Below are 72,089 nucleotides of genomic sequence, written 5' to 3'. Positions count from 1 at the left end.
ACTTACCTATAAGCAAGATAGTGAACATTGAAGATGGTATCTCAGATAAGGCATTCAATGTGACACTCAAGTAGAGATTGAATGACAAGTTTCCTAGGCCTAATGGCATGCCATAGTACACCATTCCAATCCCAAAACCTATCACCATAACCAGTAACAACCTTCGAAAAGCCCATCGTTTCTGCACCAACATCTTTATAGTCGAGTAAACATTCCCATTATTATTCGACATTTCTTGCTCAAACGAAACCTCAGAAAAGCTCCAACTATGGTTAGGGGGTGCAATGCTTTTCAACGTGGCCACCGCTTCTTCTTTACGTCCACGCACAAGTAGCCATCTGGGTGACTCACGAACAATGAAGTGAACCAACAAAGAATACAAGATTCCTGGGATAGAAGTCCACAAATAAAGAGATCTCCAAGATGAAAGTCTATTCAAATAAGCTATAGCTGGTAGTGATAAGAACCCAATTGTGAAACAAAAGAATCCTATCACACCCACTTGGCCTCGCCACCTTTTTCCCACAAGCTCAATTGTTAACACAAGTGCAGATGTTCCAATTGTTGCACGGCAAAACCCACAAACCAATTTTAAAGCCGAGTAAACCCAAATGTTAGTGGAGAAGACAGTAAGAAAAGAAGATAGAGACATAGTTAGGCATGAGAGAAAAAGCATGTTTTTGCGACCAAGTGAAGAATCAGCAAGTGTTGCAAGAACAAGTCCACCCACTAAGCAACCCAAGAAGAAAGAAGATGCAGGCAAGCCAGTGATAATGGAAGTAGCACACTCTAAGTTCCATTCTGATATGATTGAAGTATAGGCAGGAAAATTCCATGCCCATGAATTCTTTTGAAGATTGCAAATATTAGAGGCTGAGTTACAATCAAGTTGATTGGAAGTACAGTGCCATGCTGGGTGTGCATCAGTGAAGACAGTAATGAATGTTTGTTGTGCATCAAATATCCATGCACTAGATACAAGTAGTGCTTGGAGGAATTGAGCCCATCCAAAATCTCCTATACACCTTTCAATGGTGGAATCAAGAGATGGATGGTGTTTCTCTAGAGGTGGAGGTATGCTTTCTGACTTGACAGAGTTGAGTTGGTAGAGAAGTGGTGTTGAATCTGCCATTTGCAACTGTGTTTATGAAAAGGCAAGAGTTGGAAGTGTGAGAGGAATGTGAATGACTAATAATGGATTTTATAGTTGTTTTAGGCTATGGAGAGAGTCTATAACAGTGTGTGCCAGGTCAAATATCACATTTAATATTAACCTCATGAAAATAATTTATTTGTTCATAAAAAGAACTACTGTTTTTTAATTCTGGCTGGATCTAATAGTCTTAGAATAATGACGCAGCTATAGCTGGAGATGCGCATGTCTGATTGATTCTATTGACCATTTTACATTTATTTTTCTTGTACTTGTTCCATTTAATAAAATTTTGTCGTTATGGTCTTTGATCAAGTAGATAATTATGAGAACAGAAACAAAGCATTACAACAAAAAAGATCTTTAAGAGTGGATATTCACTAGATTCAAAGAACATAGAACACCAAGTTTGAATCTAGTTTTATTTATTTATTTTTAATAAAAGGTTAAAATCACCGAGTTTAAACTTGATACCTCAAATGGTTAAAAATTCTTTTGTTTTGAGGCATGCTCAATGAGATAGGCATACTAATTAAAGAGCACACCTGTGATCTGATGAGAGTATATACTAGGTGACGTGCAGGCTCAAAATTACTTATTTTTGTGACTCTAACTTTGGATTTTATTTTATTTTATTTTTTTGGGGTCGATTTTGCTAATATTTACATATTTAATGTCTTAATTTAATTTAATTTTAATTAATTAATAAATTAATTATGATATTTGATGTCGGTCCAATTTTAAATACTTCGAACCTCTCTCATTTTTGTTTCCTTAAAACGTCGGTTTTCAAAACATTGAGTAGATGACGTGTAAACTCAAAAGTGATTATATTTGATATCTAGACTTCATATTATTCATATTTGTGAGTGTTAAATCAGCATTTCTTGGAATGATTGTACATGACTCTAACTTTGGCAGGGACACTAGAACATGCATGGACGAAGCCATGGTTGGATTTGAGGGTATAAAATTACAATTTTATCTTCTTGAAAATATCAATGATTCTTTTAAGAGTATTTTTATAATCACAAATTTTTCTACAACATTCTTATAAATTGTTAAGACAACAAATTCTTATTGATTCACATTTGGGCTCACTATTTATATTATTTTTTTGCAAAAATGCAAAACTGACTCTCTAACTTTCAGTCTTTTTTATTTTAATCCTCTAACTTTCAATTTTGTCATTTTAGTCATCTAACTTTCAATTGTTGTCAATTTGGTAATCCGTTAAACTGTCCTTCGCTTCTTCTTTTTTTAATGAATTTCGGAATCAAAAGAAAATTAAAAAAAACTAATATTAAAAAAAAAAAAAAAAAAAAAACCATTTCAGAACCAACACATTAGAAAATTCAACACAATCAACGCAATGCAGCTCTAAAGCACCATTTCATCAAAAATCAAATTCAAATTAACCAAAACCAAAGAGAGAAACATAAACAAAGATTCACAATTTCCACCTAGTAAAACTGTAGGATTAATAATCTCAGACACCCATGTAGAAAAATCCCAAAAATCAAAGCCAAACTACAACTTTAAAATTTTGGGTTATTTCACAAAACAAACCCAAAATTTAAAAAAAAAAATAAATAAATAAAAAACCCCAAACCCCACCCACCGACCCACCCACCAAAAGATTTTGAGATTAGAACATTGTAGAAAAACATCAAATCCTTAAACAAAAGTAAGAATCAAAAACATCAAATATGATAGTTTTTTCTTACTCTTCTCTTCTTCTTCTTCTTCTTCTTGCTGTGCTTAATTTGTCTTCAGCTATTTAGGTCAGACAAGCTCCCAATTGGTTTATTAGCCTGCCCTTTTTCTCATCTGATCATCACCACCAGCTCTCGCCACCGCCGCCGCTGACGACGAAGACGATGCAACTGATGGAGACAAAGAAGAAGAAGTGGCAGATGATAGAGATTGAGTTAAATCGACCTTCTCTTTGATGTCCTTAAGCAATGTAACCCATTTCATTGTTTTCTTCCCTTTCGATCTCTGAAACATATGCACCTCTCTCTCTCATGCGCTTCTCTCTCTCATCTGACGAAGACAATTCCATCCTCTCTCTTTGGTTTTGGTTAATTTGGTTTTGGTGATTTTTTATTTTTGATGAAATGTTTTTTTTTTCCTTTTTTTTTAATATCAGTTTTTTTTAATTTTCTTTTAATTTCAAAATTTATTAATAAAAAAAAAAGTTAGAGGACTAAAATGACAAAATTGAAAGTTAGATGACTGAAATGAAAAAGATTGAAAGTTAGAAGGTCAGTTTTACATTTTTGCCTTATTTTTTTACTTACTAATAATCACTCATCACATCGTAATTTGTAACAAAGTTTATAGTTCTAGTATTTTCCTCATTTTAATGACCAAGCCTCCCTTTGGAAAGCACGTTTTGCGCGTTTCCTAGCAGAAGCGTTTTTTATGTGACTCATGTGCACTGTTTACAGGACCCATAAGTACCTTCATTCAGCAACTTTTTATTTAAAACTAGGTCCTACAGTACTATTTACATATTTAAAAATTATTTTGTTACAGTATTTTCAATTTTCAGTAATAAAAGATATCCAAACAAACTGTAAGTCTAAAACAAAATATACAAAACCCAAAATAAACAAATTACCCATTCTAAACTTCAAAAAAAAAAAAAAAAATTAAGTCTAGTCAACTAATTTTATCCAAAATAAACGATCTAACTCTTTAAAAAATTTTAAACAGTCAGAAACTAAGCTACTAAGCAACAGCAAAGTTGAAAGCCAAAATCACTATACAAAACCAGCGACAAGGTCGCTCCCCTGCCTCCAACTTCTAGCTCCATAAACGAAGATGAACATAAAGATAGTCATGATCATAATGACTGGCCAAGGGATGGTTATCCCTGGACCTACCCTTTGTCTATTCCTAATAATCAATTCCGCATTATAAAGAAAGCATCATTGACACGTGCTGCCAACCATTTATTTCTTCCAGCATCTCCTACCGCAAATGTTATCTCAGAGCACGTGTACGTATGGTGTAAAGGGTTATTTAGACCTCACATTTTCTAAAGATATTTTATTTTTTTTCACAACTTGTTTTTTTTTTCTTAATTTATCCAATAACAATACATTATACTACTAACACGCCAACAATAGTAGTCAACTTGCACTAAAATACCATATGAAACAAGTAACAATTATATAAGAATGAGGCTCCGATTATGGCCTCTCCCTCGGACAAATCAAGATGAGCATAGCATAATTAAAAATATTATACTAGTCTCCATGTGTCAAGGGCTTCACATTGGCAATTTCATCCGTTCCTTCATTTTGTTGATGTTTCAGTCTTCCTAATTTTTATTAGAAAAAAGAAAGAAATCTCATGAAACCATTCTCATAAGATAATTTGTCTATTTAAAGACTTCTTAGAGCATTAGCATTGGGGTGAAAATACCTCCAATTGCTATTTTACAACTCAAACCACCCAAAATTCACTCTATTTGAGTTCGTAAATTTAAAAGAATTTGCAACCTATGAACAGTAAGAGCATCCACACCAGCTCATGTAAAAACTTCTAAAATAAACATAACTACCAATTTTACACCTTTTGAGCAAAAAAATACCCACATCAGTGAGTTTAAAAATGTCTAAAATTTTGTAAATCTATCCCCGAACTACAGTAACCGTGTATATTAACATGGTCACTGTAGCTCGTTTATACCATTATTTTATCATTTTCGTTAGCTCCTTTTTTTTCTCTCTCCTTTCCGTGCTCAACCAACCCAGCTAAAACCCAACTCCTCATCCTCTTCTTTTTTCTCAGATGCACACAAACACACCCACACACAAACACATCCACACAGAAAATCAACACATACACTTGCTCAAAAAAAAAAAAAAAAAAAAAAACATAAATACACAAACATAGATCGGCGCTTGATCGGAGCGTGGATTGGAGCGGTCGGAGCTTGGATCGGAGCGGATCGGAGCTAGGGAGAGTAGATCAGAGCTCGGAGCGAGTGGATCGGAACTCGGATCGGTGCTCGGAGTGACTGGATCAGAGCGTATCGGAGTGGATCGGAGCTCGGATCGGTGCTCGGAGCGACTGGATCAGAGTGTATCAGAGTGGATCGGTGCTCGGAGCGACTGGATCGGAGCGTATCGAAATGGATCAGAGCTCGAATCGGTGCTCGGAGCAGATCGGGGCGGATCGAAGAGTTGATCGGGAGGGAGAGTTGATCTGGGTAGAGAGAGAGAGAGAGAGAGAGAGAGAGAGAGAGAGAGAGAGAGAGAGAGAGAGAAATTAATCAGAAATGAAAAGAGGCGCGCGTATAGGTAGTTGGAGAGAAATAATAAAAAAAAAAAGTGAGGAAATTATTATTTAATTAATAGAGGTGGTAGGATAGATGAACTGATGTGGGTGTTTTGTAAAAGTAAATGTGTAAAATCTTAAAAGTAGGTTTTTTGAGTAAAATAGACGGAATCTTTTAAACGAGCTGGTGTGGATGCTCTAAGGTTGCATTTATGCAACCTTAATATTCATATGTTGTTAAAAATATATATTATTTTAATCTTGTGGTTGTGTGTGAAGAGAAAAAGTGAATGAGAGAGAAAAGAAAAAGAATAGTACTTTTTATTATTTTATTAGGTAGTTTATATTATTTTATTGAGTTGTATGTAAAAATAAAAACTAAGATGTAAGATGAGTTATAAAATAAATTGGTAAAATAGATAAAATAGTATTTAAAGATACAAAATAGGTTTTTTTTTTTTTTTTTTTTTCTTTTTTTGCATTTGCATTTGCATTTGCACCTCTAGATGCTATAGGGGTGTTTGGTTTTTGTGTTTCCATCGCTCATAACTCTATTTCCATCACTCAATTCTTTATTTCCATAACTCAATTCCATCACTCGTAACTCAAAAATGGTGGGACCCATAGCTAAGAAGTCTGTTTGGTTTTTGTTTCTAGTTTTTGTTTCCATCACTCAATTCTCTAATTTTTGAGTGATGAGTTATGGAAAATGAAAACACACTTTAAGTGTTTTCAGTTTCCAAAACTCAGTTTTCAATTGTATTTTCGTAATTAAACACATATGCCTAGGGCCCATTGTCAGTGCAAAGTCACACTGGGTGCTGCTTTTGACAAACCCACCAATGGCTCCTTCTCAGTCTTCACACCAAAAATCAACCCACACAAAAATATCCCACATGCAATCTCAGAGCTCCTCTCATACACACCCTCAGCCCAGCCACGCCTACCGAGCAACCCCACCTCAGCTAACCCACGCCAGCCCGAGCTCAGACCGGCAAACGTGATGCCCAGAAAACCCAGATTTTTTTATAATCTTTCAAGTCCCAAAAAACCCAGATTTAGTATCAAATAGAAACATACAAAACCCACTAAAATTAAACTTAGAAATCTAAACATATGAAGTTCAAGATCAACTCAAAATTTAACAACAAAATCCATAATCAATATAAAAACATGATTTTTACTGGGCTTAGGGATACAAATCTATTAAAAAGAAGAAGAAGAAGAAGAAGAATCCACAAACCCATAGATCTTGTCTTTTCCCCACCATGCCGGCGGCTTCGAGCTCACCATCGGAGCAAACATAGACCAAGTTGAAGAAGAAGATGCCGTAGAAGATGAAGATAAAGAAGAAGCAGTAGCTGAGCTAGACGATGATGATTGTGCCGGGGGCTTCACTGGGTTTGTTGAGGGTTATGGGAGAATATGTGGGCTGAAGGGGAAAAATAAAGTGAAATGCCCCTTAAGTCCTAATATGTAATGCGGGTAAGCTAACCGTGGCCTGACATTGTGCTCAGCCATGGATCCCACAAAAATATAGAAAAATTGAGTGATAAGAAATTGAGTGAAGTGTGCCAAACGGGTGGGTATAGGAAATTTGGGTATTTTAAGTAATAAGTGATGAGTGATGAGTGATGCAAATTGAGTGAGGAGTGATGAGTGATGAAAAAAAAAAAACAACAAACAGCCCCTATGCTCTTAGTTTTTACCAAACACAACTGTGTCTGTCTCTAAAGCAAGTATTCTATTGCTTTTTGAAACAGTGTCTAAAGAAGAAACAAAACAAGTAATGTTTTCTTTGAGGCTACTTGGAAGGAGAGAAAAAGGAGGGAAAGCATGAAGTTTTTGTGGGATCCATCAATTTAGTTTGGTTGACATGAGAGAAAAGAAAGTGGCATTTTTGGAGGGATGAAGTTACTATGGGATCCATAGTTTTGTTATTAGCCCAAATTAAATGAAAGGAGAGTAGAAGGGAGAGCTTTTTTTTTTTTTTTTTTTTTTTTTTTTTTTTTTTTGAGAAACACACACACATAGGGGAAGAGGGAGAAGGGAGAGAGTTGGTAGGTGATTTTGACTTATTATATGTTAAAATTATTAATAGGTAAAAATATACTTTTGGGCCTTATATTTTGATCCAATTTTTGTTTTGGTTCTCACTTTTTAATCATGTCTATCTAAACCCTTGTAAACAAAAAAACGTGTCTATTTTAGTCCTTGTGGTCAACTTACTAACAAAAAATTCACACATGGAAAATGGAGCGCTTTGTTAGCAAGCTTTGCAATTAAAAAAAATAAATAATTGATCCTATGTGCCATTAGCCCCCATTCACGTCATATCCATATCAGCAAACACACACACACACACACACACACACACACACACAAAAAGCCATGTCAGGTTACAAAATAAAAACAAAATTATGAACTTATAATTTTAAAATAATTAATTTTTTTTCTTGTCATTAGTTTTTTTTTTTTTTTTTCAAGAACATATTCATGTTCATGTTTATGTGTTCTTCCGTGTTACTGTTCAACTTCTTCATGTTCTTTCCTCCAAAGAACATGCTTGGTTGCCCAAAAAAGTAAAAAAAAAATATCATAATTAAACATACAAAAACATATAATCTCAAAGAGCTGATAAATCTTAAAGAACAAACTCCAAAACACAAATTAACTCAGGAATTCAAAAAACCCATAAATCTCAAAGAACAGATCCAACCAACCATTGGCAGATCACACCTTCGACCACCACGACAGATCACACACACACATATTGCACTTAGCAACCCATGGTTATGGTGTTACACTTAGCAAAAAAAAAACATAGTTTTGCTAGTTTCAAATGTTTTTTCTTAAATTTTTTTTTAATAACTTGTTTGATTTCTCGCTTGTTTATACATTCCTCAATAGGACACATGTCACCGATTGTTCAAACTAATAAATGTGAGTCATATAATTAACAAAACCCTTAATCACTATACTTAAATGAATACAAATCATTTATATATATATATATATATATATATATATATTGTATTTCACTTCATTTTTTACCAATCACAACTTGCAATGTGTTTGATATTTTTCCATTCTAAACCTTAGCTGTTTTATAAGAAAAGACAAATAAATATATGACAAATTATAATTGGTAAAACATAAAATAGAAAAGGAAGGTATAATTTGTGAGTTAATAGTATTTTTTTTATAACTTTTTTACTTATAAGAGGCAAAAAATAACTACAAGCATAGAAATTGATATATATCCTAAAAATCAACTTATTTGTTTAAAGTCATTTTCTATCTTATTTTTAAATCAATAAGCCACAGAAGAGATGGAAAATGATAATTTTTATGGATTCATTTTTTATATAGTTCAGATTAGATATATATAACAAATCCAAAAGTGTGTTATATCAATTAAAATTTTGAATGACTTGACAATTTCTATATTGTTATATATTGAACAGAAAATATTAACCTCAAATTATAATTCTCTTTCTTTTAAAGTAAAATTGCAAATTGAGAGGAGGGATCCCACCACATTTTGTATGATTAAAATCAGGGTGAATCCACTTACACTTAAAAAGAAATAAAATTTTAAAAACTAAACTAAACTAAAAACACCAAGCACACAACCTACAATTATTTTCACATGATTTGAGCAAACCAAAAGCTAATTAATTAAGCCAAGACATCACCTAGACCATTGCATGCTGCTTTTCTTTGTGTTCCTCATCCATTGTATCAAAAAGTGCTCTACCCCTTGTCTCTGGCAAACATACTGCAAATAGCCCACAACACCCTATCACCAACCCAAACACCACGTAGGATGAAATTCCATCTTTGCTCTCAGCCGCCAGTAGCATTGGACTAAAAACACCACCAAACACAATTGCTTGCCTCACCATCGAAGTAGCAGAGTTCCTCACACAAGTAGGAAACAACTCTATTGTGAAGATGAGTAATATATTGCAAGCAGTACAAGCACTGAAGAAAGATATTATCTCAAGTCCAATTTGGAATCTTGTCCATAACTGGCCTTTCAAAGCACACATGACACTAAAAATCCCACTAATCATTGTGAAAGCAGGCACTGAAATTTTTCTATTCAACTTACTGATAAGCAAGATAGTGAACAAAGAAGATGGTATCTCAGCTAAGGCATTGAAAGTGACACTCAAGTAGAGATTGAATGACAAGTTTCCTAGGCCTAATGGCATGCCATAGTACACCATTCCAATCCCAAAAGCTATCACCATTACTAGTAACAACCTTCGAAAAGCCCATCTTTTCTGCACCAACATCTTAATAGTCGAGTAAACATTCCCATTATTCCATGTTTCTTGCTCAAACGAAACCTCAGAAAAGCTCCAAGTTAAATAACTACTATGGCTAGGTGGTGCGATTCTTCTTAACGTGGCCACCGCTTCTTCTTTACGTCCATGCAGAAATAGCCATCTCGGTGACTCACAAACAAAGAAGTAAACTAGCATAGAATACAAGATTCCTGGGATAGAAGTCCACAAATAAAGAGATCACCAAGATGAAATTCTATTCAAATAAGCTATAGCTGGTAGTGATAAGAACCCAATTGTGAAACAAAGGAATCCTGTCACACCCACTTGGCCTCGCCACCTTTTTCCCACAAGCTCAGCTGTTAAAACAAGTGCAGAAGTTCCAATTGTTGAACGGCAAAATCCACAAACCAATTTTAAAGCCGAGTAAACCCAAATGTTGGTGGAGAAGACAGTAAACAAAGAAGATAGAGACATAGTTAGGCATGAGAGAAAGAGCATGTTTTTGCGTCCAAGTGAGGAATCAGCCAGTGTTGCAAGAACAATTCCACCCACTAAGCAACCCACGAAGAAAGAAGATGCAGGCAAGCCAGTGATAATGGAATGAGAACACTCTAAGTTCCATTCAGATATGATTGATGTATATGCAGGCAAATCCCATGTCCGTGAACTATTCGGAAGATTGCAAATGTTGGAGACTGAGTTACAATCAAGTTGATCAGAAGTACAGTGCCAGGGTTTGCATCAGTGAAGACAGTAATAAATGTCTGTTGTGCATCAAATATCCATGCACTTGATACAACTAGTGCTTGGAGGAATTGGGCCCATCCAAAATCTCCTATATGCCTTTCAATGGTGGAATCAAGAGATGAATGGTGTTTCCCTGGAGGTGGAGGGTCGGTTCTTTCTGAGTTGTCTGAGTTGGGTTGGGAGAGAAGTGGTGTTGAATCTTCCATTCGGAACTGTGTTTATGAAAAGGCAAGAATTGAAGTGTGAGAGGAAGTGAATGAATTATGAAAGTTTTTGCCTTTTAGGCCATGAAATTGGGGAGAGTCCAACAGTGTGTGCCAGGGCAACTGGTCAAGTATCACATTTAATAATAACCTCGCGAAAATATTTTGTTTGTTCCTAGAAAAATTTAGTCTTAATGGTCTTTGATCGAGAAGATTCCCCGAAACAAAACATTACAACAAAAATGCTTTTGTTTGAGACATGTTGAATGAGGGAGGCATACTAAAGAGCACACCTGTGATCTGAAAGAGTAAACTCCAAATAGCTTATATTTGTGAGTTTGTTACTTACATCAGCATTTTCTTAGACAGGGACACTTGAACATTGAAAGTTCAATTAGTGTATAAAACACCTATGAATATTTAGATCCTCAAATCAAAATAACCAACACACTCTAAACCATATAAGCTATGACTAAATTGGTAACACACTTGAAGCCATATCTTATCACAAACACAGCAGTAATTAAAAGGTAAAGAGAAAGGGAAGAGAAATGCAAATACAAGATAACACGCTGATATATTATCGAAGAGAAAACCGAAGAACTTGGCGAAAAACTTCTCTGCTGCCCTCCAAGCGGTCAATAATCCACTAGAGAATAAAGTTGGGATATACGAATAGCAAAAGACCCTCCAAGCCTAATCTACCAAGTGCACCTAAGCCCTCCAAGCGCTCCAACAAGGTTACGCCGAGCCTTATCTTCTCTAGTTTACCGGATCCCGCAATAAGCCCATTGCATCAACCAAAAGAATTGGTCCCTTCTGAACTGCTTCCCAAGATCCAAAATACCTCCTCACTGATGTGGGTACGGTGAGATAAGGATTTAGCTAAATGTACCTCTCAAGGATATGACAATAGAGAAGGTGAGAGTAGAGAAATTTGGAGAATCAAAGGATGAAGATTGTGGATGAGTCAATCTTATTTTTCTCTAGAGTTCTCTCTCAAAATTCTCTTTGGAAGCCCACTACATTTCGTGGGTATAAGAGTATTTATAGTAATGTGTAGGAGGAATGTGAAACGTCAAGTTTTATCCAAACAGGGCATTCTAGCGACTCGACCTCACAACTAGAACGAGTCGCGAGTTAACCGCCTGACCAGACTGGAAGTTTTGTCCTGTAGTGCTCTAGCTATCACGACCCTTCAGCTCTCCTGCATACTCCACAAGTGTACCACCTTTGGCGACTCGGCAGTTGTGAGCCAATCGCGAGATCCAGTCGCGAGGTTCTTCTTGAGTGCATACATTTGAGATTTTTTCACACTCTCTCACACACTACCCTTACATAATTCCCACCTAAATACATGGTATCTAATTGCTAAATTACAAACAAATTTGACACGAAATAAAACCAACACATGATTAAATAAATTCAACCTTACAAACATGAACATAATCTTGATCAAGATCATGATGATTGGCCAAGGGCATGTTAATCCCTGAAGCGTTGCTTTGTCTATTCCTAAATCAATTATAATACTAATATATATTCACTTCACGTCAAACACAAAGATCAGTGCATTTGGAAACAAGAGCCAACGTGCATTACAAAGGCAGCATCAATTATAATAATCAGTTACTTTTTTAACTTTTTCTTATTTAATTTATTCCACAGTTAATATTGAAAGTTGTTTTTTTTTTAAGTCCCAATCTCAAACTCAACCTAATCTTAATGCAATAAAAATACATTTTACAATACTAACATGCCAACTAGTGGTAATCAACTTGCATTAAAATTTCATATGAAACAAGTAACAATGATACAAGGATAAGGCTGAGATCCTGACCTCTCCATTGGAAAGGTCAAATAAAGAGTAACATGGGACCACTACTGCTACCAGATTCACCTATTTGTGGGGAAACTGATTGCAACGCTCCCATTGTTTCATAGCGTGATCTTTCCACTTCCTCCCTTGCCAATTGCTAGTAGCTACGGTTTCTATGAGATTCTTTTGGCTTTTGATATCTGGCTCTCAACCATGTTGGGTTACACGTGTGAGTAAAGTTTCACATTGAATAAAGATGAGAAAAATGAGTGGTTAATATAGCATAATTGAAAGACATACTTATTGGGATTAGGCCTCTTGGGTTAAAATATGTTTCTATATGTTATATTAATTACTCAAGGAAACTCCCCAATGAGCTTATCTCCCAACAAGTGGTATTAGAGCCCATGGATATAAACTCCCACCTAGAGGAGAGGAAAAGTATGTATTAAATTATTACCATGTCCCTTGAGTGTATTGGTAGTATTTAATTAGTAGGTAGTTTTTCTAATAATATGTAAGGGCACAGATTTAAGAAAACTTACTTTTTTTTTTCCCTCTTGTTTCAATTCTTCTTCTTTGTATATCCAAACACTATAAAAGAAAATATTTTCTTTTCCACTTCCTTTCAATTATTTCCTTCCTTGCACTTTTCTTTCCTCTTTCCACCCTTCAACTACAAGCAACGCGTAGTTTTAAAGCTCTAAGTGTTTTTTATCAGCAGTGATGCTGTGATGGTATGTTATATGAGACTCTTTTAACTAGTCCTAAAGATGTGAAACACATTTTGATTGCTTTGGTTCCTAGCTAATTGTGATAAAACAACAGTTTATATCAATATAGACTAAATAATTTGGATTAAGATCCGGTTCAATAATTAGAATTATTGCACCATGCATTAGCAAATCAATGGATAAGATCAAAAGATTCAAAAGTCACTTTTAATCTTAACCCTTGAATAAAAAAATAAATAAAAAAATTTAACCTTCAACTTTTTACTATTTTACTTTTACACTTATTTTTTTTAACTTCTCTCTCACATACATATTGCAATTCGACTGACATAACTGTCACATAGATTTTTGCTGGTCGGCTTGGAGCCTGAGATTGATGATTACTTCCAATGTATGCTTTTCAAATTGTTTGTGTCTGGAAGACAAGGTGCGAATAATTTCATCATTGCACAAGAGCTAATTCAATCTCTATCAACCTGAAAAGGGAAAGGAAGGGTCATGACGATCGAAATTGATTGCAAAAAGAGTTTTGACCATTTTGAATATATATATATATATATATATATATATACACACACGAAATCTCTTAGGCTATAGCTGTGCATCTTAGTGAACTGTCACCATAGAGATTGGAAGGCCCAAAAGACCTTTAAGACCAATCCTTGTTTATCTCATCTTCTCTTTAATCAACCATACAAATTATGTTTCAAAATTATTTTGGTTTCTCTAAAATGATTCATATAAGTACTCTCATTAGACTCTTTAAAAATAATGTTTCAACTCTTTTTTAGCGGAACTCAAGTAAAACAATCACACATCAGTATCAATATTTTATCCTACAATTTTAAAATTGCATAGTGCCCTCGTTATATTAACTGGGGTTGCACTTTTCCTCGCTAGATAATATAAAATGATAAAGCATTCATCTCTCTCTCTTCGTAAACTTTGGTGCTCCCTCTCTCTTAAGCTGGGGCCATTTTTAGCAAGGAGGAGCCTCAATAGTGGTCGATCTCACTGGTGCCGAGAAGGTAGTTTTTGCACAGCATCAAACGAAACCCAAAGACTTAGGCATTGTAGATTTGATTTGAAATTTCACCAAATTTTCTTGCTTTCTGCTTCGATCGATTTTTCCCCAATGTACTTGATGATGGTTATGGTGCCCGGTTGAGTGTGTATAAGTCTACCATATAGAGGCGAGTGGTCTGCAGGTTGTCGGTTTGTTTATGCCTATGGGTGTGTAAGCTTGGTGGATTGTGGGCATGTGGTGTGGGAGTGCTCAAAATAGTTGTTAGCTTCAATTATTATGACTTTTTTTCATTAACCTTGAATTAGAGTATCTGTTTTAGTAGCTTTTATTTTACTTTCTTTTTTCTTTTTTTATATATTTATTCTTCTCTGCTCAAATTTGGAAGGTAAATATTTCTTTTTCTTTTTTGATACGAAGTAAAAATTTCTAATGTTCAATCATCTGCACCAAATAAATAAAATACTCTCTTGGATGTGTATATCCGGACCTAAATAAAGAACAGTCAATGACGAATATCCTACGATACGATTGAATACTTTAAAATAACGGATCTAACTTTCGTTCCCGTCATGCTATATTATGTTCAAGTGGTTTTATCAAAGGGAAATGTTAATAAGCATCGTGCGTTGCTTGTTAAGATTTCCCTTTTTGGGTCTCATTTTGAAAAAATGTCAAAAAAATTTGCCAAAAGCTACCCAAAAATCTGAGAAGCTGCCAAAAATTGTGTCAGACACCTTACTGTCCCCGTTAACACAACCCTTTATCAAATGCCAACCAGCTTAGAGTCCATATCAAATCAGCTATATGTGTATGTGTGTATATTCAATTCAGCTTAGAATCTCACTTCTCATCATATTGTTGTTGTACGTGTGTATTTACTTTCCTTTTCTAGTTAAATCACCAAAAGGCAAGGCTGGGCTTCCTTTGTTTTTAATTACTGAATTGTCGTTTGTGGGTGGTTTCAAATAAACAAGCTGATTTGCATTACTTGTGGGTAATCTTGTGATCCTTTGGCTGCTATATGTAAAGTTGATTTGACTAACTTCTCATCATATTGCTGCTGTATGTAAAATTCAATACACTCCAACCATCTAAGGTTCTTTCTTTTTGTGCATGATCTTGATAGGCAGAGTTTGTTATGTTAACATAAAAGTGATTAGTGTCTTACATGCGATTTTGAGTTAGGACTCACAATATAAAAGCCAATAGATATTATTGTTGCTCCAATAAGACAGTAAAATGTAGAGAAGAAAACCTATCTACTAAGCTAGAGTTTTGATTTTTTAGGCTTATTATGTTATTGTTATTAAGAAATGGATTCGCATATGCGGGGGATTAAAACTTCACAAAGCTCTTAGAAGAGGGGCCTAACATGAATAATGAACTTATGATGCCCTCCACAAAATGAAGTGCATACCCAAAAGCCTCCACCCAAAGTTCAAATGGAATACATTGCTAAGAAGACAACGGGTTGGTGATTTCACAATAGAAGAAGATTGCCTCATTGTGTAGGCATGACTCAATATTTCATTAGATGTGGTGCAAGGGAATGAACAAAATCACAAAACATAATTGAATAGAGTTTTGCTGTACTTCAATAAAGAGAAACATTTGCATCTACTCATAATGCAAACTTTTTAATGAATCATTGGTCAACAATTCGACTTCATATTGAACTTTGTTTATCCTCCGATCTATGCTGGAGTCAGACTAATAATAATTGATTTTCTAGGATTGTTTAGCTAAAAATATGAGGCTGGTGTGAATGCTCTAACAAATTTCATTACCCAAATGTGTTAAACCAACGGAATATGAGCTCCTAACATTGAATTCTCAGCACATAAGTCAAGAGATGGGTAACCATTTCTGAGTCTGATTCCAGCATAGATTGGAGGATAAACAAAGTTCAATATGCTAAAAGAACCGCAAGAACCCATCTTTTTCTTATGTATGGCCTGGTTAATAATTAGCAGAGTAAATTTTGATGTAATAACCTAGGATGCATAGACATTTCATTTGAGGTGTCATAGCCATGTCATACTGGTATTGTACCTGCTATTTCATATTATAATTTTTCAAAAATTGTTTGTGTCACTGTGTCGTACTTGTATCTGTATCCATACCCATATCCATGTCCATGCATCCTATAAGTAATAACTAACAACATTGGAAAACTTTTAGTTTTTTATTTTTGTAAATTAGCAATTAAAATTTAAAACTCTGATTGTTTAATAGTCACAGTACAAATATTCTAGTTCAAGCTCTCTCTCTCTCTCTCAAAATCCTGTGGGGTCAATATTTCAGAATACATGAAATGTAACTGGTCTCACTTCTTTAAATGAGAAAGCAAAAGCAGGAAATTATACACATAAGAACCCAAAATTGCAGTCATACCAAAATTAAAATGCAAAGAGAAGGTGAAATGTAAACTCTCTTCCACCAACTACATACAGTGAACTTGGAAGGCACCATACAACTCTTGCTTCTTTTTCTTCTTCTTTTTTTTTTTTTTTTTTCTTTTTTTTTAATGAGCAAGTGAGTAACTTTCATGGAGATAAAGAATAGAACGACAAGAACACAAAAAAGCCAGATTTAAAACAAACGCTGCAAAATCAACAAAGCTTTGCAACACAACTTGCTATTAAGACCCGGCAAATGCACAAGAGATTACAATACACTCAGGAGAAATACAAAGCGATTAGTGTTGGGCTTTGTGGAGTCTAGTTGTGTTTAATCCGAATTTATGACCCGACCCAAAATAAAAGTGTTACGATTTTTAAAGGGATTTTTCTTAGGCTTAAACCATAGAGCGGAGGCTTTGGCTGTTTTTAGCCTATTGTGAATCATATGTGTAGGATAGAAAAAATATTGTTTAGAGAATAAGGTTTGGTGTGATATTTTGAGAAAAAAATTGTATTGTCGCATTTTATATTTTTCCTGGTGAATAGTGAAATTTCTGCAATTCTGTAAACAACCTTAATTACAATTTAACTAGGTAATACACCAACCAAGTACCAATACTACTTGGGACTTTTAAGAAGACTCGATTCAGGAATCCCCCAAGAACAACAAAACAAAGGGCCCAGTTCATGATAGAATGCTTAAAACGTGCTCTGGCAGCAACACAGGCTCTACCTTCCCACTTAATGAGCTGCATTAAACTTTCCTCTGTTCTTCGCTGACCACCATGAATATGTTGTTTCCTAGGACCCGTAGATGACAAAGTGCTGCTCCCCAAACACATTACACAGAATTGGCCTTAAACTCCTACCCATCCAATTAATTAAACCCAATCAACGATCTCATCCCAATTGATTGCAGCTCTACAAATCAATCATAATATCATGATCTCAACCCAATTTCCTGCACTAGTAGATGTACCAGAATTTGGGGGAACCAGACAGGTTTGTCCTGATCACCAAATTTGGTTGAAGGCAGCTTTCTTTGAATGGCTACCTGAGCATCAGATCTAGCAGGTTTCCAGCAACAATTCCTACCCCTTGGCACTTAAGAAATCTTTGCCTCTAAGCTGCTAGCAGTATCACTTATCACGCTACACCCACAACCTGGTATTGAGGACCCCATATGGTTGCCAATAGTCTAGCCATTACGAAATAAACCTCTGAACACCAAGATAATTACTAACTGGCAGTTTGCCTTCTTTAAATTGTAAACTTCTCAAGAATCAGGATAAACAAAGCATTTATAACAAATATTGTATTATTATTAATGTATCATGCCAAGGTCTATATGAGTCAATTATCCACTGGATTCAAATAAAATTGAACACCAAGAATCCAGGATTGAACCTTTTTATTTTTTAAAACAAAACCCCAAGTTTGAACTTGATACTTCAGAATATCTTCTTTGTCCTAAGATTATTGTATAATTTTTGCTTTGTTTAATAAGCACACAAAAGGGCACACTCTGTTGAACATCATGATTGACCAAGGGGAGTTATCCTTGAAACTTTTCTTTATCCAGTTAGCTCAACTGATAAAATATATTATCATTGAATAAAAGATTTATAATTTAATTCATGTCTATACAAAAAATCAATTGATATACCAACCGTATAATAAAAAACAATTATCATGAAGTGAACATCATAAATTTAAAATACTATCATATCTTAAAAAAAAAAAAAAAAAAACTGGCATATCCTTGAACTTTCCCTTCGTCTATTTCTAAAAAATTATAGTTTATCTCTTAACCAATAACATTTATTCGGTTTGTCTACTACTAATTTATTAAGACTTCCCTTCAAACACAAGAACCAACCTAGCAATGACAAAGAAAGCCTCAATAAAATGTACAGCCAACAATTTCTATCTTCTAGCATCAATTGAACTCACCAAGAAAATTATCTCCCAGCTCAAGTGTATGTATGGTGTAGTTTTTTTCTCCCCTTATAAAAGTGTTTCTAAGACCTCACCCTTTCGAAAAGCATTTTCTCCCCTTACCCAACTTGTTTTTAGATCAAAATAATCCAATACAAATATATTATACAATTGTAGCATTCCTATCATTAATTTGGCAGTGCTTGTCACTTTAAATACTTTAGATAATATACTATATCAATGACATAATAAGCTTTACTTTATAAATATTGTGGGCTGGGAATGGATCGCTGTACCATTTCTCCATCAGAATGATAATAATAGCATAATATTGTTTTAAGTGTTCATCCAACTAATTGTCTTGTCTAAGCAAAAGCTCAAAAGTATTATTTAATTGAATTCGAAAACCTCGGCAGCAAATTTGTTATTACTAGCTTGTTTTCAGCCAACAGCCAACCATGGTTGTGTTGTTTAAACAATTCCATTTAATAAATCTATGTATTATATTCCGTTCCAACTGCTCACCCACACGCATATAGATCTCTGTCTTGTAATTAACAAAATCCTTGTAATCACTGCACTTAAATGTATGATTTGTGAGTTAATAGTATTTTTATAACTTTTTTACTTATTCATAGATTTAATCTCTCAATAGGATTATCTTACATGACCTTCTTGCCCAATAAATAAATTTAACGTAATCAAGCAAAATCCTTATCATAATTCTATTGTATGAGCAATGTAAGTTCACAACTTAAACGCTGTTTGACGTGAGGGTTTGAAAAGAAACTTCGTTTATTCAATAAATTTTTTCTTTCTTTCCTTTTTCCATGGGCATGAATCATATAGTAATTCTATACTTCTAATATCATATAAAAAGCCACAATTTTTACCCCAAATATCTTACGTAACAAGTTGTAACTGACTAATTGTCACTTTCACTTAAACCAATCAATTTTTTTTTCTACTAAATCAGAACCCCATTCACATGGGTTGTTCTACGGTACCCCCATTTTTTTTAGGGGAAACGGTGCCCACTCAAATCTTGACCCTCAATTGTAATAGTTTTAATCCTGACCGTATATTTAATTTTAGTGAATACCGATTACCAAAAGAGTAAGTTTCCATATAAAAGCTGAAGGGGATAAAAATAGTAAATGGATGGACAGAGATGACGGGTCGACACCATGAGTGACCCAGCTATGACGGTTGGGTGTTGCTGAATATCCGTCCTGTATAAATTAATTATGGCTGCCACGTGGCATGTCGTTTGATACATTTCGGATAAGCCTTTGCTTTATCCCCACGCAAACGTGTATATTTGGACTTCTTGCGACGCACGTTTGGGAAGACTCCTATATGGAAAGGAACTTGAGAAGGAAGTTGTATCCTTAAAGAAAGGTAATTCTACTCAATATAAATACCCCAGAAACCCTAGGTATGAAGGTACGCATAATATTCTTAACTCTAGCACTCTAGGGTTAAAGGAACAAGATTCTAACTTGACCTTCGGAGGGTATTCGGCCGACACCACACCGGTGCTCTCTTCTAGGTTCTTCGTTTTACTTTTGCAGGTGTTGCTTTCGTTTGAGGAGTGTTTGGAACTCACTGGTGATATTTTCGGCATCATCAGTTGGCGCCGTCTGTGGGAACGAGGAAGAAAATCTTCTGATTATTTTTAGCCTCGCTCTATCCCTGAGACAAAGAGTTGCATGGCACTCACCCGATCGATGGCGACGAACAACAATCAAGGCGACGAACCACGTCCCACCGCTTTGGAAAGGCAGGTCCAAACGCTTGCGGCGGCGGTTGAGCGCCTCACTAAGCAAAATCATGATTTGGAAGAACAGTTGCGGCAAATAACCGCAAATCAAAGTGCACCACAGGAAGATCAGGAGGGCGCTAGCCCCGAAGGAAGGAACGTGGAAAGACCTGAGGGCAGCAACGCTCCGACTAGACCCGAGCGGCAAGTAACCAATCCACCACTTGCTTTAGAAACAGTGCCGACCCACATAGCCACCGAGATGCAGGAGATGAGGGAACGTATGGATGCCATGATGAACGCCCTTAAGGGAAGGGTATCCAGCAATCTGGACGACCTAGTCCATAGAACGGATTCACCATTCACAGCGTTGGTGAATTCATACCCCGTCCCTTCGAAGTTTAAAATGCCCCATGTGGAAAACTATGACGGATCCAAGGACCCGTTGGATCACCTGGAGTCTTTCAGAACTCTAATGCATCTTCAGGGTGTACCGGACGAGATCATGTGCAGGGCTTTCCTCACCACCTTGAAAGGGCCTGCGAGGGATTGGTACAGCAAGTTGACGCCCAATTCCATCGGCACTTTTAAGGAATTAGGTGCACAGTTCGTGTCACACTTCATTGGAAGTCATCGGCACAAGAGGTCTATTGCATGTATATTGGGAATTAAACAACGAGAGGGTGAGACTTTAAGGTCTTATATAGCCCGCTTTAATAAGGAATCCCTCTCGATAGACGAGGCCGACGACAAGACACTTGTGGCAGCATTCACAAACGGGTTACAAGAGGGTAAGTTCTTATTTTCCCTATGTAAGAATGACCCAAAGACTATGTCCGACGTCTATTACAGGGCGACGAAGTATATGAACGCGGAGGATGCCTTGCTGGCCAGAGAAGACTACAAACCAAAGAAAAGGGAGAGAGAGGAAGATATGAAACCAGATAACGGACGAAAAGTGGCTAGAACCAGAGATCGACGAGAAGACCGGAGACCCAAACCGCCTTCAGGGAGGTTCACAAGTTTCACCCCCCTCACGGCCCCAATTGACCAAGTGCTAATGCAAATCAAAGATGAAGGAAGCTTGACATTCCCGGGTAAGTTGAAGGGAGATCCGAACAAGAGGTCGAGAGATAGATATTGCCGCTTTCACCGGGACCACGGCCATGATACGACGGATTGTTTTGATTTGAAACAACAGATTGAAGCCCTTATAAGGCAAGGAAGGTTGCAAAGGTTCGTGAGGAAGGAAAGAACTGATCATCCTCAGGAGCAGAATCCTAGACGAGAAAACGAGCGTCCCAGACCACCGGTAACAGACATACGGATGATAATGGGGGGCAACGCTTCAGTAGGATCGTCCAAGAAGGCCAGAAAGACTTATTTAAGGACGGTACAAAGTGTCCAATCGACGGGACCTTCATTAGAAAGAATACGGCGAAACGGCTCCAGCATCGAGTTTTTTGAAGACGAGGCCCGGCGCCTTCACCACCCCCATGACGACGCGCTTGTGGTTAGCATCCAGGTAGGGGATTTCAACGTCCACCGAGTTCTAGTAGACAACAAGAGCTCAGTAGACATCCTTTACTATCCTGCGTTCTAGCAGATGGGGATTGCAAAGGAGCGCCTGATCCCGGCACGCGCGCCCCTCGTCGGCTTTGGGGAAACCCGAGTCCATCCTTTAGGATCCGTTACATTGGAGGTGACGGTAGGAGACTACCCACGACAAATAACTAAAAATGTCTCCTTTCTAGTGGTGGATTGTTCTTCAGCATACAACGCTATACTCGGACGACCTACACTCAACGCATGGAAAGCCATCACTTCAACCTACCATCTGATGATCAAGTTTCCCACTGAACATGGGGTTGGAGAACTACGCGGAAATCAAGTAACTGCGAGGGAATGCTACGTGGCCATGATGGAGATGGATGACCCTGTACAGACAATGAGCATCTAAGAAAAGAGAATAATGGAAGAACCCGTGGAGACATTGGAAGAAGTCCAACTAGATGATTCAAGGCCCGATCGAACCACCGGGATAGGAACCTCGGTCGACCAACCGATTCGACATGCGCTTTTAACGTTCCTTAAAGAGAACCAAGATGTGTTCGCATGGAGCCATGACGACATGCCGGGAATAGATCCGGTTGTCATAGTTCATAAATTGAATGTATCACCCTCCTTCCCCGAGTCCGACAAAAGAAACGCGTGTTTGCCCCCGAGCGAGATCGGGCCGCAGCGAGAGGAAGTGCGGAAGCTACGAGAAGCGGACTTCATACGAGAGGTGTACTACCCGCAGGGCCGGCGAACGTGGTAATGGTCAAAAAGTCAAATGGGAAGTGGAGAATGTGCGTTGATTTCACGAATCTGAACAAAGCATGCCCTAAAGACAGTTATCCGCTCCCACGGATTGACGCCTTAGTCGACTCAACCGCAAAACATGAGTTGTTGAGCTTCATGGACGCCTTCTCGGGGTATAACCAGATTAAGTTGGAGAAGACAGATCAAGAGAAGACATCATTCGTGACGAGTCAAGGGCTTTTTTGCTATAAGGTGATGCCATTCGGGCTCAAGAATGCAGGAGCCACATACCAAAGATTAATGAACAAGATGTTCGAGCACCAGATTGGCCGAAACGTCCAAGTCTACGTAGATGACATGTTGGTAAAAAGCGTAAAAGCGTCGGATCATCTGAGGGACCTCCAGGAGACTTTCGACACTCTTCGAACGTACAAAATGAAGCTGAACCCAAGCAAATGCACATTCGGAGTAACTGCTGGAAAGTTCTTAGGGTTCATGGTGTCCCAGCGGGGCATCGAGGTCAACCCCGAGAAAGTAAAAGCAATAATGGATCTAGCTCCTCCAAGGACGGTGAAGGAAGTGCAAAGCACGACGGGAAGATAGCGACCTTGAATAGGTTTGTATCAAGAGCAACGGACAAGTGTCTCCCTTTCTTTAGGACGCTAAGGAGATCTTTTGAATGGACGGACGAATGCCAAAGAGCATTTGAAGAGTTGAAGGCATATCTCTGTGCCCCACCGTTGCTAAGCCCGTCTACGCCAGGGGAGGAATTACTCCTGTACCTGGCTGTCTCATCGGCAGCGGTAAGTGCGGCTCTCATTAGAGAAGAAAGGAAGGTACAGAAGCCCGTCTACTTTGTAAGCCGGGCGCTACGAGGCGCGAGAGGAAAGGTACCCACGGATGGAAAAACTCGCCTTCGCGCTTGTAACTGCAGCCCGAAAACCGAAACCGTATTTTCAAGCACACGCAATAATAGTCACGACGGATCAACCATTGCGGAGAGCAATGAACAATCTGAAGCCGCCGGACGGATGGCCTTGTGGGCAATCGAGCCGAGCGAGTACGATATCCAATACCGGCCACGAACACCGTGAAAGGACAAATATTGGCGGACTTTATTGCGAGTTCACTACACATGAGGAGCGGGGGCGAGAGGAGCCCACATGGAGAATTCACACAGACGGATCCTCCAATAAGCATGCGGGAGGAGTCGGAGTTGTACTCCATACCCCAGAAGGAGATAAGATTGAATGTATGATCCGTCTGGAGTTCCCTACTACGAATAATGAAGCGGAGTATGAGGCCACGATGGCGGGATTGGAGCTTGCAATAGCGGCCGGGGCCGGAAGGCGGTGGTATACTCCGATTCCCAAATCGTAGCTAGCCAAGTTAATGGGAGTTATGATTGCAGGAGTGAACGAATGAGAAAGTACCTCGGAGAAGTGAAGGGTCGAACTAATGACCTCCAATTCACAATAACTCAAATCCCGAGAGAAGAGAACCAAGAAGCGGATCGACTTGCAAAGGCTGCTTCGGCCGAACCTATGGTTATCCCGAACGAGGTATTATCCTTTGTCCAATATTCGTCGTTGCTAGATAACGTTCGAGGTGCGGGAGTTAACCACCGAAGACGATTGGACGATTCCAATTGTGACATACCTCAAGGACGGGAAGCTTCCGGACGGGAAGGAAGAAGCCAGAAACCGAAGGTTAGAGCCGCCCGATTCATACTAATCAAAGGCATCCTCTACAAAAGAGGATTCTCCCGACCATATCTAAGATGCCTAGGCCATGACGAAGCGAGATTATGTAATGAGGGAAGTTCATGAAGGGATTTGTGGAAACCACTCGGGATCGAGGTCTCGGTACACAAGCTACTCGGAGCCGGGTATTATTGGCCGACAATGCGAAGGATGCCCATATTTACGTGAGAGCTGCGATAAGTGTCAACGGTTCGGCAATCTTATTAGGCAGCCAACGGAGGAACTCACACCCATGACGGCCCCATGGCCGTTCGCACAATGGGGATTGGACATCATGGGTCCATTTCCAATGGCCGCAAGACAAGCGAAGTTCTGGTAGTAGGAATCGACTACTTCACCAAATGGGTGGAAGCGAAGCTCTTGCTACAATCACGGAGAAAAATATTCGCAACTTTGTATGGAGAAATATTATCTGCCGCTATGGGATCCCGAGAGTACTCGTGTCGGACAATGGGAAGCAATTCGACAACGATGCGTTCCGAGACTTTTGTTCTCAGCTAGGAATCAAGAATCACTATTCGTCACCCGCTCATCCACAGGCTAATGGACAAGTTGAAGTCACGAACCGGTCCTTGTTAAAGATCATCAAGACCGGCTTGAGGGGGCAAAGGGCATATGGCCGGACGAGTTACCAAGCGTCTTATGGGCGTACGAACGACGGCAAGAACGCCAACGGGAGAAACACCGTTTCGATTGGCGTTTGGTGCCGAAGCCCTCATACCGGCGAAGTAGGTTTGACGAGCTACCGCGTGGAAAGCTATGACGAGAATGAGAATGCTGAAGCATTACGTCTAGAGCTTGACCTTGTTGACGAAGTCAGGGCAACGGCGGCTCAAAGACTGGCGCGGTACCAGGACATGATGGCAAAACACTACAATTCTAAGGTTCGGCACCGGGACTTCAAAGTCGGAGATCTAGTGTTACGAAAAGTGCTTGGCGCTACGAAAGATGCATCCCTGGGAAAGCTGGGTCCCAACTGGGAAGGCCCGTACCGAATCATTTCATGGCACAGGAAGGGAACGTACTACTTGGAGACATTAGACGGAAAGAAGTTGAGCCATCCCTGGAACACGGAGCACCTGAAGAAGTACTACCAATAGTGCAGCAGTCACAATACCTAGGCTGCCTTACTTTCAGTTTAGTTTTAGACAGTTGTAGTTTTTACTCTTTAGACAGCTTTTCTTTTTCATGAACAATTTGTTTTATTGAACTTATGGGAGGAATTTTTTAAATAAATGCATGCTGATGAAAACCTACAAGTCCACATAGTGGACGGATCACACAAAGGGTGAAGAACCTACAAGTCCACATAGTGGACGGATCACCCAAAGGGTGAAGAGCCTACAAGTCCAAAAAGTGGACGGATCATCCAAAGGGTGAGAAACCTACAAGTCCACAAAGTGGACGAATCACCCAAAGGGTGAGAAACCTACAAGTCCACAAAATGGACGGATCACCCACAGGGTGAGAAATTTACGAGTCCACAAACTGGACGGATCACCAAAAGGGTGAAAAACCTAAAGTTCACAAAGTGGACGGATCACCCACAGGGTGAGAAACCTACACGTCCACAAAGTGGACGGATCACCCAAAGAGAAAGAAATCTAGTTCGAAAAATGAACGGTTAGCAAAAATACATTTGAAAGGCCATTCATCAAGTGGACGGGTTAACTGAAAGTACGACGGATAATGAGCAAGCAACATGCAGTAAAAGATTCGATAAATCAAAGTTAAAATTACAAATGACGGATTAAATAAAGTTCTCTTACAACGGTAAAAACTTTTACAAAAAGCAAGTGTCCTATTCATTCTTAGGAGGAGAGTTCTCGACCATTGGACCATCATTTGGCTGGCTAGGAGGTGGAACTTCGCCTTCGTCGGCTGGAGCAGCGACGGCAAATACTTCTTCTGTACTTTCTGAACGGACGGATTGTGCAAGCGTTTGCCCTTGGGCGTCAATGGATATATGGGATACGTCCAGGTCAGGGTACGATGACTTCACCTGACGGATGGCGTCATCGAACCCGTCAGCAAAGGAGCTCCCCAGCTCCGTCAGAAGGAGTTCAGAATCCCGGTATTCTAGAATGGCTATCTCCTTCGCGTTGTGAAGCTTGGATGTTGTCTCCGTCAGCTGCTTCTCCTTGTCCTTTAATATCTCACGAAGATGCCCGTTCTCCTTTTCCACCTCCTCTCTGACCTGCTCCGAGCATTTGAGCTTTCTGTCCATATTGATCTTGTAGGTCTTCAACTCGTGCAGTTCATCCTCCATCGTCTTGCCTTTCTTTCTCAGACGGTCCATAGATGTCTCGTGATTAAGACAACGGCCAAGAAGCCCTTTCATCATCACCATGGCCTGAAAGCAAAGTACAATGTCATGACGGATGTGATGAAACTTAGCAACAATACTAGGCAGATTCAAGATTACCTGTGCAAGGGTGAAAAGACCCGTCTCACCCATCGCCTCCGTTGAATGGTTGCCAAGGTCTGCATAGTCGTCAGCTGTCAGCATAGATGACATCTTCTCCAGGGCGTAGCCAGAATCCTCCCGGAAGAGGACGGGTGGTTTCTCTCCTTCTGGGCCTTTCATAAAGCCCTTTCCTTTTCCATGCTTGACAACTGTCTTCTCTGCCTCCAAGGCCACGACAGGTTCAGAGGTCTTTTGCTTCTTGGGAGGACGGTCCGTTTTTTCAACTTGAATCCGTTTTGACGGTACAGGAGGGACCGTCCCCTTTGTTTGACCTCCCTCTTGTTTTTTCTTCGCCGCCTGTTGCTTAATGAATGCTTTCCTCCTGGCGGCGTCCATCTCTGTAAATCAAAGACGGATGAGAAGGGAAAAATAAAAGTAAAATAAGAGAAAAATTAAAGACGGGTATAATGTTGATGGACTTGCGTTTTCGAATTCTGTTATCGTATTGACGGGCAGCGGATGAAGGTTCTGGTCCGTCACAATACCAGTGAAGCGTGTCGAGTGTGACGAGTTGAGCCCAAGTCCTCTCTTGCAATTTTGTTTTGTTGAAGATTTTCTCCAGAAAATTCCACAGCTCCAAATCAACTTGTGGACGGTCCCGCGCTGCAATAAAGGACGGTTAGGCCTAAAAGAAAAAATGAAAACAAACTTCAAAGACTGGACGGAAGCAAAAGGGATACACATACCCGACGGAGGCATTATGCCCCATGTTGTGTCGACGGGCATATTAGTTACATCTCCTGGATGACACATCCATTCGTCCCCTTCTAAAAAGAAGTAACGGCTCTTCCAGTCTCTGTTCGAGTCTGGAGTGTCACTGACGAGCCTCAATAAAGGACTTCTAGCTGCGAAGCTATACATCCCCTTGGACTTAACAATCTCTGTCGGACGGTAACAATGGAAAAATTCTTCCACCGTCAACCTTCGGGAACCGTCAGACATTGCCCCGTACAAAACCTCAACCCCAATGAACACTCTCCAGGCATTGGGGGAGATTTGGGTGACGGACAGACCAAGGTATTGAAGAAGTCGACGGTGAAGAGAACTTAATGGAAACCTGAGCCCCGCCTTTAAAGCTTGCTCGTAGATCCCAACACCGTCTACTCCCTTGTAGTAGCATTTCTCGGATTTTTTGGGAAGACGCAGACGGATGTTATCCGGTATTTGATACTTGGTCCTAAGTGAGTTGAGTTGGGATTCAGTCATGGACGACCTAAAATCATTTACCGTCCAGAGAGGCAGCATGACGAATTCCCTAAGGCCATCTGGGCCAATTATTGACTGGACGGGGGATCAACGCCGTCCAAGCTACTGCGGGACGACTACGAACTCTCGTCTCTATACCACCGTCAAGGTAATATGTGGTACTTGACGAATTCCTCTCTTCACTAGATGTGTCAGTATCTCTTGGACCTGAGGTAAACTTTTCATCGTAGCCCGCCCCCTCGCGGGCAAACGACTGATTACTGGACGCACTAGACATTACCTACATTTATGACGGTATAACCTAAGATACCGACGGTTCTAAAGAAAGTACATATACTTAAAATAGTGAAATTCAGAGAAAGACGGAGAAAGGTTTGTAACACATACCGGATTGAGACGGTTTCAGACGAGTAGCGACGGACGGATCTGCTGAAATGGCAGGAAGACACGATTGTTATGACGGTTGTGCTCTGCTCGCAAGTTTTTGATATGAGGATAAAATGAGGAGAGAAAAATCTGGCTTTTTATAGAACAGAGGGCACGGAATACGAAGCGACGCCTCGTTTTGGGGAAATAGCCAATCCACGAGGGCCACGTGCTCTTCGTCAGAAATACAGGCCACGTGTCGTCCGTCATGGTATGCCAAGGCCGTCCCCATTTAATACATTGCTTTTAGTCATTCCATGGATCCGTCAGAATATAAGGACGGATCCAAGGACTGAAGGGGGCAACTGAAGGGGATAAAAATAGTAAATGGATGGACAGAGATGACGGGTCGACACCATGAGTGACCCAGCTATGACGGTTGGGTGTTGCTGAATATCCGTCCTGTATAAATTAATTATGGCTGCCACGTGGCATGTCGTTTGATACATTTCGGATAAGCCTTTGCTTTATCCCCACGCAAACGTGTATATTTGGACTTCTTGCGATGCACGTTTGGGAAGACTCCTATATGGAAAGGAACTTGAGAAGGAAGTTGTATCCTTAAAGAAAGGTAATTCTACTCAATATAAATACCCCAGAAACCCTAGGTATGAAGGTACGCATAATATTCTTAACTCTAGCACTCTAGGGTTAAAGGAACAAGATTCTAACTTGACCTTCGGAGGGTATTCGGCCGACACCACACCGGTGCTCTCTTCTAGGTTCTTCGTTTTACTTTTGCAGGTGTTGCTTTCGTTTGAGGAGTGTTTGGAACTCACTGGTGATATTTTCGGCATCATCAAAAGCAAAAGCAAAACCTAAAAAAAAAAAAAAAAAAAAACAAAAAACAAAACAAAACAAAACAGATCTATTTCTTTGTCGCGTTCACTCAATTCTGGGGGCGAACCAAGCTTTCTATCTATCGATCTCCTTCCTGCATTCCATGGATTTGCTAACCGGTAAAGGTAAGGATCAAAACTAAACGCTAATTTCCAAATGATCAATTTGGCTACATATCATTCCTCTCTCTATTTGATTTTGATATGGTTGAATATGGGTATTAGGTATCACTGGCAACTCTACTTGTATGTGAAGGTGGTCCTCACTTGTCAAAAGAAAAATTTATACATGCAAAAAAAAAAAAAAAAAATTATACATGCAAAAAAAAATAATATAAATAATTATTTTAAACTAATATGTTCTATGACCACCCTGATTTGAAAAAATTGTATATATATACTTCCAAAAATATATTATATACTAAATTAACCTATTTTGATCACCATAATAAAAATATTGAACAGCTTTACTTAAGAATCATAAGAATTTGAATTCAATATATATAAGAGTAATGCTACATCCACAATATTGTCAAAATAATTTCACAATAAATCTTATGTAGTAAGCTATTACTAATTCTAATTCGAGTTCAATATTGACATGTTTTACCCACCAATAAAAGGCTAATAACTTGTTGCATAAGATTTGTTATGAAATTGTTGCGATCACTTTATTATTCACATATCATCATTTTCAATTTGCTTTTTATCTTTTATTAGTCTTTTTTTTTTTCTTATTCTCTTTGTTAGTACAAAAACAATTTGAAATATTTCATGTATTTGCGTTTTTTTTTTGTGACATTGATATATTCAAATTATCTCTTTATTAAATTTTGTATAATTTAAGTTTTTTAATTATTGAGATATGTTCTTAAGAGATTCTTCTTCTCAAGCTCTGTTTTGACATCTATGGTTCTCCTTGAAATAGGTTGAGCTTTGCGATGATGGTGAGTTTCTTGTTCTAGCCACTTGTGATGGGATTTGGTTAATTGGTTTCCATCTAGGTTCTCTAATTAATGTATTTTTTTCTCTCTAATTTGTGAAATTTACTCTAAATGTTGTTAGGGACTGTATTTGTTAAGTGGTACTTCTGAATTCAAACCTTTGTGAATTTGGTGAAACTGTAGATGGTCTGATGTGTATGATGATAAAGTAGGCTTTAGGTGTTTGCCATTGCTTTACTGGTTTTGTTGGAAGTGCTTACAAGTCCTGATGGCACATTTAGTGCAAAAGAGAATTGGATATCTGCTTCTTGGATTTTAATCACAGGAACCAATTGTGACAACTGATGTTCATTACTTTTGATAATGTCGTGGGCATCATTTTAGCTGCTAAACTCAATTGGGTTTTCAATTATTTTTATTTTCAATTGTTTAGAAAAGTTGGTATTGGCAATTCGGCATATAATGTGAATTAGAATGTACACCTATACATTTTATAGTGGTGGAAGGGTTTTGCAAGTGTTTGTCACAATTGGCCATTAATGTAATGGAGAGTTGCAACCATGTTGGTGAGAAGTACAGTGCCATGTTGGATGTGCATCAGTGAAGACAGTAATGAATGTTTGTTGTGCATCAAATATCCATGCACTTGATACAAGTAGCACTAGTGCTACTTGGAGGAATTGAGCCAACCCAAAATCTCCTATACACCTTCAATGGTGGAATCAAGAGATGGATGGTGTTTCTCTAGAGGTGGAGGGGTGCTTTCTGACTTGATTGAGTTGGGTTGGGAGAGAAGTTGTGTTGAATCGGCCATTTGTAACTATGCTTACTATATATATGGCAGGGTTGAGGTGTGAGAGGAATGGGAATGAATAAAGGCTTTTATAGTTGTTTTAGGCTAAGGGGAGAGTACAGAGTGTGCCACGTCAAGCATCTATGAACGAGACATTACCTAACCTTGGTAAAATATTTTATTTGAGTGAGGGTGAGTTTAAAATATGGACATTGTCGCATCAATTGTAAAAATGTACGTTAAATAATTGATATGAATAAATTATCTGAGTAGATGTGGGTTTAAAATATGGATATTATCATATCAATTGTAAATATGTATTTTATTCTGCGAAAAAAAAAATATCTTAGAAAGATCAACTACATATTTTAAACTCTGGTTGGAACTAAAATTTATAAAATAATATTGTAGCTAGCTAGCAATGTATGGCAAATTTACAATTATTCTCTTGTTTATGTGGGATGCAATTAATTTACACCAAATATTGTATTATTATGACCAGGTGTTTATGAGCAGTGGCCGCGCACACCACCTTATGGCCAGGGTAGTCCCAGGACCACCTGACCTGAAAAAAAAAATTTATATAATAATTTAAAATTTTATATTTATTTACCTATAAAAAAAATTTTGGGACCACTCTAAATTTTTTTATGCCAATAAAATTAAATTTTAACCCATAATTTTTTTAGTGACGTTTTCGTATATAATGTAGGAAAATACATTTAGCATGGATTATTGGTGCCTTATTGAAATATGTTGAAAAACTCAAGTATATATATATATATATATATATGGCCAAAGAGGATAGTTATCCCTAAACCTTCACGTTGTCTATTCCTAATCAATTATAGTTTATCCTTTGACCAATAAAGTTTATTGCAAATGTCTATTACTAATTTATTAAAACTTCCAATTAAAAATAAGACCCAACCTAGCAATGACAAAGACAGCCTCATTTACAGATGCAGCCAACAATTTCTATCTTCTAGTATCAACCATTTTTTCTTTCCTCATAAAAGTGTACTTAAGACCTTACATTCTTTAAAGAATAAAATTGTTATACACATCCTGTTACACTCATTTTTTGAACTAAAACACGTGATCAGAAAACTTGATTTCAATTTTGAAATAGTGTTTTTAAATCTCAATTTCAGTTTAAAAATCATTTTTTCAGCTTATGATTTCAGTTTAGAAAATATGTGTGAACACTATCCTTTTAAAATATATATATATGTGCGCTTCTTAGCCAACTTGTCTTTGGATCAACGTAATCCAATAAAAATAAATTATGCATTGCTAGCACTCCTAATATTTGGGAGTGCTTGTCAGTCGTCACTTTAACTCTTTAGCATTAATTGTCCAAGTACATGCAAAGCAAGTATAAGATAATATACTATATCAATGACATGAAAAGCTTACTTTAGAAAGTGTGGACTGGGAATGGATGTACCATTCTCCATCATTAAGATAATATTAGCATAGTATTATTTAAGTGCTCATCCAACTAATTGTCTTGTCTAAACAACTTCTCAAAATTATTTATTTAATTGCGTTTGAAGACCTAGGCAGCAAATTTGTTTCTAGCTAGTTTTCAGCCAACAGCCAACCATGGTTTCGTTGTTTAAACTTTAAACAACTCCATTTAATTATGTATTATATTCCTTTCCAACTACTCTCTCTCTCTCTCTCTCTCTCTCTCTATATATATATATATATATAACACTTAGCAACACATGGTTATGGTGTTACACTTATCAAAAAAGAAGAAAACCATAGTTTTAAAGGTGTTTTTAAGAATGGTATTACACTAAGCAAAAAAAAAAAAAAACCATGATTTTGCCAGTTTCAAGTGTTATTTCTTAAAAGTGTTTTTAAGAACTTTGATTTCTTGCTTGTTTGAGAAATTATTCATTTCCGGATAAAAATACATGTCACCAATTTTTCCAACCAATAAATGTGTGTCATGTAATTAACAAAACCTTTATAAGCACTACACTAATGTATGATTTGGGAGTTAGTAGTATTTTTATAACTTTTTTACTAAAAAGAAGAGGAAGAAAATCACTACAGGCATATAAATTGACTTATATGCATGCTAAAAATCAAATTATTTGTTTAAAGTAATTATCTATCTTATTTATAAATCAATGAGCCATCAAACAGAGGGAAAGTGATCATTTGTATGTGTTCATTTCTTATATAATTCAGAGTAGATATAATAAATTTAAACGTGTATCACATCAATTAAAATTTCAATAACTTGACAATTTATACGTTGTTATATATTAAAAAAAAAAAAAAAAAAAAAAAAAAAAAAAAAAAAAAACTCAAATTAACTCTCTTCTTTTAAAGTGAAAATAAAAGGAGGCATCCTACCCCTTATTATATGATTAAAATCTGGCCGAATCCACTTACACTAAAATAAAAATAAAAACAAAAACAAAAATAACCAACCAAATCAACCTTATGAAATATAAATGTTGTTCTTTTGACCAAGCACTACACACACAACCTACAATTATTTTCACATAATTTGAGCAAACCAAAAGCTAATTAATTAAGCCAAGACATCACCTACACCATTGCAGGCTGCTTTTTCTTTGTGTTCTTCCTCATCCATTGTATCAAAAAGTGCTCTACCTCTTGTCTCTGGCAAACATGCTGAAAATAGCCCACAACACCCTATCACCAACCCAAACACCACATAGGATGGAATTCCATCTCTTCTCTCTGCAGCCACTAGCATCGGACTAAACACACCACCAAACACAATTGCTTGTCTCACCAACGAAGTAGCTGAGTTCCTCACACAAGTAGGGAACAATTCTATTGTGAATATGAGTAATATACCGAAAGCAGTACAAGCACTGAAGAAGGATACTAACTCTAGTCCAATCTGCAATCTTGTCCACACCTCACCTTTTAAAGCACACATAATACTGAAAATCCCACTAAGGGTAGTGAAAGCAAGCACAGAAACTTTTCTGTTCAACTTACCTATAAGCAAGATAGTGAACATTGAAGATGGTATCTCAGATAAGGCATTCAATGTGACGCTCAAGTAGAGATTGAATGACAAGTTTCCTAGGCCTAATGGCATGCCATAGTACACCATTCCAATCCCAAAACCTATCGCCATAACCAGTAACAACCTTCGAAAAGCCCATCGTTTCTGCACTAACATCTTTATAGTCGAGTAAACATTCCCATTATTCGACATTTCTTGCTCAAACGAAACCTCAGAAAAGCTCCAACTATGGCTAGGGGGTGCAATGCTTTTCAACGTGGCCACCGCTTCTTCTTTACGTCCACGCACAAGTAGCCATCTGGGTGACTCACGAACAAAGAAGTGAACCAACAAAGAATACAAGATTCCTGGGATAGAAGTCCACAAATAAAGAGATCTCCAAGATGAAACTCTATTCAAATAAGCTATAGCTGGTAGTGATAAGAACCCAATCGTGAAACAAAAGAATCCTATCACACCCACTTGGCCTCGCCACCTTTTTCCCACAAGCTCAATTGTTAACACAAGTGCAGATGTTCCAATTGTTGCACGGCAAAACCCACAAACCAATTTTAATGCCGAGTAAACCCAAATGTTGGTGGAGAAGACAGTAAGCAAAGAAGATATAGACATAGTTAGGCATGAGAGAAAGAGCATGTTTTTGCGTCCAAGTGAGGAGTCAGCAAGCGTTGCAAGAACAAGTCCACCCACTAAGCAACCCATGAAGAAAGAAGATGCAGGCAAACCAGTGATAATGGAAGCAGCACACTCTAAGTTCCATTCTGATATGATTGAAGTATAGGCAGGAAAATTCCATGCCCATGAATTCTTCGGAAGATTGCAAATATTGGAGGCTGAGTTACAATCAAGTTGATTGGAAGTACAGTGCCATGCTGGGTGTGCATCAGTGAAGACAGTAATGAATGTTTGTTGTGCATCAAATATCCATGCACTAGATACAAGTAGTGCTTGGAGGAATTGAGCCCATCCAAAATCTCCTATACACCTTTCAATGGTGGAATCAAGAGATGGATGGTGTTTCTCTAAAGGTGGAGGGGTGCTTTCTGACTTGACAGAGTTGGGTTGGGAGAGAAGTGGTGTTGAATCTGCCATTTACAACTATGTTTATGAAAAGGTAAGAGTTGGAAGTGTGAGAGGAATGTGAATGAATAATAATGGATTTTATAGTCGTTTTAGGCTATGGAGAGAGTCTATAACAGTGTGTGCCAGGTCAAATATCACATTTAATATTAACCTGATGAAAATAATTTATTTGTTCATAAAAGAACTACTTTTTTTAATTCTGGCTGGATCTAATAGTCTTAGAATAATGACGCAGCTATAGCTGGAGATGCGCATGTTTGATTCTATTGACCATTTTACATTTATTTTTCTTGTACTTGTGCCATTTAATAAAATTTAGTCGTTAGGGTCTTTGATCAAGTAGATATTTATAAGAACAAAAACAAAGCATTACAACAAAAATTATATCATTAATGTATTATGAAGAGATCTTTAAGGTTGGATATTCACTAGATTCAAAGAAAATAGAACACCAAGTTTGAATCTAGTTTTATTTATTTATTTTTAATAAAAGGATAAAATCACCAAGTTTAAACTTGATACCTCAGAAGGTTAAAAATTCTTTTGTTTGAGGCATTTTGTGACTCTAACTTTAGATTTTTATTTTTTTGGGTCAATTTTGCTAATATTTACATATTTAACATCTTAATTTAATTTAATTTTAATTAATTAATAAATTAATTATGATATCATTATAGTTTAATCTCGGTACGATCTTAAATACTTCAAACCTCTCATTTTTGTTTCCTTGAGCCGTTCGGTCTTCAAAACATTGAGTAGATGACGTGTAAACTCAAAATTGATTATATTTGACATCTAGACTCCATATTATTTATATTTGTATGTTAAATAGGCATTTCTTATAACGATTGTACGTCTCTAACTTTGGCAGGGACACTAGAATATGCATGGACGGAGCCATGGTTGGACTTGGGGGCAATGCCCCCTCCCAAATTGTTTTTAAAAATATATTATTATATATGTAGGTATTAATTTTAGCAATTTTGTTTTATAAAATTACAATTTTATCTCCTTAACAATATCATTGACTCTTTTAAGAGTATTGTTATAGTAACAAGTTTTTCTACAACATTTTTGTAAATTGTTAAGGTAGCAAATTCTTATTGATTCGCATTTGGGCCCACTATTCACATTATTTTTTTACTTACTAATAACTACTCACTACATCAACAATTTATAAAAAAGTTTATAATTCTAGCATTTTTCTCATTTTAAAGACCAAGTCTAAAACAAAATATACAAAACCCAAAAAAAATAGTCCAACAACAAAATTACCCGTTGTAAAACATAAAAAAAATTAACCCTAGTTAACTAATTTTACCCAAAATAAACAATTTGATCCTTCAAAAAATTTTAAACAACCAGCAGCTAAGCGGCTAAGCAATAGCAGCAGAGTTAGAGGCCGAAATCACTACACACAACTAACACAAGACCGCCCCCCTAAGTCTAAGGGTATGTTTGGTTGGGGTGAAAACAGGGGGATGAAAAATATGGTGGAAAATGACATTTTTCACCGTTTGGTTCAGGAGAGAAAACAAGAGAGACAGAAAATGGGGAGAAAAATAATTCCTACAAGCTCACATTTTTTTATCCTCCCAATTTGGGAGGAAAATTGGAAGAAAAAGATGTTGAATGATGTAATTTACACAAATACCCTTACTTTATTGCACTCACCTACCCCTCTCACTTTATAACAAGGACATAATAGTCAAGTTATATAAACTACATTTTCCATCATCCCCTTTTTCTCTCCAACCAAACAAGAAAGTTTTTCACCCTCCTACTTTTCCATCCCTCCAACCAAACACACATGAGAGAAAATCAAATCTTTTCTATCCTCCCACTTTTCCACTCCTCTAACCAAACGGACCCTAGGTTCTGGCTCCGTCCCTAAGAACATCAACATCAACATCAACATCAACATAGTCATGATCATAATGACTGGCCAAGGGATGGTTATCCTTATCATCAACATCAACATCAACATCAACATAGTTATGATCATAATGACTGGCCAAGGGATGGTTATCCTTGAACCTTCCCTTTGTCTATTCCTAATAATCAACCCCGCATTATAGAGATAGCATCATTGACACATGCTGCCAACCATTTATTTCTTCTAGCATCAATCGGACTCACCAATTAAGATTATCTCCTACCGCAAATATTATCTCAGAGCACGTGTATGTATGGTTTAAAGGATTATTTGGACCTCACTTTTTCTAAAGATATATATAATTTTTTTTTTTTTTTTGCCCAACTTTTTTTTTTTTTTTAAATTATCCAATAAAAATATGTTATACTACTAACACGCCAACAATGGTAGTCAACTTGCACTAAAATACCATATGAAACAAGTAACAATGATATAAGAATGAGGCTGCGATTATGACCTCTCCCCTGGACAAATCAAGATGAGCATAGCATAATTAAAAATATTATATTAGTCTCCATGTGTCAAGAGCTTCAGATTGGCAATATCATCCGTTCCTTCATTTTGGAGATGTTTCAGTCTTCCTAATTTTTATTAGAAAAAAGAAGAAATCTCATAAAACCGTTCTCATAAGATAATTTTTGTCTCTTTAAAGACTTCTTAGAGCATTGGTATTGGGGGTATAGACACCCCCTAGTTGCTATTTTACAACTCAAACCACCTAAAATCTACTCTATCCGGATTTTGCAAACTTAAAAGAATTTGCAACCTATGAACAGTAAGGTTGCATAAATGCAACCTTACTGTTCATATGTTGTAAAAAATATATATTCTTTTAATCTTGTAGTAGTGTGTAAAGAGAAAAAGTGAGTAGGAGGAAAAAAAGAAGAAGAGAATAATACTTTTTTTATTATTTTATTAGATAGTTTATATTATTTTATTGAATTGTATATGAAAATAAAAACTGAAATGTAGGGTGAATTGTAAAATAAATTGATAAAATAATATTTGAGGATGCAAATTTTTTTTTTTTTTTTTTTTTATCTCCAAATGCTAATACTCTTAGTTTTTACGTAACACAATTGTGTCTGTTCTATCGCTTTTTGAAACAGTGTCTAAAGAAGAAACAAAACAAGTAATGTGTTCTTTGAGGCTACTTGGAAGGAGAGAAAAAGGGGGGAAAGCATGAAGTTTTTGTGGGACCCATCAGTTTAGTTTCGCTGACATGAGAGAAAAGACAGTGGCCTTATTGGAGGGATGAATTTACCATGGGTCCATAGTTTTGCTATTAGCCCAAATTAAGTGAAAGGAGAGTAGAAGGGAGAGAGTTGGTAGGTGATTTGGACTTCTAATATTTTAAAATTATTAATAGATAAAAAGGTATTTTTGATTGTTAAATTTTGGGTTCATTTTTGTTTTGGTTCCTACTTTTTAATTGTGTCTATCTAAATTTTTAAAAATGAAAAAATATGTCTATTTAAGTCTTTGTCGTCAACTCACTAACTAAAAAATCATACATGGCAAATTGAGCACTTTGTTGGCAAGCTTTGCAATTTAAAAAATAAATAATTGATCCTACATGCCATTAGCCCCACATTCACGTTATCCATATCAACAAAAAATAAAAAAAGCCATGTCAGATTACAAAATTATGAACTTATAATTTAAAATTTTTTTTTTCTTGTCATTAATTTGTTTTTTTGCAAGAACATGTTCATGTTCATGTTTATGTGTTCTTCCGTGTTACTGTTCAAGTTCTTCATGTTCTTTCCTCAAAGAACATGTTTGGTTGCCCAAAAAAGTAAAAAAATCATAATTAAACATACAAAAACATATAAATCTCAAAGAGCTGATAAATCTTAAAGAACAAACTCAAAAACACAAAAACACAAAAAAAAAAAAAAAAAAACCAGGAACTTAGGAACTCAAAAAGCCCATAAATCTCAAAGAACAAATCCAGCCAACCATTGGTAGATCAAACCACCATCGACCACTGCGACAGATCACACACACGCATATTGCACTTAGCAACCCATGGTTATGGTGTTACAATTAGCCAAAAAAAGAAAACATGGTTTTGCTAGTTTCAAATGTTTCTTCTTAAACTTTTTTTTTTTAATAATATGTTTGATTTCTCGCTTGTTTGAGAAATTATACATTCCCCAGTAGGACACATGTCACCGATTTTTCAAACTAATAAATGTGAGTCATGTAATTAACAAAACCCTTAAGCACTACACTTAAATGAATACAAATCCTTTATTTTATTTTATTTTATTTTGTATTCCACTTCATTTTTCACCAATCACAACTTGCTATGTGTTTAATATTTTTCCATTCTAAACCTTAGCTGTTTTATAATAAAAGTCAAATAAATACATAACAAATTATAATTGGTAAAATCTAAAGTAAAAGAAGAATGTATAATTTGTGAGTTAATAGTATTTTTATAACTTTTTTACCTATAAGAAGAGCCAGAAAATAACTACAAGCATATAAATTGATTTATATCCTAAAAATCAACTTATTTGTTTAAAGTCATTTTCTATCTTATTTTTAAATCAATAAGCCACAGAAGAGAGGGAAAATGATAATTTGTATGGATTCATTTCTTATATAGTTCAGATTAGGTATAACAAATCCAAAGGTGTATTATATCAATTAAAATTTTGAATGGCTTGGGACTTTCTATATTGTGATATATTGAAAAGAAAATCCTAACCTCAAATTATAATTCTCTTTCTTTTAAAGTAAAATTGCAAATTGAGAGGAGGGATCCCACCACATTTTGTATGATTAAAATCAGGGTGAATCCACTTACACTTAAAAAGAAATAAAATTTTAAAAACTAAACTAAACTAAAAACACCAAGCACACAACCTACAATTATTTTCACATGATTTGAGCAAACCAAAAGCTAATTAATTAAGCCAAGACATCACCTAGACCATTGCATGCTGCTTTTCTTTGTGTTCCTCATCCATTGTATCAAAAAGTGCTCTACCCCTTGTCTCTGGCAAACATACTGCAAATAGCCCACAACACCCTATCACCAACCCAAACACCACGTAGGATGAAATTCCATCTTTGCTCTCAGCCGCCAGTAGCATTGGACTAAAAACACCACCAAACACAATTGCTTGCCTCACCATCGAAGTAGCAGAGTTCCTCACACAAGTAGGAAACAACTCTATTGTGAAGATGAGTAATATATTGCAAGCAGTACAAGCACTGAAGAAAGATATTATCTCAAGTCCAATTTGGAATCTTGTCCATAACTGGCCTTTCAAAGCACACATGACACTAAAAATCCCACTAATCATTGTGAAAGCAGGCACTGAAATTTTTCTATTCAACTTACTGATAAGCAAGATAGTGAACAAAGAAGATGGTATCTCAGCTAAGGCATTGAAAGTGACACTCAAGTAGAGATTGAATGACAAGTTTCCTAGGCCTAATGGCATGCCATAGTACACCATTCCAATCCCAAAAGCTATCACCATTACTAGTAACAACCTTCGAAAAGCCCATCTTTTCTGCACCAACATCTTAATAGTCGAGTAAACATTCCCATTATTCCATGTTTCTTGCTCAAACGAAACCTCAGAAAAGCTCCAAGTTAAATAACTACTATGGCTAGGTGGTGCGATTCTTCTTAACGTGGCCACCGCTTCTTCTTTACGTCCATGCAGAAATAGCCATCTCGGTGACTCACAAACAAAGAAGTAAACTAGCATAGAATACAAGATTCCTGGGATAGAAGTCCACAAATAAAGAGATCACCAAGATGAAATTCTATTCAAATAAGCTATAGCTGGTAGTGATAAGAACCCAATTGTGAAACAAAGGAATCCTGTCACACCCACTTGGCCTCGCCACCTTTTTCCCACAAGCTCAGCTGTTAAAACAAGTGCAGAAGTTCCAATTGTTGAACGGCAAAATCCACAAACCAATTTTAAAGCCGAGTAAACCCAAATGTTGGTGGAGAAGACAGTAAACAAAGAAGATAGAGACATAGTTAGGCATGAGAGAAAGAGCATGTTTTTGCGTCCAAGTGAGGAATCAGCCAGTGTTGCAAGAACAATTCCACCCACTAAGCAACCCACGAAGAAAGAAGATGCAGGCAAGCCAGTGATAATGGAATGAGAACACTCTAAGTTCCATTCAGATATGATTGATGTATATGCAGGCAAATCCCATGTCCGTGAACTATTCGGAAGATTGCAAATGTTGGAGACTGAGTTACAATCAAGTTGATCAGAAGTACAGTGCCAGGGTTTGCATCAGTGAAGACAGTAATAAATGTCTGTTGTGCATCAAATATCCATGCACTTGATACAACTAGTGCTTGGAGGAATTGGGCCCATCCAAAATCTCCTATATGCCTTTCAATGGTGGAATCAAGAGATGAATGGTGTTTCCCTGGAGGTGGAGGGTCGGTTCTTTCTGAGTTGTCTGAGTTGGGTTGGGAGAGAAGTGGTGTTGAATCTTCCATTCGGAACTGTGTTTATGAAAAGGCAAGAATTGAAGTGTGAGAGGAAGTGAATGAATTATGAAAGTTTTTGCCTTTTAGGCCATGAAATTGGGGAGAGTCCAACAGTGTGTGCCAGGGCAACTGGTCAAGTATCACATTTAATAATAACCTCGCGAAAATATTTTGTTTGTTCCTAGAAAAATTTAGTCTTAATGGTCTTTGATCGAGAAGATTCCCCGAAACAAAACATTACAACAAAAATGCTTTTGTTTGAGACATGTTGAATGAGGGAGGCATACTAAAGAGCACACCTGTGATCTGAAAGAGTAAACTCCAAATAGCTTATATTTGTGAGTTTGTTACTTACATCAGCATTTTCTTAGACAGGGACACTTGAACATTGAAAGTTCAATTAGTGTATAAAACACCTATGAATATTTAGATCCTCAAATCAAAATAACCAACACACTCTAAACCATATAAGCTATGACTAAATTGGTAACACACTTGAAGCCATATCTTATCACAAACACAGCAGTAATTAAAAGGTAAAGAGAAAGGGAAGAGAAATGCAAATACAAGATAACACGCTGATATATTATCGAAGAGAAAACCGAAGAACTTGGCGAAAAACTTCTCTGCTGCCCTCCAAGCGGTCAATAATCCACTAGAGAATAAAGTTGGGATATACGAATAGCAAAAGACCCTCCAAGCCTAATCTACCAAGTGCACCTAAGCCCTCCAAGCGCTCCAACAAGGTTACGCCGAGCCTTATCTTCTCTAGTTTACCGGATCCCGCAATAAGCCCATTGCATCAACCAAAAGAATTGGTCCCTTCTGAACTGCTTCCCAAGATCCAAAATACCTCCTCACTGATGTGGGTACGGTGAGATAAGGATTTAGCTAAATGTACCTCTCAAGGATATGACAATAGAGAAGGTGAGAGTAGAGAAATTTGGAGAATCAAAGGATGAAGATTGTGGATGAGTCAATCTTATTTTTCTCTAGAGTTCTCTCTCAAAATTCTCTTTGGAAGCCCACTACATTTCGTGGGTATAAGAGTATTTATAGTAATGTGTAGGAGGAATGTGAAACGTCAAGTTTTATCCAAACAGGGCATTCTAGCGACTCGACCTCACAACTAGAACGAGTCGCGAGTTAACCGCCTGACCAGACTGGAAGTTTTGTCCTGTAGTGCTCTAGCTATCACGACCCTTCAGCTCTCCTGCATACTCCACAAGTGTACCACCTTTGGCGACTCGGCAGTTGTGAGCCAATCGCGAGATCCAGTCGCGAGGTTCTTCTTGAGTGCATACATTTGAGATTTTTTCACACTCTCTCACACACTACCCTTACATAATTCCCACCTAAATACATGGTATCTAATTGCTAAATTACAAACAAATTTGACACGAAATAAAACCAACACATGATTAAATAAATTCAACCTTACAAACATGAACATAATCTTGATCAAGATCATGATGATTGGCCAAGGGCATGTTAATCCCTGAAGAGTTGCTTTGTCTATTCCTAAATCAATTATAATACTAATATATATTCACTTCACGTCAAACACAAAGATCAGTGCATTTGGAAACAAGAGCCAACGTGCATTACAAAGGCAGCATCAATTATAATAATCAGTTACTTTTTTAACTTTTTCTTATTTAATTTATTCCACAGTTAATATTGAAAGTTGTTTTTTTTTTAAGTCCCAATCTCAAACTCAACCTAATCTTAATGCAATAAAAATACATTTTACAATACTAACATGCCAACTAGTGGTAATCAACTTGCATTAAAATTTCATATGAAACAAGTAACAATGATACAAGGATAAGGCTGAGATCCTGACCTCTCCATTGGAAAGGTCAAATAAAGAGTAACATGGGACCACTACTGCTACCAGATTCACCTATTTGTGGGGAAACTGATTGCAACGCTCCCATTGTTTCATAGCGTGATCTTTCCACTTCCTCCCTTGCCAATTGCTAGTAGCTACGGTTTCTATGAGATTCTTTTGGCTTTTGATATCTGGCTCTCAACCATGTTGGGTTACACGTGTGAGTAAAGTTTCACATTGAATAAAGATGAGAAAAATGAGTGGTTAATATAGCATAATTGAGCACATACTTATTGGGATTAGGCCTCTTGGGTTAAAATATGTTTCTATATGTTATATTAATTACTCAAGGAAACTCCCCAATGAGCTTATCTCCCAACAAGTGGTATTAGAGCCCATGGATATAAACTCCCACCTAGAGGAGAGGAAAAGTATGTATTAAATTATTACCATGTCCCTTGAGTGTATTGGTAGTATTTAATTAGTAGGTAGTTTTTCTAATAATATGTAAGGGCACAGATTTAAGAAAACTTACTTTTTTTTTTCCCTCTTGTTTCAATTCTTCTTCTTTGTATATCCAAACACTATAAAAGAAAATATTTTCTTTTCCACTTCCTTTCAATTATTTCCTTCCTTGCACTTTTCTTTCCTCTTTCCACCCTTCAACTACAAGCAACGCGTAGTTTTAAAGCTCTAAGTGTTTTTTATCAGCAGTGATGCTGTGATGGTATGTTATATGAGACTCTTTTAACTAGTCCTAAAGATGTGAAACACATTTTGATTGCTTTGGTTCCTAGCTAATTGTGATAAAACAACAGTTTATATCAATATAGACTAAATAATTTGGATTAAGATCCGGTTCAATAATTAGAATTATTGCACCATGCATTAGCAAATCAATGGATAAGATCAAAAGATTCAAAAGTCACTTTTAATCTTAACCCTTGAATAAAAAAATAAATAAAAAAATTTAACCTTCAACTTTTTACTATTTTACTTTTACACTTATTTTTTTTAACTTCTCTCTCACATACATATTGCAATTCGACTGACATAACTGTCACATAGATTTTTGCTGGTCGGCTTGGAGCCTGAGATTGATGATTACTTCCAATGTATGCTTTTCAAATTGTTTGTGTCTGGAAGACAAGGTGCGAATAATTTCATCATTGCACAAGAGCTAATTCAATCTCTATCAACCTGAAAAGGGAAAGGAAGGGTCATGACGATCGAAATTGATTGCAAAAAGAGTTTTGACCATTTTGAATATATATATATATATATATATATATATATATATATATATATACACACACGAAATCTCTTAGGCTATAGCTGTGCATCTTAGTGAACTGTCACCATAGAGATTGGAAGGCCCAAAAGACCTTTAAGACCAATCCTTGTTTATCTCATCTTCTCTTTAATCAACCATACAAATTATGTTTCAAAATTATTTTGGTTTCTCTAAAATGATTCATATAAGTACTCTCATTAGACTCTTTAAAAATAATGTTTCAACTCTTTTTTAGCGGAACTCAAGTAAAACAATCACACATCAGTATCAATATTTTATCCTACAATTTTAAAATTGCATAGTGCCCTCGTTATATTAACTGGGGTTGCACTTTTCCTCGCTAGATAATATAAAATGATAAAGCATTCATCTCTCTCTCTTCGTAAACTTTGGTGCTCCCTCTCTCTTAAGCTGGGGCCATTTTTAGCAAGGAGGAGCCTCAATAGTGGTCGATCTCACCGGTGCCGAGAAGGTAGTTTTTGCACGGCATCAAACGAAACCCAAAGACTTAGGCATTGTAGATTTGATTTGAAATTTCACCAAATTTTCTTGCTTTCTGCTTCGATCGATTTTTCCCCAATGTACTTGATGATGGTTATGGTGCCCGGTTGAGTGTGTATAAGTCTACCATATAGAGGCGAGTGGTCTGCAGGTTGTCGGTTTGTTTATGCCTATGGGTGTGTAAGCTTGGTGGATTGTGGGCATGTGGTGTGGGAGTGCTCAAAATAGTTGTTAGCTTCAATTATTATGACTTTTTTTCATTAACCTTGAATTAGAGTATCTGTTTTAGTAGCTTTTATTTTACTTTCTTTTTTCTTTTTTTATATATTTATTCTTCTCTGCTCAAATTTGGAAGGTAAATATTTCTTTTTCTTTTTTGATACGAAGTAAAAATTTCTAATGTTCAATCATCTGCACCAAATAAATAAAATACTCTCTTGGATGTGTATATCCGGACCTAAATAAAGAACAGTCAATGACGAATATCCTACGATACGATTGAATACTTTAAAATAACGGATCTAACTTTCGTTCCCGTCATGCTATATTATGTTCAAGTGGTTTTATCAAAGGGAAATGTTAATAAGCATCGTGCGTTGCTTGTTAAGATTTCCCTTTTTGGGTCTCATTTTAAAAAAATGTCAAAAAAATTTGCCAAAAGCTACCCAAAAATCTGAGAAGCTGCCAAAAATTGTGTCAGACACCTTACTGTGCCCGTTAACACAACCCTTTATCAAATTCCAACCAGCTTAGAGTCCATATCAAATCAGCTATATGTGTATGTGTGTATATTCAATTCAGCTTAGAATCTCACTTCTCATCATATTGTTGTTGTACGTGTGTATTTACTTTCCTTTTCTAGTTAAATCACCAAAAGGCAAGGCTGGGCTTCCTTTGTTTTTAATTACTGAATTGTCGTTTGTGGGTGGTTTCAAATAAACAAGCTGATTTGCATTACTTGTGGGTAATCTTGTGATCCTTTGGCTGCTATATGTAAAGTTGATTTGACTAACTTCTCATCATATTGCTGCTGTATGTAAAATTCAATACACTCCAACCATCTAAGGTTCTTTCTTTTTGTGCATGATCTTGATAGGCAGAGTTTGTTATGTTAACATAAAAGTGATTAGTGTCTTACATGCGATTTTGAGTTAGGACTCACAATATAAAAGCCAATAGATATTATTGTTGCTCCAATAAGACAGTAAAATGTAGAGAAGAAAACCTATCTACTAAGCTAGAGTTTTGATTTTTTAGGCTTATTATGTTATTGTTATTAAGAAATGGATTCGCATATGCGGGGGATTAAAACTTCACAAAGCTCTTAGAAGAGGGGCCTAACATGAATAATGAACTTATGATGCCCTCCACAAAATGAAGTGCATACCCAAAAGCCTCCACCCAAAGTTCAAATGGAATACATTGCTAAGAAGACAACGGGTTGGTGATTTCACAATAGAAGAAGATTGCCTCATTGTGTAGGCATGACTCAATATTTCATTAGATGTGGTGCAAGGGAATGAACAAAATCACAAAACATAATTGAATAGAGTTTTGCTGTACTTCAATAAAGAGAAACATTTGCATCTACTCATAATGCAAACTTTTTAATGAATCATTGGTCAACAATTCGACTTCATATTGAACTTTGTTTATCCTCCGATCTATGCTGGAGTCAGACTAATAATAATTGATTTTCTAGGATTGTTTAGCTAAAAATATGAGGCTGGTGTGAATGCTCTAACAAATTTCATTACCCAAATGTGTTAAACCAACGGAATATGAGCTCCTAACATTGAATTCTCAGCACATAAGTCAAGAGATGGGTAACCATTTCTGAGTCTGATTCCAGCATAGATTGGAGGATAAACAAAGTTCAATATGCTAAAAGAACCGCAAGAACCCATCTTTTTCTTATGTATGGCCTGGTTAATAATTAGCAGAGTAAATTTTGATGTAATAACCTAGGATGCATAGACATTTCATTTGAGGTGTCATAGCCATGTCATACTGGTATTGTACCTTTATTTCATATTATAATTTTTCAAAAATTGTTTGTGTCACTGTGTCGTACTTGTATCTGTATCCATACCCATATCCATGTCCATGCATCCTATAAGTAATAACTAACAACATTGGAAAACTTTTAGTTTTTTATTTTTGTAAATTAGCAATTAAAATTTAAAACTCTGATTGTTTAATAGTCACAGTACAAATATTCTAGTTCAAGCTCTCTCTCTCTCTCTCAAAATCCTGTGGGGTCAATATTTCAGAATACATGAAATGTAACTGGTCTCACTTCTTTAAATGAGAAAGCAAAAGCAGGAAATTATACACATAAGAACCCAAAATTGCAGTCATACCAAAATTAAAATGCAAAGAGAAGGTGAAATGTAAACTCTCTTCCACCAACTACATACAGTGAACTTGGAAGGCACCATACAACTCTTGCTTCTTTTTCTTCTTCTTCTTTTTTTTTTTTTTCTTTTTTTTTAATGAGCAAGTGAGTAACTTTCATGGAGATAAAGAATAGAACGACAAGAACACAAAAAAGCCAGATTTAAAACAAACGCTGCAAAATCAACAAAGCTTTGCAACACAACTTGCTATTAAGACCCGGCAAATGCACAAGAGATTACAATACACTCAGGAGAAATACAAAGCGATTAGTGTTGGGCTTTGTGGAGTCTAGTTGTGTTTAATCCGAATTTATGACCCGACCCAAAATAAAAGTGTTACGATTTTTAAAGGGATTTTTCTTAGGCTTAAACCATAGAGCGGAGGCTTTGGCTGTTTTTAGCCTATTGTGAATCATATGTGTAGGATAGAAAAAATATTGTTTAGAGAATAAGGTTTGGTGTGATATTTTGAGAAAAAAATTGTATTGTCGCATTTTATATTTTTCCTGGTGAATAGTGAAATTTCTGCAATTCTGTAAACAACCTTAATTACAATTTAACTAGGTAATACACCAACCAAGTACCAATACTACTTGGGACTTTTAAGAAGACTCGATCCAGGAATCCCCCAAGAACAACAAAACAAAGGGCCCAGTTCATGATAGAATTCTTAAAACGTGCTCTGGCAGCAACACAAGCTCTACCTTCCCACTTAATGAGCTGCATTAAACTTTCCTCAGTTCTTCGCTGACCACCATGAATATGTTGTTTCCTAGGACCCGTAGATGACAAAGTGCTGCTCCCCAAACACATTACACAGAATTGGCCTTAAACTCTTACCCATCCAATTAATTATACCCAATCAACTATCTCATCCCAATTGATTGCAGCTCTACAAATCAATCATAATATCATGATCTCAACCCAAGTTCCTGCACTAGTAGATGTACCAGAATTTGGGGGAACCAGACAGGTTTGTCCTGATCACCAAATTTGGTTGAAGGCAGCTTTCTTTGAATGGCCACCTGAGCATCAGATCTAGCAGGTTTCCAGCAACAATTCCTACCCCTTGGCACTTAAGAAATCTTTGCCCCTAAGCTGCTAGCAGTATCACTTATCACGCTACACCCACAACCTGGTATTGAGGACCCCATATGGTTGCCAATAGTCTAGCCATTACGAAATAAACCTCTGAACACCAAGATAATTACTAACTGGCAGTTTGCCTTCTTTAAATTGTAAACTTCTCAAGAATCAGGATAAACAAAGCATTTATAACAAATATTGTATTATTATTAATGTATCATGCCAAGATCTATATGAGTCAATTATCCACTGGATTCAAATAAAATTGAACACCAAGAATCCAGGATTGAACCTTTTTATTTTTTAAAACAAAACCCCAAGTTTGAACTTGATACTTCAGAATATCTTCCTTGTCCTAAGATTATTGTATAATTTTTGCTTTGTTTAATAAGCACACAAAAGGGCACACTCTGTTGAACATCATGATTGACCAAGGGGAGTTATCCTTGAAACTTTTCTTTGTCCAGTTAGCTCAACTGATAAAATATATTATCATTGAATAAAAGATTTATAATTTAATTCATGTCTATACAAAAAATCAATTGATATACCAACCGTATAATAAAGAACAATTATCATGAAGTGAACATCATAAATTTAAAATACTATCATATCTTAAATAATAATAAATAAATAAATAAATAAAAACTGGCATATCCTTGAACTTTCCCTTCGTCTATTTCTAAAAAATTATAGTTTATCTCTTAACCAATAACATTTATTCGGTTTGTCTACTACTAATTTATTAAGACTTCCCTTCAAACACAAGAACCAACCTAGCAATGACAAAGAAAGCCTCAATAAAATGTACAGCCAACAATTTCTATCTTCTAGCATCAATTGAACTCACCGAGAAAATTATCTCCCAGCTCAAGTGTATGTATGGTGTAGTTTTTTCTCCCCTTATAAAAGTGTTTTTAAGACCTCACCCTTTCGAAAAACATTTTATCCCCTTACCCAACTTGTTTTTAGATCAAAATAATCCAATACAAATATATTATACAATTGTAGCATTCCTATCATTAATTTGGCAGTGCTTGTCACTTTAAATACTTTAGATAATATACTCTATCAATGACATAATAAGCTTTACTTTAGAAATATTGTGGGCTGGGAATGGATCGATGCACCATTTCTCCATCTGAATGATAATAATAGCATAATATTGTTTTAAGTGTTCATCCAACTAATTGTCTTGTCTAAGCAAAAGCTCAAAAGTATTATTTAATTGAATTCGAAAACCTCGGCAGCAAATTTGTTATTACTAGCTTGTTTTCAGCCAACAGCCAACCATGGTTGTGTTGTTTAAACAATTCCATTTAATAAATCTATGTATTATATTCCGTTCCAACTGCTCTCACACACACATATAGATCTCTGTCTTGTAATTAACAAAATCGTTGTAATCATTGCACTTAAATGTATGATTTGTGAGTTAATAGTATTTTTATAACTTTTTTACTTATTCCGAGATTTAATCTCTCAATAGGATTATCTTACATGACCTTCTTGCCCAATAAATAAATTTCACGTAATCAAGCAAAATCCTTATCATAATTCTATTGTATGAGCAATGTAAGTTCACAACTTAAGCGCTGTTTGACGTGAGGGTTTGAAAAGAAACTTCGTTTATTCAATAATTTTTTTTTCTTTCCTTTTTCCATGGGCATGAATCACATAGTAATTCTATACTTCTAGTATCATATAAAAAACCACAATTTTTACTCCAAATATCTTACGTAACAAGTTGTAACTAAATAATTGTCACTTTCACTTAGACCAATCAATTTTTTTTTTCCTACTAAATTAGAACCCCATTCACATGGGTTGTTCTATGGTACCCCCATTTTTTTTAGGGGGAACGGTGCCCACTCAAATCTTGACCCTCAATTGTAATAGTTTTAATCCTGACTGTATATTTAATTTTAGTGAATACCGATTACCAGAAGAGCAAGTTTCCATATAAAAGCAAAAGCAAAACCTAAAAAAAACACAAAACAAAACAAAAAAACAAAAAACAAAACAGATCTATTTCTCTGCCACATTCACTCAATTCTGGGGGCAAACCAAGCTTTCTATCCATCGATCTCCTTCCCGCATTCCATGGATTTGCTAACCGGTAAAGGTAAGGATCAAAACTAAACGCTAATTTCCAAATGATAAGTTTGGCTACATATCATTCCTCTCTCTATTTGATTTTGATATGGTTGAATATGGGTATTAGGTATCACTGGCAATTCTTCTTGTATGTGAAGGTGGTCCTCACTTGTCAAAAGAAAAATTTATACATGCAAAAAAAATAAAAATTATACATGCAAAAAAAAATTATATAAATAATTATTTTAAACTAATATGTTCTATGACCACCCTGATTTGAAAAAACTATACATCTCTTGTTTTCAGTGTTTGCACTAAATTGAGTTCTTTATATACTTTCAAAAATATATTATATACTAAATTAACCTATTTTGACCACCATAATAAAAATATTGAACAGTTTTACTTAAGAATCATAAGAATTTGAATTCAATATATATAAGAGTAATGCTACATCCACAATATTGTCACAATAATTTCACAACAAATCTTATGTAGTAAACTATTACTAATTCTAATTCGAGTTCAATATTGACATGTTTTACCCACCAATAAAAGGCTAACAACTTGTTGCATAAGATTTGTTATGAAATTGTTGTGATCACTTTATTATTCTCGTATCATCATTTTCAATTTGCTCTTTATCTTTTATTAGTCTATTTTTTTTTTATTCTCTTTGTTAGTACAAAAACAATTTGAAATATTTCATGTATTTGCGTTTTTTTTTGTGACGTTGATATATTCAAATTATCTCTTTATTAAATTTTGTATAATTTAAATTTTTTAATAACCACCCTAAACAAATTCCTAGAGCCGCCACTGTTGGGTATGGCCATTTATAAAATTATTGGGATATGTTCTTAAGAGATTCTTCTTCTCAAGCTCTATTTTGACATCTATGGTTCTCCTTGAAATAGGTTGAGCTTTGCGATGATGGTGAGTTTCTTGTTCTAGCCACTTGTGATGGGATTTGGTTAGTTGGTTTCCATCTAGGTTCTCTAATTAATGTATTTTTTTTCTCTCTAATTTGTGAAATTTACTCTAAATGTTGTTAGGGACTGTATTTGTTAAGTGGTACTTCTGAATTCAAACCTTTGTGAATTTGGTGAAACTGTAGATGGTCTGATGTGTATGATGATAAAGTAGGCTCTAGGTGTTTGCCATTGCTTTACTGGTTTTGTTGGAAGTGCTTACAAGTCCTGATGGCACATTTAGTGCAAAAGAGAATTGGATATCTGCTTCTTGGATTTTAATCACAGGAACCAATTGTGACAACTGATGTTCATTACTTTTGATAATGTCGTGGGCATCATTTTAGCTGCTAAACTCAATTGGGTCTTCAATTATTTTTATTTTCAATTGTCTAGAAAAGTTGGTATTGGCAATTCGGCACATAATGTGAATTAGAATGTACACCTATACATTTTATAGTGGTGGAAGGGTTTTGCAAGTGTTTGTCACAATTGGCCATTAATGTAATGGAGAGTTGCAGCCATGTTGGTGAGAAGTACAGTGCCATGTTGGATGTGCATCAGTGAAGACAGTAATGAATGTTTGTTGTGCATCAAATATCCATGCACTTGATACAAGTAGCACTAGTGCTACTTGGAGGAATTGAGCCAACCCAAAATCTCCTATACACCTTCAATGGTGGAATCAAGAGATGGATGGTGTTTCTCTAGAGGTGGAGGGGTGCTTTCTGACTTGATTGAGTTGGGTTGGGAGAGAAGTTGTGTTGAATCGGCCATTTGTAACTATGCTTACTATATATATGGCAGGGTTGAGGTGTGAGAGGAATGGGAATGAATAAAGGCTTTTATAGTTGTTTTAGGCTAAGGGGAGAGTACAGAGTGTGCCACGTCAAGCATCTATGAACGAGACATTACCTAACCTTGGTAAAATATTTTATTTGAGTGAGGGTGGGTTTAAAATATGGACATTGTCGCATCAATTGTAAAAATGTACGTTAAACAATTGATATGAATAAATTATCTGAGTAGATGTGGGTTTAAAATATGGATATTATCATATCAATTGTAAATATGTATTTTATTCTGCGAAAAAAAAAATATCTTAGAAAGATCAACTACATATTTTAAACTCTGGTTGGAACTAAAATTTATAAAATAATATTGTAGCTAGCTAGCAATGTATGGCAAATTTACAATTATTCTCTTGTTTATGTGGGATGCAATTAATTTACACCAAATATTGTATTATTATGACCAGGTGTTTATGAGCAGTGGCCGCGCACACCACCTTATGGCCAGGGTAGTCCCAGGACCACCTGACCTGAAAAAAAAATTTATATAATAATTTAAAATTTTATATTTATTTACCTATAAAAAAAATTTTGGGACCACTCTAAATTTTTTTATGCCAATAAAATTAAATTTTAACCCATAATATTTTTAGTGACGTTTTCGTATATAATGTAGGAAAATACATTTAGCATGGATTATTGGTGCCTTATTGAAATATGTTGAAAAACTCAAGTATATATATATATATATATATATATATATATATATATGGCCAAAGAGGATAGTTATTCCTAAACCTTCACGTTGTCTATTCCTAATCAATTATAGTTTATCCTTTGACCAATAAAGTTTATTGCAAATGTCTATTACTAATTTATTAAAACTTCCAATGAAAAATAAGACCCAACCTAGCAATGACAAAGACAGCCTCATTTACAGATGCAGCCAACAATTTCTATCTTCTAGTATCAACCATTTTTTCTTTCCTCATAAAAGTGTACTTAAGACCTTACATTCTATAAAGAATAAAATTGTTATACACATCCTGTTACACTCATTTTTTAAACTAAAACACGTGATCAGAAAACTTGATTTCAATTTTGAAATAGTGTTTTTAAATCTCAATTTCAGTTTAAAAATCATTTTTTCAGCTTATGATTTCAGTTTAGAAAATATGTGTGAACACTATCCTTTTAAAATATATATATATATATATATATATATATATGTACGCTTCTTAGCCAACTTGTCTTTGGATCAACGTAATCCAATAAAAATAAATTATACATTGCTAGCACTCCTTATATTTGGTAGTGCTTGTCGGTCGTCACTTTAACTCTTTAGCATTAATTGTCCAAGTACATGCAAAGCAAGTATAAGATAATATACTATATCAATGACATGAAAAGCTTACTTTAGAAAGTGTGGACTGGGAATGGATGTACCATTCTCCATCATTAAGATAATATTAGCATAGTATTATTTAAGTGCTCATCCAACTAATTGTCTTGTCTAAACAACTTCTCAAAATTATTTATTTAATTGCGTTTGAAGACCTAGGCAGAAAATTTGTTTCTAGCTAGTTTTCAGCCAACAGCCAACCATGGTTACGTTGTTTTAACTTTAAACAACTCCATTTAATTATGTATTATATTCCTTTCCAACTACTCTCTCTCTCTCTCTCTCTCTCTCTCTCTCTCTCTCTCTCTATATATATATATATATATATATAACACTTAGCAACACATGGTTATGGTGTTACACTTATCAAAAAAAGAAGAAAACCATAGTTTTAAAGGTGTTTTTAAGAATGGTATTACACTAAGCAAAAAAAAAAAAAACCATGATTTTGCCAATTTCAAGTGTTATTTCTTAAAAGTGTTTTACAGAACTTTGATTTCTTGCTTGTTCGAGAAATTATTCATTCCCGGATAAAAATACATGTCACCAATTTTTCCAACCAATAAATCTGTGTCATGTAATTAACAAAACCTTTATAAGCACTACACTAATGTATGATTTGGGAGTTAGTAGTATTTTTATAACTTTTTTACTAAAAAGAAGAGGAAGAAAATAACTACAGGCATATAAATTGACTTATATGCATGCTAAAAATCAAATTATTTGTTTAAAGTAATTATCTATCTTATTTATAAATCAATAAGCCATCAAACAGAGGGAAAGTGATCATTTGTATGTGTTCATTTCTTATATAATTCAGAGTAGATATAATAAATTTAAACGTGTATCACATCAATTAAAATTTTAATAACTTGACAATTTATACGTTGTTATATATTGAGAAAAAAAAAAAAAAAAAACTCTCTTCTTTTAAAGTGAAAATAAAAGGAGGCATCCTACCCCTTTTTATATTATTAAAATCTGGCCGAATCCACTTACACTAAAATAAAAATAAAAACAAAAACAAAAATAACCAACCAAATCAACCTTATGAAAGATAAATGTTGTTCTTTTGACCAAGCACTACACACAACCTACAATTATTTTCACATAATTTGAGCAAACCAAAAGCTAATTAATTAAGCCAAGACATCACCTACACCATTGCAGGCTGCTTTTTCTTTGTGTTCTTCCTCATCCATTGTATCAAAAAGTGCTCTACCTCTTGTCTCTGGCAAACATGCTGAAAATAGCCCACAACACCCTATCACCAACCCAAACACCACATAGGATGGAATTCCATCTCTTCTCTCTGCGGCCACTAGCATCGGACTAAACACACCACCAAACACAATTGCTTGTCTCACCAACGAAGTAGCTGAGTTCCTCACACAAGTAGGGAACAATTCTATTGTGAATATGAGTAGTATACCGAAAGCAGTACAAGCACTGAAGAAGGATACTAACTCAAGTCCAATCTGCAATCTTGTCCACACCTCACCTTTTAAAGCACACATAATACTGAAAATCCCACTAAGGGAAGTGAAAGCAAGCACAGAAAGTTTTCTGTTCAACTTACCTATAAGCAAGATAGTGAACATTGAAGATGGTATCTCAGATAAGGCATTCAATGTGACACTCAAGTAGAGATTGAATGACAAGTTTCCTAGGCCTAATGGCATGCCATAGTACACCATTCCAATCCCAAAACCTATCACCATAACCAGTAACAACCTTCGAAAAGCCCATCGTTTCTGCACCAACATCTTTATAGTCGAGTAAACATTCCCATTATTCGACATTTCTTGCTCAAACGAAACCTCAGAAAGGCTCCAACTATGGTTAGGGGGTGCAATGCTTTTCAACGTGGCCACCGCTTCTTCTTTACGTCCACGCACAAGTAGCCATCTGGGTGACTCACGAACAAAGAAGTGAACCAACAAAGAATACAAGATTCCTGGGATAGAAGTCCACAAATAAAGAGATCTCCAAGATGAAAGTCTATTCAAATAAGCTATAGCTGGTAGTGATAAGAACCCAATTGTGAAACAAAAGAATCCTATCACACCCACTTGGCCTCGCCACCTTTTCCCCACAAGCTCAATTGTTAACACAAGTGCAGATGTTCCAATTGTTGCACGGCAAAACCCACAAACCAATTTTAAAGCCGAGTAAACCCAAATGTTGGTGGAGAAGACAGTAAGAAAAGAAGATAGAGACATAGTTAGGCATGAGAGAGAGCATATTTTTGCGACCAAGTGAAGAATCAGCAAGTGTTGCAAGAACAAGTCCACCCACTAAGCAACCCAAGAAGAAAGAAGATGCAGGCAAGCCAGTGATAATGGAAGTAGCACACTCTAAGTTCCATTCTGATATGATTGAAGTATAGGCAGGAAAATTCCATGCCCATGAATTCTTCGGAAGATTGCAAATATTGGAGGCTGAGTTACAATCAAGTTGATTAGAAGTACAGCGCCATGCTGGGTGTGCATCAGTGAAGACAGTAATGAATGTTTGTTGTGCATCAAATATCCATGCACTAGATACAAGTAGTGCTTGGAGGAATTGGGCCCATCCAAAATCTCCTATACACCTTTCAATGGTGGAATCAAGAGATGGATGGTGTTTCTCTAAAGGTGGAGGGGTGCTTTCTGACTTGACAGAGTTGGGTTGGGAGAGAAGTGGTGTTGAATCTGCCATTTACAACTATGTTTATGAAAAGGCAAGAGTTGGAAGTGTGAGAGGAATGTGGATGAATAATAATGGATTTTATAGTCGTTTTAGGCTATGGAGAGAGTCTAACAGTGTGTGCCAGGTCAAATATCACATTTAATATAAACCTCATGAAAATATTTTATTTGTTCATAAAAAGAACTACTTTTTTTAATTCTGGCTGGATCTAATAGTCTCAGAATAATGACGCAGCTATAGCTGGAGATGCGCATGTTTGATTCTATTGACCATTTTACATTTATTTTTCTTGTACTTGTGCCATTTAATAAAATTTAGTCGTTAGGGTCTTTGATCAAGTAGATATTTATAAGAACAAAAACAAAGCATTACAACAAAAATTATATCATTAATGTATTATGACGAGATCTTTAAGAGTGGATATTCACTAGATTCAAAGAAAATAGAACACCAAGTTTGAATCTAGTTTTATTTATTTATTTTTAATAAAAGGATAAAATCACCAAGTTTAAACTTGATAACTCAGAAGGTTAAAAATTCTTTTGTGTGAGGCATTTTGTGACTCTAACTTTAGATTTTTATTTTTTTGGGTCAATTTTGCTAATATTTACATATTTAATGTCTTAATTTAATTTAATTTTAATTAATTAATAAATTAATTATGATATCATTATAGCTTAATCTCGGTACAATCTTAAATACTTCAAACCTCTCTCATTTTTGTTTCCTTGAGCCGTTCGGTTTTCAAAACACTGAGTAGATGACGTGTAAACTCAAAATTGATTATATTTGACATCTAGACTCCATATTATTTATATTTGTGTGTTAAATAGGCATTTTATATAATGATTGTACGTCTCTAACTTTGGCAAGGACACTAGAACATGCATGGACGGAGCCATGGATGGACTTGGGGGTAATGCCCCCTCCCAAATTGTTTTTAAAAATATATTATTATATATGTAGGTATTGATTTTAGCAATTTTGTTTTATAAAATTACAATTTTATCTCCTTAACAATATCATTAACTCTTTTAAAAGTATTTTTATAGTAACAAGTTTTTCTACAATATTTTTGTAAATTGTTAAGGTAGCAAGTTCTTATTGATTCGCATTTGGGCCCACTATTTACATTATTTTTTTACTTACTAATAATCACTCACCACATCAGCAATTTGTAAAAAAGTTTATAGTTCTAGCACTTTCCTCATTTTAAAGACCAAGTCTAAAACAAAATATACAAAGCCCAAAAAAAATAGTCCAACAACAAAATTACCCATTGTAAAACTTAAAAAAAAATTAAGCCTAGTTAACTAATTTTACCCAAAATAAACAATTTGATCCTTCAAAAAATTTTAAACAACCAGCTGCTAAGCGGCTAAGCAGTAGCAACAGAGTTAGAGGCCAAAATCACTACACACAACTAACAACAAGACCGCCCCCTAACTCTAAGGGTATGTTTGGTTGGGGTGAAAACAGGGGATGGCAAATAGGGTGGAAAATGACATTTTTCACTGTTTGGTTCAGGAGAGAAAACAAGAGAGACAGAAAATGGGGAGAAAAATAATCCCTACGAGCCCACATTTTTTTATCCTTCCAATTTGGGAGGAAAATTGGAAGAAAAAGATGATGAATGATGTAATTTACACAAATACCCTTACTTTGTTGCACTCACCTACCCCTCTCACTTTATAACAAAGACATAATAGTCAATTTATATAAACTACATTTTCCATCGTCTCTTTTTTCTCTCCAACCAAAAAAAAAAGTTTTCTACCCTCCTACTTTTCTACCTCTCCAACCAAATACACATGAGGGAAAACTAAATCTTTTCTATCCTCCCACTTTTCCACTCTTCCAACCAAACGGACCCTAGGTTCTGGATCCGTCTCTAAGAACATCAACATTAACATCAACATCAACATAGTCATGATCATAATGACTGGCCAAGGGATGGTTATCCTTGAACCTTCCCTTTGTCTATTCCTAATAATCAACCCCGCATTATAGAGATGGCATCATTGACACATGCTGCCAACCATTTATTTCTTCTTGCATCAATCGGACTAACCAATTAAGATTATCTCCTACCGCAAATATTATCTCAGAGCACGTGTATGTATGGTTTAAAGGATTATTTGGACCTCACTTTTTCTAAAGATGTATATGTATGTGTGTATATATATATATATATATATATTTTTTTTTTTTTGCCCAACTTGTTTTTTTTTATTTTAAATTATCCAATAAAAATATATTATATTACTAACACGCCAACAATGGTAGTCAACTTGCACTAAAATACCATATGAAACAAGTAACAATGACATAAGAATGAGGCTGCGATTATGACCTCTCCCTTGGACAAATCAAGATGAGCATAGCATAATTAAAAATATTATACTAGCCTCCATGTGTCAAGAGCTTCAGATTGGCAATTTCATCTGTTCCTTCATTTTGGAGATGTTTCAGTCTTCCTAATTTTTATTAGAAAAAAGAAGAAATCTCACGAAACTGTTCTCATAAGATAATTTTTGTCTCTTTAAAACCTTCTTAGAGCATTGGCATTGGCGGTATAGACACCCCCCAATTGCTATTTTACAACTCAAACCACCTAAAATCTACGCTATCCGGATTTGCAAACTTAAAAGAATTTGCAACCTATGAACAGTAAGGTTGCATTTATGCAACCTTACTCTTCATATGTTGTAAAAAATACATACTCTTTTAATCTTGTAGTTGTGTGTGAAGAAAAAAAGTGAGTAGGAGGAAAAAAAAAAAAAGAATAATACTTTTTTTTTATTATTAGATAGTTTATATTATTTTATTGAATTGTATATGAAAATAAAAACTAAAATGTAGGGTGAATTGTAAAATAAATTGATAAAATAGATAAAATAATATTTGAGGATGCAAATTTTTGTTTTTTGTTTTTTTTGTTTTTATCTCCAAATGCTAATACTCTTAGTTTTTACCTAGCACAATTGTATCTGTTTCTAAAGCAAATATTCTATCGCTTTTTGAAACAGTGTCTAAAGAAGAAACAAAACAAGTAATGTTTTCTTTGAGGCTACTTGGAAGGAGAGAAAAAGGAGGGAAAGCATGAAGTATTTGTGGGACCCATCAGTTTTGTTTGGTTGACATGAGAGAAAAGACAGTGGCCTTATTGGAGGGATGAAGTTACCATGGGTCCATAGTTTTGTTATTAGCCCAAATTAAGTGAAAGGAGAGTAGAAGGGAGAGAGTTGGTAGGTGATTTGGACTTCTAATATTTTAAAATTATTAATAGATAAAAATGTATTTTTGTTCGTTAAATTTTGGGCCCATTTTTGTTTTGGTTCTTACTTTCTTGTTGTGTTTATCTAAATTTTTAAAAATGAAAAAATATGTTTATTTAAGTCTTTGTCGTCAACTCACTAACCAAAAAAATCATATGCGGCAAATGGAGCACTTTATTGGCAAGCTTTGCAATTAAAAAAATAAATAATTGATCCTACGTGCCATTAGCCGCACATTCACGTTATCCATATCAACAAAAAATAAAAAAAAGCCATGTTAGATTACAAGATAAAAACAAAATTATGAACTTATAATTTTAATTTTTTTTTCTTGTCATTAGTTTGTTTTTTTGCAAGAACATATTCATGTTAGATTACAAGATAAAAACAAAATTATGAACTTATAATTTTAATTTTTTTTTCTTGTCATTAGTTTGTTTTTTTGCAAGAACATATTCATGTTCATGTTTATGTGTTCTTCCGTGTTACTGTTCAAGTTCTTCATGTTCTTTCCTCCAAAGAACATGTTTGGTTGCCCAAAAAAAGTAAAAAATCATAATTAAACATACAAAAACATATAAATCTCAAAGAGCTGATAAATCTTAGATAACAAACTCAAAAACACAAAAAAACCAGGAACTTAGGAACTCAGAAAGCCCATAAATCTCAAAGAACAAATCCAACCAACCATTGGTAGATCAAACCACCATCGACCACTGTGACAGATCACACACACGCATATTGCACTTAGCAACCCATGGTTATGGTGTTACACTTAGCCAAAAAAAAAAGAAAACATGGTTTTGCTAGTTTCAAATGTTTTTTCTTAAATTTTTTTTTTAATAATTTGTTTGATTTCTCGCTTGTTTGAGAAATTATACATTCCCCAATAGGACACATGTCACCGATTTTTCAAACTAATAAATGTGAGTCATGTAATTAACAAAACCCTTAAGCACTACACTTAAATGAATACAAATCCTTTTTTTATTTTTTTTATTTTTGTATTCCACTTCATTTTTCACCAATTACAACTTGCTATGTGTTTAATATTTTTTCATTCTAAACCTTAGCTGTTTTATAATAAAAGTCAAATAAATACATAATAAATTATAATTAGTAAAATATAAAGTAAAAGAAGAATATATAATCTGTGAGTTAATAGTATTTTTATAATTTTTTACTTGTAAGAAGAGCCTGAAAATAACTACAAGCATATAAATTGATTTATATCCTAAAAATCATCTTATTTGTTTAAAGTCATTTTCTATCTTATTTTTAAATCAATAAACCACAGAAGAGAGGGAAAATGATAATTTGTATGGATTCATTTCTTATATAGTTCAGATTAGGTATAACAAATCCAAAGGTGTATTATATCAATTAAAATTTTGAATGGCTTGGGACTTTCTATATTGTGATATATTGAAAAGAAAATCCTAACCTCAAATTATAATTCTCTTCCTTTTAAAGTAAAATTAAAAATTGAGAGGAGGGATCCCACCCCATTTTGTATGATTAAAATCAGGGTGAATCCACTTACACTTAAAAAGAAATAAAATTTTAAAAACTAAACTAAACTAAAAACACCAAGCACAACCTACAATTATTTTCACATGATTTGAGCAAACCAAAAGCTAATTAATTAAGCCAAGACATCACCTAGACCATTGCAGGCTGCTTTTCTTTGTGTTCTTCCTCATCCATTGTATCAAAAAGTGCTCCACCCCTTGTCTCTGGCAAACATACTGCAAATAGCCCACAACACCCTATCACCAACCCAAACACCACGTGGGATGAAATTCCATCTTTGCTCTCAGCCGCCAGTAGCATCGGACTAAAAACACCACCAAACACAATTGCTTGCCTCACCATCGAAGTAGCAGAGTTCCTCACACAAGTTGGAAACAACTCTATTGTGAAGATGAGTAATATATTGCAAGCAGTACAAGCACTGAAGAAAGATATTGTCTCAAGTCCAATTTGGAATCTTGTCCATAACTAGCCTTTCAAAGCACACATGACACTAAAAATCCCACTAATCATTGTGAAAGCAAGCACTGAAATTTTTCTATTCAACTTACTGATAAGCAAGATAGTGAACAAAGAAGATGGTATCTCATCTAAAGCATTGAAAGTGACACTCAAGTAGAGATTGAATGACAAGTTTCCTAGGCCTAATGGCATGCCATAGTACACCATTCCAATCCCAAAAGCTATCACCATTACTAGTAACAACCTTCGAAAAGCCCATCTTTCTGCACCAACATCTTAATAGTCGAGTAAACATTCCCATTATTCCATGTTTCTTGCTCAAACGAAACCTCAGAGAAGCTCAAAGTTAAATAACTACTGTGGCTAGGTGGTGCGATTCTTCTTAACGTGGCCACCGCTTCTTTACGTCCATGCAGAAATAGCCATCTCGGTGACTCACAAACAAAGAAGTAAACTAACATAGAATACAAGATTCCTGGGATAGAAGTCCACAAATAAAGAGATCTCCAAGATGAAACTCTATTCAAATACGCTATAGCTGGTAGTGATAAGAACCCAATTGTGAAACAAAGGAATCCTGTCACACCCACTTGGCCTCGCCACCTTTTTCCCCCAAGCTCACCTGTTAAAACAAGTGCAGAAGTTCCAATTGTTGAACGGCAAAATCCACAAACCAATTTTAAAGCCGAGTAAACCTAAATGTTGGTGGAGAAGACAGTAAATAAAGAAGATAGAGACATCGTTAGGCATGAGAGAAAGAGCATGTTTTTGCGACCAAGTGAGGAATCGGCCAATGTTGCAAGAACAATTCCACCCACTAAGCAACCCACGAAGAAAGAAGATGCAGGCAAGCCAGTGATAATGGAATGAGAACACTCTTAAGTTCCATTCGGATATGATTGATGTATATGCAGGCAAATCCCATGTCCATGAATTATTCGGAAGATTGCAAATGTTGGAGACTGAGTTACAATCAAGTTGATCAGAAGTACAGTGCCATGTTGGGTTTGCATCAGTGAAGACAGTAATGAATGTCTGTTGTGCATCAAATATCCATGCACTTGATACAAGTAGTGCTTGTAGGAATTGTGCCCATCCAAAATCTCCTATATACCTTTCAATTGTGGAATCAAGAGATGAATGGTGTTTCTCTGGAGGTGGAGGGTTGGTGCTTTCTGAGTTGTCTGAGTTGGGTGGGAGAGAAGTGGTGTTGAATCTTCCATTCGGAACTGTGTTTATGAAAAGGCAATAGTTGAAGTGTGAGAGGAAGTGAATGAATTATAATGGTTTTAGCCTTTTTAGGCCATGGAATTGGATAGAGTCTAACAGTGTGTGCCAGGGCAACTGGTTAAGCATCACATTTAACAATAATCTCGTGAATATATTTTATTTGTTCCTAGAAATAAAATTTAGTTTTAAGGGGCTTTGATCGAGAAGATTCCCTTAAACAAAACATTATAACAAAAATTATTTTGTTTGAAGCATGTTGAATGAGGGAGGCATACTAAAGAGCACACCTGTGATCTGAAAGAGTAGACTCCATATAGCTTATATTTGTGAGTGTGTTACTTACATCAGCATTTTCTTGGGCAGGGACACTTGAACATGAACATGAACATGAACATGATGACTGGCCAAGGGTATGTTAATCCCTGAAGCGTTCCTTTGTCTATTCCTAAATCAATTATTATAACAATATTTATTCACTTCACGTCAAACACAAAGATCAGTGCATTTGGAAACAAGAGCCAACCTGCATTACAATGACAGCATCAATTATAATAATCAAATTACTTTTTTAACTTTTTCTTATTTAATTTATTCCACGGTTAATATTGAAAGTTGTTTTTTTTTAACCACTAATCTCAAACTCAACCTAATCTCAATGCAATAAAAATACATTATATAATTACTAACACGCCAACTAGTGGTAATCAACTTGCATTAAAATTTCATATGAAACAAGTAACAATGATACAAGGATGAGGCAGAGATCCTGACTTCTCCATTGGACAGGTCAAATGGAGAGTAACATGGGACCACTACTACTCGTTACTTTAATTTTTTCTTTCCCTTTAAACTGACCAATAACCACTTTAGATTTTAGTTAAATTTAAAAATTAATTAATTAATTAAGTGTGCCACATATGATTATTTCCAATTAATCATCTAATGTAAAGTAATGAAGCATATTAGTATTTTCCTATTCATAATAGCTACAAACAAGTATTTCCTAGTTCTTCATCATCTAACGTAAACGTAAAAATTATATTTTGAACAATTATTGAAACTGTAGACAATGAAAGATGAATGAATTTAATTATATAAAATTTTAATTTGAATAATGGCTAATCATAAGTAGGATTAAACGCATGATAAAATGAGTATACTATTTTTTTCTTAGTTTTAGAGATTTAAGCATTTGATAATGTAATTTTCTTAGATCTCGAGCTCAAAAGCTTGACCTGAGCTTGATATTAAGCTTAAGCTTGGCTTGACTAATTAATCAAGCCAAGCTCAAACTTTTTGACTTTCCCACGAGCTTAAACTTAAACATTATTTTTAGGCTTGTCATAAGCTCAAGTTAAACTTGAGTTTTGGACTTTTCTTGATGAGGCCAACTTAAACATGCACTACTGGACAAAGTTCAACTCGTTTATAACCCTAACAATTTCATTCATTCCTTCTTTTTGGAGATGTTTCGGTCTTCCTAATTTTCATTAGAAAAAAATATATATCTCATCAGACCGTTTTATAAAATAATTTTTACCTTTACTTTCTATCCTTTTCATCCATTCCCCTTACTTTCTATCCTTTTCCACGTTATTTTGGTAGGGTTTACTGCTAAATTTTATTTTCCTTTGTCCCTTGTTTTTCCGCTACCTTTGTGTTCTCCTTATTCCCAATTAGTGACTCATCTATCTGACCTGTGGCATTGAAGTCACGTGATGTAGGGTTTTGGGTGGTCCCTACTTCAGTTAATGGCACACTGAATAAAACCTCTCCCACGATCTCAGCTATTTCCTTATTAAATCCAGATTTGAATGCAACCACCTCCTTCTTCTTCTCCTTTATTGTTGCCATGTCTGTTACTATATTACTAATAGTTTTGAATGCACCCAACTCCTTTAATTTCTCCTTAGTTAGTGTTGTTGCCTAGTGGCGGCTCTATGAATTTTTTTTGAGGATGTTCCTTAAGAAGCATAAATTACCCATTTAGTTTGTCTTTTATAAACTATAATTTGTTATATTGTTGTTTTATTAATTAAAAAATTATTAATTGTTATATAGCCTAACATAATTTAATTTGTTTGTCTTTTATAATGTATTGGTTAATTAAATTATTAATTATTGTTGTTTAGTTGCTTTATTAATTTTTTTTACTAACTACTAGAAGTCTAGCACACACCTCACTGTGCATTAGCACACACTAACACACACCCCATGTGCATTATCAACGGCTCAACCCACTACCTAGTGCCTAACATAATTTAATTTTTTCTTTTATAATGTATTGGTGCCTGCCTCTGCATGCCTTTACTTTCACAATTCAAATATCCCACCCCACAGCCCCATCCACCCCCCACTCAACAAACAAGAGTCACAAGAGAAGCCAATTAGATAAATTCACAATACACTAAAAGACAAACTCACCAACACACCAATGGATAAAGTCAAAACAGAGGCAAATAATTATAAAGGTATAAAGTAAAGCTATAAAGCCAAGCCAGTTACAGTTCAGAGAGAGAGAGAGAGAGAGAGAGAGAGAAAGCTCTCTCAGACCACAGTCCACAGCAAACCCAAAGATGTAAGAGAGAAAAAGAGAGAGAAGTAAAATGTAAAGAACTTAAATATCTTGAAGGAGGCTTGAGGGGCGACACCGCAGGCTGCGGTAGCATATCAAGGGGAGGAAGGACTCGAGGCCAAGCGTCGCAAGCTTTGATCTGATTGGACCGATCTCTGATCTTTGATGCCTGATGTGCTCTGTTGCTCAAGATTGAGGCTCGATGCGATGACCGATGTGCTCTGTTGCTTGAGTTTCAGGCGGAGGCGCCATCATGCTAATGTGCTTTGTAATGGCCCAGCCCAAAAAAAAAAAAAAAAGGAAGTGGTCAGATGTTTAAGACCACATGAATCCCACCTACCCCATTCGCTCCCTACCACTCAATTCCAAATATCTCTTTTCTCTCTTTGGCCGGCCACACATTCTTTGTTCTTCTTTTCTTTTCATTTTCTCTCAACACAACACACACACTCCTCTCCCTCACTCTCCCACCAGTAAACTCTACACCTCCATATACTTCATTTTTCGGGCAAGGATCACTAAAAAACTTCATAAGAAAAGCTAAGGCTCACTCATCTCTACTATTTGAGATAAAAAATTTCTAATCATTTTATGGGTATTATGCTTTTGCTAGAGGTTATTTTTATCTAAACTTTAATAATAAAACCCATGTGATTTATGAGCATTAGAAGTGATATTCACGTGTTTTTATGTGTGGGTTTTGGTCTTGGTGGATGTATTTGATGAGTGGGTTTATGATTTTTGCAATGGTGGTTAGCTAAGTGGTGAAGATTTGGGAGTTTTGGCTTTCTAATGTGAAATAGTTGATGAATCTAAATTTTATTGTGTATTTGGAGCTAGAGGAGGATTTACATTTGGGGTTTGCAGTGGTGGGTATTGTTATATATGTTGTTCTTTTGTGGGTCTCTTGAAAATGGCATGTATATTGAGGAAGAAATTCATAAAGTGTTGGAATCTCTTATGGTAAAGGTGAAGCATGGAATGACATAATGATAAGTTGGAGTCTATGCCTTGTTATGAAATTGTTGAGAAACTTTGGAAGTGGAATACATTATTTGTGAGGTTAAATGCTAGGCTTGCCTAATTAATTTCTTAGTTAGCAATTTCTAATATGTAACTAGATACAATTTCAAGTTTTATGCTTATTGTGATAGGTTTGCTTGGTATTGTTTAGGTTCTATCTAATTCCATTTGGAACTTAGAAAATTAGGCTTTTGTGGGTTGCGAGGTAAGTAGATTTTTAATGGGATTTTTAAAAAAAATTAATCATGTTGCATAAATGTCATTTTTGGGTCAAACACATTTTGGGAAATTATATATGGATCTATGTTTTCTTAAAAGTATTGTGTTGTGACCCTATTAGATATTATTATATATAAAAATGCATCATATTTGGTATTGCATTTGGGAAAATGCATGGATTTTTGACATGGAAAATATGAGCATATTTGACTTAATCCTATGATAAGGAATTCATGAACTTTAAAGTATATTGGAAACTTAAAGGTGCTTATTTATCTTGTCTTGTATTATTTGGGAAATATTGATGCAAAATTTTTTTTACAAGAAATACTTTTGAGAATATTATGGATATTTGGTTGTTGTAATACCTTATGAAACTAATTGGAAGTAAACTATGTATTTTGAATACATTGAACTTGTCAGCTTTTGATGTGGCTTTGCTCTTGTGCTATGATGTTGGTGATTACCCCGTCTTGGTGACAACAAGCCAAGTTGGAAACTCACACCTTGCATGACACGAGTAAATCCTTGAGTGTGTGGGTGAGGCCGCTGCCTATAGGGCCAATAGACCACATGCAAAACGAGTACTGTGCAACATGTCATTCCCTGCTGCCTATGGGGGGGAAGAGGCAAATCCTTGAGTGTGTGGGTGAGCTAGGTAGGGCCAAGAGATCACATGCAAAAGAGGTACTACATGACGTGTTATCCCCTGTTGCCCATGGAGGGGATAGGTAAATCCTTGAGGGTGTGGGTGAGACTTCGCAAGGCCATTAGACCACATGCCAAAAGAGGTACATATCATGCTAGTGTGTTTAGGCTCTAACTTGTTTGTGGCGGTATGATGTCTGGGTGATATCCCTGTCCTTGTTGGACCTTGTTGCATCTTGGGTGAGGTTTTCTAGTTTTGAAATGTTATTGGATATTTTATGGCTCACAATGAATAATATGTAGTTTCATAGTTACCTTGGGAAGCTTGGTGCTACAACATGTCTATCATTCTTGTCATGATGTTAAGAAAATTTATTTTGCAGAATTCAAATGGAAAATCCCAAATTTTAGCATGTCTGTAAAATGTTCATTATCATGAAACTTGCATTTCCTCCACCCCCATTAATTATGCTACTTACTGGGCTCTGTCTTATTCCATTATTTTATAAATTTTTCAGAGTAGGCAACAATTTTTTAAGACAGCTTTTTAGTGGCTAACAGTATTTAGACTAACTACTGATGGAGGTTGAACTTTTGTCATAGAGGCGTTAGATGATGTACACCTTAGAATAAGCTTAACTCATTCTTTTGTATGTTATAGTGGTTGTGACTTTATTTCCACTGATGGGACAAGCTGTTGATATATAATTATTTATTCAAACCTCTATTCTTTTGTGGCCAATGGTCGTCTTATTAATTCTTAGAGCTCTGGCTTACTTTGAAAGTATATTCAATAGAATTATTGTGATAATTCTTGATGTTGGCACTTGATATGATTTATGTAGATTGAATTGTCAAAAAATGAAAAATCTGCTAGTCATTGTCGTTGTCGTTGATGAGGTTTTGTTCTTTAGGTTCGGTTTCTAATTTTAGTTTTTGCATTACCATTTGATGAATCGGCGAACGCATATTGGGTTTTGGTTGGTTTTTTTTTTTTTTTTGGAGAACCCAGTTGGGTAGCGCCGGTTGGGTATTTAGTTAATAATTATTTTGATTTAAAAATCTGGTTGGGATTTTTTTTTAGGATTGATGTTGGGCTTTTTTTCCCTGGGTGGGATTGCTATAATTTTTTTTTTAGATTCTCTGTTACAATTTTTTTTTAATATTTTAGTTCAAAATTCTTTTTTGAGCTTTTCCTTTTTACTTGAAAGTAGAACAAATAATCTACCAAAATTTAATTTTACTGGCATGAAAAAATTTTGAGGGTGTTCCTAATTTTTCTTAAGGGTAGATAAATAAATAAAAATTTAAATTATTATATATAAAAAAAAATCAGGTCATGGTGGTCGTAGGACCACCCTGGCCTGAACGTGGCGCTGCCACTACTGTTGCTGTTAGCTAGATATCAATTACACTTGGACAATAAACGAGCACATCTGTAACGCCTATGCCCACCTCATGCGAGGCAGTAATTTCTTGCTCCTCCCCTTTTCTCGGCTTCTCACAGTTTTTGATTTCATGCCCTATATTATACCACACCGGAAGCAGAAGCTCACCATTCCTTCATACCGGAACGCCACCCATACTACATCTCCCTCGGGACTTTTAATCTAGCTCACCTAATGTGAGAGGAAAAACTCCCACCTAGAGGAGAGGAAAAGTATGTATTAAATTATTACCATGTCCCTCGAGTGTATTAGTAGTATTTAATTGGTATGTAGTTTTTCTAATAATATGTAAGGGCACAGATGTAATAAAACTTACTTTTTTTTCCCTCTTGTTTCAATTCTTCTTCTTTGTATATCCTAACACTATAAAAGAAAATATTTTCTTTTCCATTTCCTTTCAATTATTTCCTTCCTTCCACTTTTCATTCCTCTTTCCACCCGTCAACTACAAACAATGCATAGTTTTAAAGCTACGAGTGTTTTTTATCAGCAGTGATGGTATGTTATATGAGACTCCTTTAACTAGTCCTAAAAATGTGAAACACATTTTGATTGCTTTGGTTCCTAGCTAATTGTGATGAAACGACAGTTTTCATCGATATAGACCAATTAATTTGGATTAAGATCCGGTGCAATAGTTAGAATTATTGCACCATGCAATAGTAAATCGATGGATAAGATCAAAAGTTTCAAAAATCACTTTTAATTTTAGCCCTCGAATAAAAAAAAATTCACTTTCAACTTTTACCTATTTTATTTTTACACTTACTTTTTTAACTTCTCCCTCACATGCATATTGCAATTTGACTGACAAAACTGTCACAAAGATTTTTGCTGGTCGGCTTGGAGCCTGGTATGCTTTTCATATTGCTTTTGTGTCTGGAAGAGACAAGTTGCGAATAATTTCATCATTGCACAAGATCTAATTCATTCTCTATCAACCTGAAAAGGGAAAGGAAGAATCATGACGATCGAAATTGATTGCAAAAAGAGTTGTGACCATTTTGAATACGAAATCTCTTAGGCTGTAGCTGTACATCTTAGTGAACTGTCACCATAAAGATTGGAAGGCCAATCCTTGTTTATCTCATCTTCTCTTTAATCAACCATACAAATTATGTTTCAAATTTATTTTGGTTTCTCTAATACGATTCATATGAGTACTCTCATTAGACTCTTTAAAAATAATGTTTCAACTCTTTTTTAGCGAAACTCAAGTAAAAAATCACACATCAGTCTCAATATTTTATCCCACCATTTTAAAATTGCACAGTGCCCTCGTTATATTAAAATGATATTCATCCCTCTCTCTCTCTCTCTCATTCTCTCCTCATAAACTTTGGTGCTCCCTCTCTCTTGAGCTGGGGCCATTTTTAGCAAGGAGGAGCCTCAATAGTGGTCGATCTCACTGGTGCCGAGAAGGTAGTTTTTGCACAGCATCAAACGAAACCCACAGACTTAGGCATTGTAGATTTGATTTGAAATTTCACCAAATTTTCTTGCTTTCTGCTTCGATCGATTTTTCCCCAATGTACTTGACGATGGTTATGATGCCCGGTTGAGTGTGTATAAGTCTACCATATAGAGGCGAGTGGTCTACAGGTTGTCAGTTTGTTTATGTCTATGGGTGTGTAAGCTTGGTGGATTGTGGGCATGTGGTGTGGGTGTGCTCAAAATAGGAGTTAGCCTCAATTATTATGACTTATTTTCATTAACCTTGAATAAGAGTATCTGTTTTAGTAGCTTTTATTTTACTTTCTTTTTTCTTTTTTTATATACTATTCTTCTCTACTCAAATTTTGGAAGGTAAAAATTTCTCTTTCTTTTTTTCTTTTTTTGATAGGAAGGTAAAAATTTCTAAAGTTCAATCATCTGCACCAAATAAAATACTCTCTTGGATGTGTATATCCGGACCTAAATAAAGAACAGTTAATGAGGAAGATCCTACGATAAAATTGAATACTTTAAAATAACGAATCTAACTTTCGTTCCTGTCATGCTATATTATGTCCCAATGGTTTTATTAGAGGGAAATGTTAACAAGTACCGTGTGTTGCTTGTTAAGATTTCTCTTTTTGGGTCTCACTTAAAAATAAAAAAGAAGAAATTGTCAAAAAAAAATTGACAAAAGCTACCCAAAAATCTGAAAAGCTGCCAAAAATTGTGTCGGACACTTTACTGTGTGTCCGTTAACACAACCCTTTATAAAATGCCACCCAACTTAGAGTCCATATTCAATTCAGCTATATGTGTATGCGTGTATATTCAATTCAGCTTAGAATCTCACTTCTCATCATATTGTTGCTGTACGTGTGTGTATTTACTTTCCTTTTCTAGTTAAATCACCAAAAGGCAAGGCTGGGCTTCCTTTGTTTTTAATTACTGAATTGTCGTTTGTGGGTGGTTTCAAATAAACAAGTTGATTTGCATTACTTGTGGGTAATCCTGTGATCCTTTGGCTGCTATATGTAAATTAGTTGATTTGACTAACTTCTCATCATATTGCTGCTGTATGTAAAATTCAATACATTCCAACCATCTAAGGTTCTTTCTTTTTGTGCATGATCTTGATAGGCAGAGTTTGTTATTTTAACATAAAAGTGATTAGTGTCTTACATGCGATTTTGAGTTAGGACTCACAGTATAAAAGCCAATAGATATTATTGTTGCTCCAATAAGACAGTAAAATGTAGAGAAGTAAACCTATCTACTAAGCTAGAGTTCTGATTTTTTAGGCTTATTATGTTATTGTTATTAAGAAATGGATTCGCAAATGCAGGGGATTAAGACTTTACAAAGCTCTTAGAATAGGTGCCTAACATGAATAATGAACTTATGATGCCCTCCACAAAATGAAGTGCATACCCAACAGCCTCCACCCAAAGTTCAAATGGAATACATTGCTAAGAAGGCACAACGGGTTGGTAATTTCACAATAGAAGAAGATTGCCTCATTGTG

General features: G+C 35.7%; 3 protein-coding genes and 4 pseudogenes across 3 annotated transcripts in view; all 7 read right to left on the bottom strand.

Annotated features, from left to right (window-relative positions):
* LOC142617785 (organic cation/carnitine transporter 3-like) overlaps positions 1-1,132 on the bottom strand; it is a 1,632-nt gene extending 500 nt beyond the window's left edge. Inside the window, exon 1 of the mRNA XM_075790750.1 lies at positions 1-1,132. This exon is cut by the window's left edge and continues 500 nt beyond it. Coding sequence (XP_075646865.1) covers positions 1-1,132 — 1,132 coding nt within the window.
* Positions 1,133-9,112: 7,980 nt separating this feature from the next.
* On the bottom strand, positions 9,113-11,197 carry LOC142617557 (organic cation/carnitine transporter 3-like; annotated as a pseudogene).
* Positions 11,198-26,244: 15,047 nt separating this feature from the next.
* On the bottom strand, positions 26,245-27,246 carry LOC142615607 (uncharacterized). Its single transcript, XM_075788346.1, has 2 exons — positions 26,869-27,246; positions 26,245-26,796 (listed from the first exon to the last, which is right to left on the bottom strand). The coding sequence occupies exons 1-2, from the start codon at positions 27,244-27,246 to the stop codon at positions 26,245-26,247; spliced, it is 930 nt and encodes a 309-aa protein (XP_075644461.1).
* A 6,381-nt stretch (positions 27,247-33,627) lies between these two features.
* LOC142617479 (organic cation/carnitine transporter 3-like) lies at positions 33,628-35,272 on the bottom strand. Its single transcript, XM_075790361.1, has one exon. The coding sequence runs from the start codon at positions 35,236-35,238 to the stop codon at positions 33,676-33,678; it is 1,563 nt and encodes a 520-aa protein (XP_075646476.1). The 5' UTR covers positions 35,239-35,272; the 3' UTR covers positions 33,628-33,675.
* A 4,800-nt stretch (positions 35,273-40,072) lies between these two features.
* On the bottom strand, positions 40,073-42,157 carry LOC142617561 (organic cation/carnitine transporter 3-like; annotated as a pseudogene).
* Positions 42,158-54,951: 12,794 nt separating this feature from the next.
* Positions 54,952-56,757, bottom strand: LOC142617638 (organic cation/carnitine transporter 3-like; annotated as a pseudogene).
* A 4,612-nt stretch (positions 56,758-61,369) lies between these two features.
* LOC142617881 (organic cation/carnitine transporter 3-like) lies at positions 61,370-63,210 on the bottom strand (annotated as a pseudogene).
* Between the last annotated feature and the right edge of the window lie 8,879 nt (positions 63,211-72,089).

This window comes from Castanea sativa, chromosome 11 (genome assembly GCF_040712315.1).
Source record: "Castanea sativa cultivar Marrone di Chiusa Pesio chromosome 11, ASM4071231v1".
Classification (NCBI taxonomy): domain Eukaryota; kingdom Viridiplantae; phylum Streptophyta; class Magnoliopsida; order Fagales; family Fagaceae; genus Castanea; species Castanea sativa.
The sequence above is the reverse complement of the archived record's forward strand: the minus strand, read 5'-3'. Positions and strand labels throughout refer to the sequence as shown.

Coding starts and splice junctions, on each gene's coding strand:
- LOC142617479 (XM_075790361.1), bottom strand. CDS start 35,238: ATGGCAGATTCAACACCACTTCTCTCCCAACCCAACTCTGTCAAGTCA.
- LOC142615607 (XM_075788346.1), bottom strand. CDS start 27,246: ATGGACGCCGCCAGGAGGAAAGCATTCATTAAGCAACAGGCGGCGAAG. Junction 26,797..26,868: donor GTCTTTTCACCCTTGCACAG/GTAATCTTGAAT, acceptor CTTTGCTTTCAG/GCCATGGTGATGATGAAAGG.